Here is a 72,089-nt window from a genome sequence, read left to right on the forward strand (position 1 = left end):
GTTATCCAAATACCGTGGATAATTTATCTACGTTATCCAAATAACGTGGATAATGTATCCACGTTACACAAGTAACATGGATAATTTATCTACGTTATCCAAATAAATTGGATAATGTATCTACGTTATCCAAATAACGTGGATAATTTATCTACGTTATCCATAAAATATGGATAATGTGTCTACGTTATCCAAATAACGTGGATAATGTATCTACGTCTTCCACAAAATGTGGATAATGTATCTACGTTATCTAAAATGTGTTGATATATTATCTACGCTATCCAAAGAACGTGGATAATGGATCTACGTTATCCAAACAACACGGATATGCTATCTACGTTATCCTAATAACTTAGATATGGTATCTACGTTATCCAAATAACGTGGATAATGTATCTACGTTATCCAAATAACGCGGATATTGTATCTACGTTATCCAAATACCGTGGATAATTTATCTACGGTATCCAAATAACGTCATTAATTAATATACGTTATCTAAATAACGTGGATAATGTATCTACGTTATCCAAATAACGTGGATAATTTATCTACGTTACCCAAATAACGTGGATAATTTATCTACGTTATCCAAATAACGTGATTAATGGATCTACATTATTCAAATAACGTGGATAATGGATCTACGTTATCCAAATACCGTGGATAATTTATCTACGCTATCCGAATAACGTGGGTAATTAATCTACGTTATCCAAATAACGTGGATAATGTATCTACGTTATCCAAATGACGTGGATATTGTAACTACGTTATTCAAAATAACGTGGATAAGGTATCTACGTTATCCAAAATAACGCGAATAATTAATCGACGTTATCTAACTAACGTGGATAATGTATCTACGTTTCCCAAATAACGAGGATAATTTACCTACGTTATCGAAATAGCGTGGATAATGTATCTACGTTATAAAAATAACGTGATTAATTAATACACGTTATCCAAATAACGTGGATAATGTATATGCGTTATCCAAATAACGTGGATAATTTTTCTACGTTATCAATAAAATGTGGATAATGTATCTACGTTATCCAAATAACGTGGATAATGTATCTACGTCTTCCATAAAATGTGGATAATGTATCTACGTTATCTAAAATGTGTTGATATTTTATCTACGCTATCCAAACAACGTGGATAATGGATCTACGTTATCCAAATATCTTAGATATGGTATCTACGCTATCCGAATAACGTGGATAATTAATCTACGTTATCCAAATAACGTGGATAATGTATCAACGTTATCCAAATTACGTGGATATTGTAACTACGTTATCCAAATAACGTGGATAATGTATCTACGTTATCCAAATAACGCGAATAATTAATCTACGTTATCTGACTAACGTGGATAATGTATCTACGTTTCCCAAATAACGTGGATAATGTATCCACGTTATCCAAATAACGTAGATATTGTACCTGCGCTATTCAAATTACGTGGATAGTATATATACGTTATCCAACTTATCCAAGTTATCCACATTTTATGGATAACGTAGATAAATTATCCACGTTATCCATAAAATGTGGATAATGTATCTACGTTATCTAAAATTCGTTGATATTCTATCTACGCTATCCAAACAACGTGGATAATGGATCTACGTTATCCAAACAACGTGGATATGCTATCTACGTTATCCATATAACTTAGATATGGTGTCTACGCTATCCGAATAACGTGGATAATTAATCTACGTTATCCAAATGACGTGGATATTGTAAATACGTTATCCAGATAACGTTGATGTTGTACCTACGTTATATAAATGGCGTGGATATTGAATGTACGTTATCCAAATATGGTGGATGAAATTATCCAAATAACGTAGGTGTTGCATAAACACCTCATCTCTATTCAATTAACTACTCTTTTTATCAAAATTCGACGGTACTGGGTCCTCACATAGTGTAGACTATATAAATTATGGCTCGGCCAAACTTAACTCTTAACTTTCTTTAAATTATAACTTATGTTCCTTTTTGGTTACTTGAGACTTTTACGCTATATATACACTAAATTACAACTATACACACATTTTCTTTTTTTGTTGTTATAAAGACTTGTCAACGAACTTATACTTCCATTAAGGCTTGAGAGGAACTTTTCAAAAGGTCTTCATCCTTCCATGGAATGTTAATTGTCATTTAATTTATTACCAACGAATATTATCAAAAAACAAAAACAAAACATTATTTACTTGTATTTAACTCTAAGTCATATAAATAACTTATTATTATAATTATTAGTATAACAGTTTATAACACACACACAAAATATATCATAACAAAAGAAACCCAACAAACAATAGTAGACTTGAAGTAATCAAAACATAATCATACGAAATTCGTCATAATTTATTTATTTATTGAAATATGTATAACAATAACAACAAAAACAAAATTGGTAACACAATAACGGAATTTTCTTAGCACATAGTTTTCCAATAGTAAATAAGTACCGTAGTTAGTTTGTAAGTACGATTTTATGGAATTTTATTTCTGTTCTTTTCTTAGAGACCAGTTTAAAAAAAAATGTTGTGAAAATTAATAGAATTCTTTTTAAAAACACTTTTAGAACCACAACAATAACAACAAGAGGAATTTTTACAAAATTCATGAAACCATTTAGCATTTATCTATCATCTGTAGAATGTATACAAAAAGGAGTTTTATGGTATTTGGACATTGTGGAGTAGCCATGATTAGCAATAAAGTTTTTCATAGAAATATACAAACGAAACAAAGAAACAAATAAATGAAGAAAACATTTAAAGGGAAACCAACATATATAGGAATTATGATGGTATTTAACCATTTACACACATCCAAACACAATCATATTATATACAACATACATATATACAAAAAAAAATAAATAAAATCTCCATTAAATGTGTAAAACCTTTAAATTGATTTAAAAACAAAAATGTGTTTTATTAATATATTTTAAAAATTTAAGAACGAGAGATCCATGAAGGTTTTGCTTTAAATATTGGTACACTTTGGGCCCCATATGTAAGAATGTATTGGCTTCCCCTTCGCAAACAAATATGGGGTGTTACTCTTAGTGAAAAATCCCCATGAGTTTTGTCTCTCTGCCGTTTCATCTTAAAGGAGAAAGTGAGAAAACTCAAGGGGAGTTTTCATTCAGAATAACCCCAATAATAGGTCTGTCTGTACGATAACCCAAAAGTTTGTGCAAATTTGCACAAACTTTTACAAAATGATGTTCGATAACAAACTTGCAAAGTACAAGAGAGAGAATTTGGAGACAATTGTGAGAGAATATTGGAGAGTTTTGTTTACAAGTTTTTGCAGGAAAATTTTTCTTGTAAGAATTTGCAAGTTTGATCAGCTGATTTAATTCGAATGTTTTGTGGCGGACTTCTTGGAAAAAACATAAACAAACGTTTGGCTACTAAAATAAATAGATATAAAAAAGGGAAAAAATAATTAAATAAATTATGGAAAACGATAATGTAAGTAAAATAACTTATTTTGTAGTTTGTGGTGACTATTTTTTTATTTTAAAGGTATTTAATCCCAGCAAAAAACGGTGCATCCATGGAGTAGGAGAAACACAATGTAGACGACCAGGTATTCCCAACGATATCAATAAATATTTATGCCAAACATCGCACTTTCCAGTATGTTTTATATTTGTGCATTGGAAAGGGAATTATAAGGCCCTCGTCACATAAAAGGCAGAAATGATTTCAGCCTTATGTACCGAGGCACAGTGTGTCCAAAATGGGTTTTTTGTGTCAAAAATCTATATTTTCTAAACGGATAAAGATAGAGCTATGAAATTTGGAGGAGACATTTATCAGACATGGATCTTTTATTCCATCTATTTGCTCTACGCCTTTTATAGAATTTTAATGATTAAAAAAAGTTTTTTTCAAATAAGAATTGATAATTTCTTAGAGTTAGTTAAAACACGTTTTGGAGTTATAGAAACATAAAACGCTATATTCTCAAATACAGACTTGTGTTTTAACAACATAAAATAATTCAATTAATATGCATACTATAACAAAAATGTAACTAATTAAATTCGTCGAGGAATATTTACTTAGCGTAAAAAATGTAATATTTCGGTGTTTAAATTATGTTTTCGTTTATGGATGCTATTCAAATGCGTGAGACTATTTTAACGACAGCTGATTCATATGTCACAGCTGATCGCCAGGATCACCAACTAAGGGTCATTATCAATGAATGGCAACGTCATTGTTGCCATAAATAAAAGAATGACAGGCTGTTAACAGTAAAACTATTTTCGTTATTTCATATTGTTAAATGTTAGCAAATTATATTTGCAAATATTAAACAATATATAATTCGGTCGGAAAATGTATCTTTGAACTCCAAAATACCAAAAATCAGGAGTAGCGATATATGAGAGTTCTATCATAAAGTGGACCTATGCCCACAATATTGTGTGTGCAAGTTTATTGACCACTAGGAACCCTAAATGCAAAATTGTAGAAACTTCGTTTTGAAAATGTATTTAAAAACCCTAAAATACCTGAAATTGGGCGGTACCTTTATATGGGGGCTATATCAAAACGTGGACCTATATATACAATTTTTAGTAAGGAGATAGTTTACTCGTAGAAAACGTTATATTTAAATTTTTAGCTAGATCGGTTGATTATTGTAGCTAAATTCCTCAAAACACGTAAGATCGGGTGGTAACGTTATAAAGGGCCTATTTTCCGGCGTCGCACTTGGTCGCAATTTCTCTATTGAAGAATTGATAGTTCTACAGCTCCTCTATATTTGGGTACCATTACAACAGTGGAACCCCGTGGAACTTTTTAGTTATATCCTATTAAAAAAGAACTTATTAAAAATATACACGTAAAAATGTTCAAAACAAATCAGGTTATTATCCAGAACAGGAACGCAAATACATTTACTTCTAAGCACAGTTTAATTCGTCAGGTTTCGTATTATCGGATAGCAAAAAGAACCATTAAAGAATTCCAATAACTCGGGATAATATAGTCCTCACAAAATCGGCGAATTTCCTTGCGATTTTAGGTATTTGTTTTAACGAAAATAAGGTCGTGTTATAGGTACCGTTACTTCAATTATAACGGTACAACCAACCAAATTTTTGTTTTTCTCTCTTAGCTAGCATGTTTTCTATCCCTTCATATACAATTTTTGGGAATTTTCGACAATATTGAATTTGGACATACTGTGCGAGGCCAGGACCAGGATATTTCCCAAGGGTCCCAAATGTTGAGATTTTGTGGCGGAAGTACCCTATTGGACCGATATGGACCATTTTAGAAGTTAAACAAAATTTGGACAAAATATTAGGAGATCAAAAGTGTGGACCAAATTGGTTGCCCCGTTCAAGAGATATTGTGCTACCATTTTAGTGACATTTTTTAAATATTGGTGGACCGGTATTGCCCATCTTCGAACTAAAAACTAAATTTGGACAAAATATGACGATGGCCAAATTTTAGACCAAATCGGTTGTTCAGTTCGAGAGTTGTCGTGCACTCCAGCCACTACGTATGGTGCCATAGAGGTTTTTACAACTTTCGGGCTGTTTTCTCAAGAAGTATGGACTTGCCTCTGAAAAAATTTTACCATCGTAATTGAGGCAGCGAATGCAAGTTGCTTCAAAAAATATCAAAGTGATTCGAGAGCAGGTCTTAAAGTGAACTTATCCGAAATTTTGTGTGGGAGGTACCCGAAGGAGTGGACAAATATGTTTGATATTCGAACCTGATCTATATCTGGTAGATATATTAGGACCAAATCAAGAGTTATCGTGCGCACAATTTTTTCGAACATTTCTGAACTTTTGTGGAGAAGGTACCTGAAGGAAATGGAAAATAAGCAAGTAAGAAAGTATCAGTCAGCTGAGCCGACAGAGATATACCCTCAGTCACGTACCCGAAGAAAAAAAGTTAACACAATACTTCTGTAGGTTTTTTAGCTGTTGGGAAAATTTTCCAGGATGGAAAGGGCCGCAAAAAACTACATGTTGCAACAAAATTCAGAATGATCCAAGACGAGTGAATTTTTTCCAAACTTTGGGTAGGGTGTACCCGTAGGAGTGATCCGATGTAGTATATATTTGGACCTAATACAAATCTGTAGGAAATAAGTTTTTTCTTTATTAGTATATGGGCCATTATTACATGTGTTCTTTTACTATCTGATGGATTTGAAAATGCAAAATAAACTAATTTGGAGGCATAAATATATAATTTTCACATTGAAAGTTAATGGCAAGAAGCTCCTCCTTGAAATTCAATCATCACTTCTATCTTTAACTTAACCGGAACGCTGTAGAAGTGTTCGGTAATCCCAAACTATAACAAAAGAAGACTTATAATAATGGGGGTATGGATATTTTCCTTAAAGACTATATAATTAAAAATGTTGTACTTAATTTTCTGAATTTAAATATATTACAATTTTACTTTTAAATTTACAAAGTTTGAGCTAAATCGATTTATCTCTTAAAGGGTTATTTTACACATTAGCCAGTTTAGGTGGTGCCGGTAGGATTTTCTGGACCTTTTTGGGTCATTATCTCAGGAAGTATGGACTTGCCCACGAAAAAAATACAACGTCGTAACAGGGGCCGCAAGTGCAACCTGCTGCATCACAAATTAATAAGATCAGAGAGGAGTTGTTAAACTATACTTTTTTAAAATTTTGTGTGGGAGGTACCCAGACGGACGGACATTGCTAGATTGACTCAAAATTGTCTGAAACGGATATCGTATAAACATACTTGGGGTCTAAAACCATTATTTCGATGAGGCACATTTTTGGTCGTATCAAAGTCTAAATACCCTCTTTAGCCTAAAGGCACACCATCAATTGTTAAATTTAATCTTTTCCGCCAACTTCTTCTTGTTTGTCAAATCAGCTGATTTCTTGCAAGTTTTTGCAAATTGCTGTTCGATAACAATCTGCACATTTTTTGCTTCGAGAGAGTAAAATTGGTGGAGAGAGGTTACTGAGAACTTGCTGAGTGCTTGCAAGTACTTTTCACTTGCGAAGTTATCGTACACACCAAATGTTGTAGTTATGTTCACAATAAATAACAGCTACTAAAATTTCTACACCATCCGGGATTTGGCTTTTAACTGACTTAAAGCGCAAAAGTGTTCAAATTTTTTTTTGCATAATCGACCCCTAAGTTCGAAGATGGGGCACGATAACTCTTGAAGGAAATAACTGATTTGCACATCGTGAAATTTCTACTAGACTTAGATAAGGTTCCACTATTGACTCAATCGGTTCACTCCCTCGGGTACCTCCCACACAAAATTTCGGAAAAGTTCAGTTTAAGACCTCCTCTCGAATAGTTTTGATTTTTGTTGTAACAACTTGTATTCGCTGTCCCCATCACGACGGTACATGTTTTTTCAGGGGCAAGTCCATACTTCCTGAGAAAATGGCCCCCTATAAAAACCCGTTAAGGCACCATGTGTGGTGAATGCAGCGCACGATAGCTCTACAACGAATAAACCAATACTTTGCACATCGCAAAATTCATACCAGACAGAATTTAGGTTCCTGTATGGACTTAATCGGCCCACTCCTTCGGGTACCTCCCAAACAAAATTGCGGAAAACGTAAGTTTAGGACCTGCTCTTGAATCGCTTTGGTTTTTGTTTAAGCATCTTGCATTCTCTGCCTCAATTACGACAGTTAATTTTTTTAAGCGGAAAGTCCATACTTCTTGAGAAAACAGCCCGAAAGGAGTAAAAAAACCCCTATGGCACCATATGTAGTGGTTGTAGAGCTCGAACCGAATACTGCGTTCGTCCACACTATGAAATTCGACGGTAGTGCTTATAGGTCCACTGCTTCTCTCACAAAAGTTCGAAAATATTCGCTAAAATGATAAGTGCAATATCTCACAAACGTAGCAGCCGATTTGGTCCAAATTATCGATCTCGAAATATTTTGTCCAAGTTTAGCTTATATATCAAATTTGGGCCCTATCGGTCCTATCGTTGGGGTACCACCCATACAAATGTTGAGGATCCTTTGGACATTTTTACCTAAGGTTTTCCTAGGGGGCCAATATTATGCTTTACGTAGGCTAGTATGGTACAAAAGCCCTATATATCGATATTCCCCGCAAATGTTTCAGTTTTAATCCAATCCATAATTCTGTCGGTTCATATGCCCATAATTTTTTTTTTTTGGGAAAAAAGGTATTTCAACCCACACAGGCTGAGGGTGTATCTCTGTCGGCAAAGCCGACTGATACTTTTTTACTTGTTTTTGTAATTTTTTCAAGTCGCTGTAAACAACAGAACACATGGTCGTATCTCAAACTGTCCTGAGTATGTTTGGGCTAAAAACTGTCAAACATTTCAAATAATTCAAATAGCACCTTGGCCAAAATGTTTTCGTGCATCTCTCGTAGAACATTCGTATAGAAGACCACAAGGTCTTCTTAAAAAAGACCAAATATCTTCTTATAGAAGACCGAAGGCCTTCTTATGAAAAGCTCGAAGGTCCCCTTATAGAAGACCAACTGGCCTGCTTATAGAAGACCAAAAATGTCTGCTTATAGAATACTACAATGTCTGATCTTAGGAGACTTCTAGGGGTTTCCCTTTGAACACAGAAAATTCTTCTCATAGAATACCACACAGTTTTCTTATAGAAGATCGGCAGGTATTCAGATAGAAGATCACAAGGTCTTATTATGGAAGACAAAACGTGTTCTTATAAAAGACAAAAAGGTGTTCTTAAAGAAGACCACAAGCTCTCTTTATAGAAAACAAAACCCTAGGTGTTCTTATGGTTCTTCTTAAAGAAACGTCTCATTTTAGAAAACAAAAAGGTCTTCTTCTTATAGAATATTCGAAAGTCTCCTTAAAAAAGACCTTAAGGTCTACTTATACTAGACCAAAAGGTCTTCTCAAAGAAGATCAGAAGGTATTTTTAATAAAAACCAAACACTTCTTATAGAATACCAGAAGGACTTCTCATAGAAGACCAATAGCTCTTCTTATGGGACAACTCGGTCTTCTTACAAAAGAGCAGAGTTGCTTACAGACGACAATAAGGTTTTCTTATAGAAGACCAAAAAGTCTACTAATGGATACTATGAGGTCTCTCTTAGTAGACCTCAAAGTATTCTTTTAGAATACCAGAAGGTCTTCTTAAAGAATACTACAAGGTCTTCTACGGTTTCCCATTGAAACCCACAATAGACGGCAACAACATCTTCTATAGAAGTTCACAACGCCCTCTTACAGAAGACCATAAGATCTCATATAGAAGATCATAAGGTCTTCTTATAGAAGACCACAAGGTCATTTCATAGAGGATCAGCAGGTCTTCCTATATAATACCACAATAATTCTGTTATAGAAGACCGAAGGTGTTCTTATAAAAAGCCCGAAGGGGCTCTTGTAGAAGACCAAAAGGTCTGCTTATAGAACACCACAAGGAAGACCAAAAGGAAAAAGGTCATAAAGTCGTCCTATAGAAGACCACAAGGTCTTCATCCCTAAGAAGCCCAGATGGTCTTCTTATAGAAGAATCCACGGTCCTCTTATTGAAGCCCAGAAATGTCTGTTTATAGAAGAAAACAAGGTCTTCTTATAGAACACCACGACGTCTTCCATAGAAGACCAAAAGGTCTTCCTATAGAAAACCCAAAGGACTTCTTAGAAAAATCAAAAGGACTTCCTATAAAGATCTAAAGGTTTCCTTATAGAAAAACTTCGGTTTTCTTATAAAACACTAGACGGTCCCTTATAGAAGACCCAAAGATCTTCATATAGAAGGCCACAATGTCATATTATAGAAGACCACAAGGGTTCCTTATAGAAGGGCAAAAGGGCTTCGTATAGATCTTCTTATTGAGGTCTCCAAGGTCTCCTCATAACAAACCAAAACGCACAGAATATTATGTTATAGAAGACCGAAGGTATTTCTATAACAGGCCCGATGGTGTTCTTTTAGAATCCGAAACGTCTGTATAAAGAAGACCACAAGAATTTCTTATAGAAGACCACATGGTCTTCCACTTACAGAACATCACAAGGTCTGCTTATAGAAGACCACACACAAGGTCTTCCTATAGAAGACTACAATGTCTTGTTAAAGAAGACCAGTATTTATTCATTTACAAGACCCGATGGACTTCTTATAGAAGACCACAAAGTTTTCATACAGATGACCACAAGGTCTTTGTATGGAACAAAGTCTTCATATAGAAGAACAGAAAGTCTTCATATAGAACACCACAAGGTCTTCTTATAGAACACCACAAGGTCTTCTTATAGAAGACCACAAGCTCTCTTATAGAAGACCACATGGCCTTCTTATTGAAGACCACAAGGTCTTCTTATAGAAGACCACAAGTTCTCCTTATAGAAGACCACAAGTTCTTCTTATGGAAGACCACAAGTTCTTCTTATAGAATACCACAAGTTCTTCTTATAGAAGACCACAACCTTGGTTCTTCTTATAGAAGACCACAGGTTCTTCTTATATCTGACCACAAGTTCTTCTTATGGAAGACCACAAGTTCTTCTCATAGAAGACCACGAGGTCTTCTTATAGAAGACCACGAGGTCTTCTTATAGAAGACCACAAGTTCTTCTTATAGAAGACCAAAGTTCTTCTTATAGAAGACCACAAGTTCTTCTTATAGAAGACCACAAGTTCTTCTTATAGAAGACCACAAGTTCTTCTTATAGAAGACCACAAGTTCTTCTTATAGAATACCACAAGTTCTTCTTATAGAAGACCACAAGTTCTTCTTATAGAAGACCACAAGTTCTTCTTATACAAGACCACAAGTTCTTCTTATAGAATACCACAAGTTCTTCTTATAGAAGACCACAAGTTCTTCTTATAGAAGACCACAAGTTCTTCTTATAGAAGACCACAAGTTCTTCTTATAGAATACCACAAGTTCTTCTTATAGAAGACCACAAGTTCTTCTTATAGAAGACCACAAGTTCTTCTTATAGAAGACCACAAGTTCTTCTTATACAAGACCACAAGTTCTTCTTATAGAATACCACAAGTTCTTCTTATAGAAGACCACAAGTTCTTCTTATACAAGACCACAAGTTCTTCTTATACAAGACCACAAGTTCTTCTTATAGAATACCACAAGTTCTTCTTATAGAAGACCACAAGTTCTTCTTATAGAATACCACAAGTTCTTCTTATAGAAGACCACAAGTTCTTCTTATAGAAGACCACAAGTTCTTCTTATAGAAGACCACAAGTTCTTCTTATACAAGACCACAAGTTCTTCTTATAGAATACCACAAGTTCTTCTTATAGAAGACCACAAGTTCTTCTTATAGAAGACCACAAGTTCTTCTTATAGAAGACCACAAGTTCTTCTTATAGAAGACCACAAGTTCTTCTTATAGAAGACCACAAGTTCTTCTTATAGAAGACCACAAGTTCTTCTTATAGAAGACCACAAGTTCTTCTTATAGAAGACCACAAGTTCTTCTTATAGAAGACCACAAGTTCTTCTTATAGAATACCACAAGTTCTTCTTATAGAAGACCACAAGTTCTTCTTATAGAAGACCACAAGTTCTTCTTATAGAATACCACAAGTTCTTCTTATAGAAGACCACAAGTTCTTCTTATAGAAGACCACAAGTTCTTCTTATAGAAGACCACAAGTTCTTCTTATAGAATACCACAAGTTCTTCTTATAGAAGACCACAAGTTCTTCTTATAGAAGACCACAAGTTCTTCTTATAGAAGACCACAAGTTCTTCTTATAGAAGACCACAAGTTCTTCTTATAGAAGACCACAAGTTCTTCTTATAGAATACCACAAGTTCTTCTTATAGAAGACCACAAGTTCTTCTTATAGAAGACCACAAGTTCTTTTTATAGAAGACCACAAGTTCTTCTTATACAAGACCACAAGTTCTTCTTATAGAAGACCACAAGTTCTTCTTATAGAAGACCACAAGTTCTTCTTATAGAAGACCACAAGTTCTTCTTATAGAAGACCACAAGTTCTTCTTATACAAGACCACAAGTTCTTCTTATACAAGACCACAAGTTCTTCTTATAGAAGACCACACGTTCTTCTTATAGAAGACCACAAGTTCTTCTTATAGAAGACCACAAGTTCTTCTTATAGAAGACCACAAGTTCTTCTTATAGAATACCACAAGTTCTTCTTATAGAAGACCACAAGTTCTTCTTATACAAGACCACAAGTTCTTCTTATAGAAGACCACAAGTTCTTCTTATACAAGACCACAAGTTCTTCTTATAGAAGACCACAAGTTCTTCTTATAGAATACCACAAGTTCTTCTTATAGAAGACCACAAGTTCTTCTTATAGAAGACCACAATTTCTTCTTATAGAAGACCACAATTTCTTCTTATAGAAGACCACAAGTTCTTCTTATAGAAGACCACAAGTTCTTCTTATAGAAGACCACAAGTTCTTCTTATAGAAGACCACAAGTTCTTTTTATAGAAGACCACAAGTTCTTCTTATAGAATACCACAAGTTCTTCTTATAGAAGACCACAAGTTCTTCTTATAGAAGACCACAAGTTCTTCTTATAGAAGACCACAAGTTCTTCTTATAGAAGACCACAAGTTCTTCTTATACAAGACCACAAGTTCTTCTTATAGAAGACCACAAGTTCTTCTTATAGAAGACCACAAGTTCTTCTTATAGAAGACCACAAGTTCTTCTTATAGAAGACCACAAGTTCTTTTTATAGAAGACCACAAGTTCTTCTTATACAAGACCACAAGTTCTTCTTATAGAAGACCACAAGTTCTTCTTATAGAAGACCACAAGTTCTTCTTATAGAAGACCACAAGTTCTTCTTATAGAAGACCACAAGTTCTTCTTATAGAAGACCACAAATTCTTCTTATACAAGACCACAAGTTCTTCTTATAGAAGACCACAAGTTCTTCTTATAGAAGACCACAAGTTCTTCTTATAGAAGACCACAAGTTCTTCTTATAGAAGACCACAAGTTCTTCTTATAGAATACCACAAGTTCTTCTTATAGAATACCACAAGTTCTTCTTATAGAAGACCACAAGTTCTTCTTATAGAAGACCACAAGTTCTTCTTATAGAAGACCACAAGTTCTTCTTATAGAAGACCACAAGTTCTTCTTATAGAAGACCACAAGTTCTTCTTATAGAAGACCACAAGTTCTTCTTATAGAATACCACAAGTTCTTCTTATAGAAGACCACAAGTTCTTCTTATAGAAGACCACAAGTTCTTTTTATAGAAGACCACAAGTTCTTTTTATAGAAGACCACAAGTTCTTCTTATACAAGACCACAAGTTCTTCTTATAGAAGACCACAAGTTCTTCTTATAGAAGACCACAAGTTCTTCTTATAGAAGACCACAAGTTCTTCTTATAGAAGACCACAAGTTCTTCTTATAGAAGACCACAAGTTCTTCTTATACAAGACCACAAGTTCTTCTTATAGAAGACCACAAGTTCTTCTTATAGAAGACCACAAGTTCTTCTTATAGAAGACCACAAGTTCTTCTTATACAAGACCACAAGTTCTTCTTATAGAAGACCACAAGTTCTTCTTATAGAAGACCACAAGTTCTTCTTATAGAAGACCACAAGTTCTTCTTATAGAAGACCACAAGTTCTTCTTATAGAAGACCACAAGTTCTTCTTATAGAATACCACAAGTTCTTCTTATAGAAGACCACAAGTTCTTCTTATAGAAGACCACAAGTTCTTTTTATAGAAGACCACAAGTTCTTTTTATAGAAGACCACAAGTTCTTCTTATACAAGACCACAAGTTCTTCTTATAGAAGACCACAAGTTCTTCTTATAGAAGACCACAAGTTCTTCTTATAGAAGACCACAAGTTCTTCTTATAGAAGACCACAAGTTCTTCTTATACAAGACCACAAGTTCTTCTTATAGAAGACCACAAGTTCTTCTTATAGAAGACCACAAGTTCTTCTTATAGAAGACCACAAGTTCTTCTTATACAAGACCACAAGTTCTTCTTATAGAATACCACAAGTTCTTCTTATAGAAGACCACAAGTTCTTCTTATAGAAGACCACAAGTTCTTCTTATAGAAGACCACAAGTTCTTCTTATAGAATACCACAAGTTCTTCTTATAGAAGACCACAAGTTCTTTTTATAGAAGACCACAAGTTCTTCTTATAGAAGACCACAAGTTCTTCTTATACAAGACCACAAGTTCTTCTTATAGAATACCACAAGTTCTTCTTATAGAAGACCACAAGTTCTTCTTACAGAAGACCACAAGTTCTTCTTATAGAAGACCACAAGTTCTTCTTATAGAAGACCACAAGTTCTTCTTATACAAGACCACAAGTTCTTCTTATAGAAGACCACAAGTTCTTCTTATAGAATACCACAAGTTCTTCTTATAGAAGACCACAAGTTCTTCTTATAGAAGACCACAAGTTCTTCTTATAGAAGACCACAAGTTCTTCTTATAGAAGACCACAAGTTCTTCTTATAGAAGACCACAAGTTCTTCTTATAGAATACCACAAGTTCTTCTTATAGAAGACCACAAGTTCTTCTTATAGAAGACCACAAGTTCTTCTTATAGAAGACCACAAGTTCTTCTTATACAAGACCACAAGTTCTTCTTATAGAAGACCACAAGTTCTTCTTATAGAAGACCACAAGTTCTTCTTATAGAAGACCACAAGTTCTTCTTATAGAAGACCACAAGTTCTTCTTATAGAATACCACAAGTTCTTCTTATAGAAGACCACAAGTTCTTCTTATAGAAGACCACAAGTTCTTCTTATAGAATACCACAAGTTCTTCTTATAGAAGACCACAAGTTCTTCTTATACAAGACCACAAGTTCTTCTTATAGAAGACCACAAGTTCTTCTTATAGAATACCACAAGTTCTTCTTATAGAAGACCACAAGTTCTTCTTATAGAAGACCACAAGTTCTTCTTATAGAAGACCACAAGTTCTTCTTATAGAAGACCACAAGTTCTTCTTATAGAAGACCACAAGTTCTTCTTATAGAATACCACAAGTTCTTCTTATAGAAGACCACAAGTTCTTCTTATAGAAGACCACAAGTTCTTCTTATAGAAGACCACAAGTTCTTCTTATACAAGACCACAAGTTCTTCTTATAGAAGACCACAAGTTCTTCTTATAGAAGACCACAAGTTCTTCTTATAGAAGACCACAAGTTCTTCTTATAGAAGACCACAAGTTCTTCTTATAGAATACCACAAGTTCTTCTTATAGAAGACCACAAGTTCTTCTTATAGAAGACCACAAGTTCTTCTTATAGAAGACCACAAGTTCTTCTTATACAAGACCACAAGTTCTTCTTATAGAAGACCACAAGTTCTTCTTATAGAATACCACAAGTTCTTCTTATAGAAGACCACAAGTTCTTCTTATAGAAGACCACAAGTTCTTCTTATAGAATACCACAAGTTCTTCTTATAGAAGACCACAAGTTCTTCTTATACAAGACCACAAGTTCTTCTTATAGAAGACCACAAGTTCTTCTTATAGAAGACCACAAGTTCTTCTTATAGAAGACCACAAGTTCTTCTTATAGAAGACCACAAGTTCTTCTTATAGAAGACCACAAGTTCTTCTTATAGAAGACCACAAGTTCTTCTTATAGAAGACCACAAGTTCTTCTTATACAAGACCACAAGTTCTTCTTATAGAATACCACAAGTTCTTCTTATAGAAGACCACAAGTTCTTCTTATAGAAGACCACAAGTTCTTCTTATAGAAGACCACAAGTTCTTCTTATAGAATACCACAAGTTCTTCTTATAGAAGACCACAAGTTCTTTTTATAGAAGACCACAAGTTCTTCTTATAGAAGACCACAAGTTCTTCTTATACAAGACCACAAGTTCTTCTTATAGAATACCACAAGTTCTTCTTATAGAAGACCACAAGTTCTTCTTATAGAAGACCACAAGTTCTTCTTATAGAAGACCACAAGTTCTTCTTATAGAAGACCACAAGTTCTTCTTATAGAAGACCACAAGTTCTTCTTATAGAAGACCACAAGTTCTTCTTATACAAGACCACAAGTTCTTCTTATAGAAGACCACAAGTTCTTCTTATAGAAGACCACAAGTTCTTCTTATAGAATACCACAAGTTCTTCTTATAGAAGACCACAAGTTCTTCTTATAGAAGACCACAAGTTCTTCTTATAGAAGACCACAAGTTCTTCTTATAGAAGACCACAAGTTCTTCTTATAGAAGACCACAAGTTCTTCTTATAGAAGACCACAAGTTCTTCTTATAGAAGACCACAAGTTCTTCTTATAGAAGACCACAAGTTCTTCTTATAGAAGACCACAAGTTCTTCTTATAGAAGACCACAAGTTCTTCTTATAGAAGACCACAAGTTCTTCTTATAGAAGACCACAAGTTCTTCTTATAGAAGACCACAAGTTCTTCTTATAGAAGACCACAAGTTCTTCTTATAGAAGACCACAAGTTCTTCTTATAGAAGACCACAAGTTCTTCTTATAGAAGACCACAAGTTCTTCTTATAGAAGACCACAAGTTCTTCTTATAGAAGACCACAAGTTCTTCTTATAGAAGACCACAAGTTCTTCTTATAGAAGACCACAAGTTCTTCTTATAGAAGACCACAAGTTCTTCTTATAGAAGACCACAAGTTCTTCTTATAGAAGACCACAAGTTCTTCTTATAGAAGACCACAAGTTCTTCTTATAGAAGACCACAAGTTCTTCTTATAGAAGACCACAAGTTCTTCTTATAGAAGACCACAAGTTCTTCTTATAGAAGACCACAAGTTCTTCTTATAGAAGACCACATGTTCTTCTTATAGAAGACCACAAGTTCTTCTTATAGAAGACCACAAGTTCTTCTTATAGAAGACCACAAGTTCTTCTTATAGAAGACCACAAGTTCTTCTTATAGAAGACCACAAGTTCTTCTTATAGAAGACCACAAGTTCTTCTTATAGAATACCACAAGTTCTTCTTATAGAAGACCACAAGTTCTTCTTATAGAAGACCACAAGTTCTTCTTATAGAAGACCACAAGTTCTTCTTATAGAAGACCACAAGTTCTTCTTATAGAATACCACAAGTTCTTCTTATAGAAGACCACAAGTTCTTCTTATAGAAGACCACAAGTTCTTCTTATAGAAGACCACAAGTTCTTCTTATAGAAGACCACAAGTTCTTCTTATAGAAGACCACAAGTTCTTCTTATAGAAGACCACAAGTTCTTCTTATAGAAGACCACAAGTTCTTCTTATAGAAGACCACAAGTTCTTCTTATAGAAGACCACAAGTTCTTCTTATAGAAGACCACAAGTTCTTCTTATAGAAGACCACAAGTTCTTCTTATAGAAGACCACAAGTTCTTCTTATAGAAGACCACAAGTTCTTCTTATAGAAGACCACAAGTTCTTCTTATAGAAGACCACAAGTTCTTCTTATAGAAGACCACAAGTTCTTCTTATAGAATACCACAAGTTCTTCTTATAGAAGACCACAAGTTCTTCTTATAGAAGACCACAAGTTCTTCTTATAGAAGACCACAAGTTCTTCTTATAGAAGACCACAAGTTCTTCTTATAGAAGACCACAAGTTCTTCTTATAGAAGACCACAAGTTCTTCTTATAGAAGACCACAAGTTCTTCTTATAGAAGACCACAAGTTCTTCTTATAGAAGACCACAAGTTCTTCTTATAGAAGACCACAAGTTCTTCTTATAGAAGACCACAAGTTCTTCTTATAGAAGACCACAAGTTCTTCTTATAGAAGACCACAAGTTCTTCTTATAGAAGACCACAAGTTCTTCTTATAGAAGACCACAAGTTCTTCTTATAGAAGACCACAAGTTCTTCTTATAGAATACCACAAGTTCTTCTTATAGAAGACCACAAGTTCTTCTTATAGAAGACCACAAGTTCTTCTTATACAAGACCACAAGTTCTTCTTGTAGAAGACTACAAAGTTTCTTAAAGAAGATCACAAGGTCTTCTTATAGAAGACCACAAGGTCTTCCTATAGAAAACCACAAGTTCTTCCTATAGAAGACCACAATAGCTTCCTATAGAAGACCTAATGGTCTTCTTATAGAAGAACCCAAGGTCTTCTTACAGAAGACCAGATGGTCTTCTTATAGAAGACAACAAGGTCTTTCTATAGGAGACAACATGGTCTTCTTATAGAAGAACACCAGATTTTCTTATATAAGACCACATGTTCTTCCTATGGGATACCACAAAGTCATCCTAAAGAAGACCACAATGCCTTCTTATAGAAGAACACCAGATTTTCGTATAGAAGAACACAAGTTCTTTTTATAGAAAACCAAAAAGTCTTCCCAAAGTCAACCATTCACTATGTAGAATGGTTGATAACATTAAAAACACCAACAAATATACATATGTCTTCCTTATAAATATCTGGTAGTTTTTTAAACACTTTCATGTACAATATTATCAATTTCCAACCGAGCAATCTCAGGTGTTATCAGTTTGAACTAGCCTCATATAACATGTTCCACATTAAGTATGGTTTATCTCTGCAACATTTGAGATGAGATCAATGCCGTGAGAGAGAAGTGTCCAGCAACACTACATTGCAATCTCACAAGTCTCCACAGATTTATTCCAACATCAAGATCCGCAGATCCGCCGATCGCGGTAATGCATCCACATGACAATCTTTTTTCTTTGTCAAGAAATCTACATCAACATCAAATCCATAGCTGCTTGGTGTGTGTGTGCTCGCTCACTGGGGTTCGTGGTTCGTTTTCAACATTTGGAGATTTCAGTTAACGCTGAACATTCATATCAACAACTACCTCGAATACGGGAATCGAAAGCGCAGAATATCGTTGCAACCGACCGACGTAACGACAATAGCGGGTTTCTTGTGTAATTGAACCAAAGTTTTGTTTGATTTGTCTATCATTGAGATACGATTTTTGTTTTTGGGTAAAAGATCCGTTCATCGCATTGTAGACCAATCACCCGACCAACAAACAACAATACTCGCCCATTGTAAATTGGTTTTGAAAAAAAAAAAAAAAACAAACAAAATTGTTCAACTAAATTGAGCTGATTGAGGCTATGTACATAAATAAACAAATAAATAAATATTTCTTTTAAGTGCGTGTTATAAGCATAGTCCGAGGGTATGGATGCATGGACAGACATAGTTACTGACTACTGTTATGCTGTTGTGATTTTCCGTTTGTCCAACAAAACTGCCAACAATGAAATGAATTAAACTTAAAAAAAATAGTTTTTATTTTTTTGTGTTAATTTGTTGCTTTTCTCTCTTTGTTATGATATGGGTGACTGTCTGCCTGTCCAACTGTCTTGACTGACTAAGTGGCTGCACAAATATTGGCCTAAACTTATAAACCAAATAATAAATAAAAAAAAAAAAAACAAAAAAAGTTTGAACTAAAATCGTTAAATGATAACAACAACACCCAATCTGTTTGTTTGTCGCTCGTTTTTTTGGTTTGTGAAGGTGTAAAATATTGCATTGTTGCACAGTGTTTCAAGAAAATGTAAAATATGACTGATTTAAAAATCTCAACATTTTAAATTATTCCTATAACAAAAAATAAAAAAAAAAAAATAAGATAGTTAATCGTCCCTAATGGAGTCGGATGTTGATTTTTTGTTTGGAAAATTTATAGCCTAACACATTCGGAATTATGAAGAGAATATTCAACAACCATTCAACTTATGGCGAAATTGTCATTACAATTTTTAATGCATTTGTTCTTAAAAAGCACAATGAACATCCAAAGATACACCAAACAGTTCCCACCTCCATTTGACCAACATTTAAATTTTTTGTTATTACAACCCACTGTGCTGCCATATTACGATGCCTGTTTTTTACCAATAAAATGAATTTAAAACCCCAGCTGCATCGCACGCACTGTTTTAAAACAAAACCACTTGTATTGCACATTCTCTTCAATTCCCAGCAAAACTTGGAATATTTATGTAAAAAAATACCAACAACAACTGCAGCTACAAAACAATTATCGACTGGTAAAAAAGAAGGCTTGTACTTAGTGAATTTTTTTTTTTTTTGGAAAAATGTATGCCAATTTTGCAAAAACTTGTGTGTTTTTCGACATTTCATGAACTTCCCATTTTTAGTAATTTTTTTTTTGCCGCCATAACTTAGTTTTTGCTTGCATGTACTATGTCGAAATGGAACTACTATGTTCATACGTTGTTGTACACTTCCGGGTTAGTGTCGGCCGGCTGGTTATGTTTTGCTTTCCCCCACCACGTTATGCTTGCAAACAGCAGGCGCTCGTGGTCGTTTTATGCGTGTGGAATTAATATAAAAAAATTAAGGAATACTAAAATTATATTATTCGTAAAATTTCTTGCTTACAGTGGCTCATGGATAGGTGATTGTAACAAAAGACATAACAATAATAACACTGTACAACAAAATTGAACTTTTTTTAAATTACATGAAACCCTGCACAGATTTTGAAAGAGGACCGAAAAAACGAAGCACGTGTATTGGCGTTTTGAACGTTTACGTCGGGAAGTAACGTAAATGGGCGTGGAAAGTTCCGCCGATTTCTACAGGTTTTGAAATATTCGACATCAGATTAATGTTCAGTCAATTTTGTCAGAGCAGGAGTAGCTGCCACCATTATAATATTTAGGACCATGCCAAAACCATGGATGTTAGGAATCGTATGTTACATATATATTCACTGGACAATATCCGTAGACTATCCCGGCATTTTCACATACAATATCAGGAACCTATAACTTATCCTGATGACGTTATTTAAGTTTATAGTACTAAAATACATAATTTTTCAAAGTCCGATCTGGGTTACCAATATTTTCCCTATGTATATTCACCATAGATATTTCAAAAATAGTTTAGATCGAGCACACATAATCTTCTGAAAGAATTTATTATGAAAAACATCAATAAAATATACTTTGTGACCGCAGATAACGAAAATGTGAATAAAAACGGTAGAATATAGTCCTAAATCATATATAAAAAGCGAAAGCTTCTAAAGATGTTAAATATTATAGCTACAAATTTCTTTTGTTCAGAGACTTATCATGAAATTTGATTTGGAGCATTTCTTCTTTTGACACAATCCCCAAAAAGTGAAATATTTTAGGAGATTTTGACTCAGTATGGAACAAATTTTAATTAAGAGTCTAATAGTTTAACAAATAATTTGTACCTATAATATCTAATTTTGTAACGAAATTTTCTTAACAAAGTATTTTACTTAGATATCTGGTTTGTTCAGGGACTTACAATGAAATTTTGTATAGAACATTTCTTCTTTTAACACCTTTCGTCTTAAACTAAATTTCATGTTACTTTCATGCATCAACTCGAAAAAAGAACAATACAAATTTATTCAAAAAATATTTGACTGTTTTGTTGGCAAATTTGATGTATATATTTTCCTGATATATATTGTAAATACATATTTCATTTATTCGGCGACTTATATTGAAATTTGATGGAGATTATTTTTGTCTTTGACGTCTTCTATGTAGAATGAAGTTTTGTGGGACAAAACTTAATAAACTCAGATAAAGTACAACATTAACCCTAAAACGTGATTTTACTTTTGGCAGATTCCTGGCGTTTAGGTACGATTTAGAGTTTTGGTGTATTCGGGGACCTATAGTAAAATTTTATTACAAATAATTTTGTGGAACATATTGATTTGATACGATCACATTTTAAAGGAGTTTTTAAACGTTTCTGAAAAAAGGAACCAAAAAGACCCCTTTGGTAACTCGCATGAGGGTTAATTTTTTATAAAAAGATACCCCGCATTGTTGTCAGTAATATTGCCAAAGACACTTTATACCTAAAATGCAAGGGTTCCAAGGAATCTGATGTCGAATATTTCAAAACCTGTAGAAATGGGCGGAACTTGCCACGCCTATTTAGTTTACTTCCCGACGTAAACTTTCAAAACGCCGATACACGTGTCTTCTTTTTTTCGGTCCTCTTTCATAATCTGTGCGGGGTTTCTTGTAATTTTAGAAAAAAATCGATTTTGTTGTACTGTGTAATTATAATAACAAGTAAGAAAGTATCAGTCAGCTGTGGCGACACAGATATAACCTAAGTGTCGGACTTAAAGAAAAGAAGCAAACACAATACTTCTGACGTATGTAGGTTTTTTTTACTTTTTCAGCCAATTTCTCAGGAAGTACGGATTGCAATGCAACCGAAACAAGAAAAAAGAATCAGTCGGCTTTGCCGAAAGATAAATGAAACGCTTTTTTCTCAAAGACGTATGTATTTTCGGCGTATGAACCGACAAAAATATGGATTAGGAATTATGCTCAAAAATTTTACGGGGGATGTACCTAAAGGAATGGAGCGACATAATCCCTTATCACGATATCTATCGAGAGGAATGACTTCCAACATTCCTCTCGATAGATATCGCGCCAACCTGTCATTTCAGTTGGTCACTATACAATTTAGAGCTCTTGTACCATTATATCAGGAAACATGTATTTGCTTACGAAAAACATAATATCGCTGTAAACAGGGTCACTTGGAGTACCTTTGGTAAAAATTTCCAAAGGAGCCCCAAACAAACCCTTGGGTATTTTATGAGAAGTACTGAAAGTCTTCTATGAGAAGACTTACCACACTTTTATGAAAAGATCTCTAGGTTTTCTATGAGAAGACCCTTTAGGACCTCTATAAAAAGAACTGAAGGTCTTTTTTTAGATGTTCTCTGGTTTTCTGTGAAACGACCTCTAAGTCTTCTATGGAAAATCTTAAGGTCTTCTATGAGAAGATTCTAGGGCTTCTATGGGAAGAACCATGTCTTCTATGAAAATAGCAATTGGTCTTCTATGAGACGATTGAGAAGACCTCTAGTTCTTCTATGAGAAGACCTCTTCTCTTCCATGATAAGACCTCATTCAATGAGAGCACTGGGACTTCTATTAGAAGACCTGTACGTCTTCTACGAAAACACCTCTAGTCTGCTATAAGACTTCAAAAACTTGAGGAGAACCACTAGATCTTCTATGAGAAGACCACTAGATCGTCTGTGAACATAAAAGCTGTGTTCCTTTACTTACCTGAGGTTACCATTTTTACCATTTGTTACCATTTTTAACCTGCAAAGCGTTCCTTAACCCCGAAAAGTGGCAAAACTAGAAGCAATTTTTAAGAGAGTGAGAGAGGAGAGAGAGCGAAAATGGCTTCCACTTCTACCACAGGGTACCAGACAAATTTCTGCAGGTAAAAAATGGCAGAATTGATTTTTCGACTTTTGTTTGACGAAAGAAGAAAAAGTCGAACGCTGACAAAACTAAATTAAAAACTGTGAAATAAAAGACGAAAATTGATTTTTTATGTTTATTTTTGACATTGCTGCCAGATCTACTTTTCTGGTAAAAATGTTCATGAGAGAACAATTTTGAGCAATTTTGTCACTTTTCTCTTTTACCACTCTTACCATTAAAAAAGTAAAGGAACAAAGCGAAAGTGTGTACAAAATATTTCGAGATCCAAAGTTTGGACAAAATCGGTTGCTCTGTTTATGAGATATCGCGGGTACCATTTTAGCGAATTTTTCGTGGGGGAGGTACGGGAAGGAATGGACCTACAAGCACCACCTTCGAATTTCATCTAATTTTCGAGGAAATATTACAGTATGCAAAGTGTTGACCAACGCAGTATTCGGTTCGAGAGTTGTCGTGCGCACCAGCCACTACACATGTTGGACTTGCCACTCAAAAACTTGTACCATCATATTCGTGACTTTGAGTGCAATATGTTGCAAGAAAAATCAAAACCATTCGACAGGAGTAACTAAACTGCACTTTTCTGAAATTTTGTTTGGGAGGTATCCGAGGGAGTTGACATATGTAGTCCATATTCTAACCGGATCTATGTCTCGTAGAAATATTACGATGTGCAAAGTATTGATAAAATCGGTTACTGCCTTCGCGAGTTATCGTGCGTGAAAAGTTTTGATCTATTGTGGGAGAAACACCCGAGGGAGTGGACCGACATGGCCCATTTTAGAACTTTTTTTCATTTTGCGCAAAATATTATGCCTGCCAAATTTTGGATCGAATCGGTTAATCCGTTCGAGAGTTATCGTGCGCTCCATCCACTACTCATGCTGGCCGTAGAGGGTTTTTACAGCTTTCGGGCCATTTTCCCAAGAAGTATGGAGTTGCCTCTAAAAAAAAATTGTACCGTCATAATGGGGGCAGCGAATGCAAGTTGTTACAACAAAAATCAAAACGATTTGAGAGGAGGTCTTAAACTGCACTTTTCTGACTTTTTTTGTGTGTTGGGGGTATCCAAAGGAGTGGAACGAAATAGTCCATTTTCGAACTTGATCTATGTTTTTCGAACTTTTGTGAGGGAGGTACCCGGTGGAGTGGACCGATATGGGCCATCTTAGAACTTAAACTAAGTTTGGATAAAATATTGCGAAAGCCAAATTCTAGACCAAATCGGTTAATCCGTTCGAGCGGTATCGCACGTTTCAGCCAGCCAAAGATTTTGGGCCAGGGCATGCCCCCCGAAAAAAATTTCGGCGTCATAACAGGCTCCGCAAGAATAACTTTTTGGAAAAAAATTGTCAAAACTATCCGAGATGAGCTGTTAAACTGCACATTTCCCAAATTTTGTGTGAGAGGTACCCGAAGGACGGGTCCGATGTAGGCAATCTACTAACCTGATACATGATTAGATGAAGTAAAACCATGTGCAAAGTTTGGACTAATCAGAAACTCCCTGCTACAGTTATCTTGCTAATTTGCTATATTAGTTGGTGCCGTTAGGGATTTTTGGAGCTTTTAGGCCATTATCTTAGGAAGTATTTGTACCGTCGTAAAGGGGACCGAGAGGTGTTCTGAGACTTCACTGACCGAACCCCATCTAGGTCTGAATGTAATATTACCATATGCAATGTTATGACCAATTCGGTAACTTGCTTCGAGAGTTATCGTGCTCACCATTTTACAGACAATTTTTGAACTATTATAGGAGAGGTACTGGAAGGAGTGGTCCGATATTGCCCATTTTCGCACTTAAACTATGTTTGGACGACATATTACGAATGACAATTTTTGGACCCGATTAGTCGCTTCGTTCGAGAGTTATCGTGCCCACCAGTCAGATAGACAGACGGACGGACTGACATTGCTCAATCTACTCCAAATTGTCTGAAAAAGATTTCTTCCAAACATACTTGGGATCTAAAACCATTATTTCGATGAGGTCGTAACAAAATGTATATACCCTCTTTGGCCTAAAGTCTAAAGTATAAAAATAATAAATAAAATACATAAATAAAAATAATAAATAATAATCCCTTTAGAGAAAACGTCATGGTCTTCTATGAAACATCGTGGTCTTCTATGAAAAGATCTCATGGTCCTCTACAAGAAGGTCTGATGGTGAGACATTGTGGTATTTTATGAGAAGTATTGAAATTCTGCTATGAGAAGACTTCACACTCTTTTATGTAAAGGTCTCTAGGTTGTCTATGAGAAGACCTCTATGTCTAGGTCTTCTATGCGAAGAGCGCTAGATCTCCTGTGAGAAGTCATATCAATATTTTATGAGAAGACCTCTAGGACCTCTATAAAAAGAACTGAATGTATTTTTTAGAAGTCCTCTGGTTTTCTGTGAAACAATCTCTAAGTCTTCTATGGAAAATCTTAAGGTCTCCTATGAGAAGATTCTATGGCAGCCAAGATCACCCATATACGCTAACGTGACTGCAACAACAACATATGTTCTCTTTGTTCTCATCTGTCGTGGTTTAGCAAAGGTAAGAATCGCTCAGAGAGATTAATGCACAAAACATGTTGAGTACCATGGTTCAAGGGTTTCTATGGGAAGAACCATGTCTTCTATGAAAATGCCAATTGGTCTTCTATGAGAAGACTGAGAAGACCTCTAGGTCTTCTATGAGAAGACCTCTTCTCTTCCATGATAAGACCTTTTTCAATGAGATCACTGGGCCTTCTATAAGAAGACCTGTACGTCTTCTACGAGAACACCTCTAATCTACTGTAAGACTTCTAGAACTTTTAATTAGATGGTATGTAGGTCTTTCTTGAGAAGAACTCTAGATCTTCTATGAGAAGACCACTAAGTCGTCTGTCTAGGACTTCTCTGAGAAAACCTGTAGGCCTTCTATGAGAAGAACTCTAGTCTCCTGTAAGAAAGGCTTGTGGTCTCCTATGAGAAGACATCTAGGTCTTTTATAAGAATATGTCTAGATCTTTTACGAGAAGACCACTCGGTCTTCTATGAGAAGAGCACTAGTCTTCTATGAGAAGAGCACTAGTCTTCTATGAGATCACTAGGTCTTCTATGTCAAGTCCACTTCTGTGAGAAGACCTTTAGGTTTTCTATGAGGAGACATTTAGGTCTTCCATGATACGATTTTTAAATCTTTTATGAGAAGAAGTCCTGACCTTCTATGAGAAGATCTCTAGTCCTCTATTGGAACTCTCTAATTTTCTATGTAAAGACCTAGAGGTCTTCTATGGAAACTTGTTCTCTATGGGAACTCCTGTAATCTTCTATGAGAAGAGCTCCAGTCTTCTATGAGTCCACTCTGTAGGTCTACTGTGAGAACACCTCATCGTCCTGTGAGAGAAGACCTCTAGGTCTTCTGTAAGATGACTTCTAGGTCTTCTATGAAATGACCTCTAGATCTTCTGTGAGAGGACCTCTAGATTATCTGTGAGAAGACCTCATGATCTGCTATGAGAAGACTAGTATAGTCTTCTATGAGACCACTAGATCTCCTAAGAGACAACTAGTATCCTAAGAGAAGAGCTGTAGGTATTCTATGAGAAGTCTTCGTCGTCTTGTGTGAGAAGACCTCTGTAAGATGACTTCTAGGTCTTCTATGAGATGACCTTTAAGTCTTCTGTGAGAAGACCTCTAGGTCTTCTATGAGAAGGCCTCTAAGTCTTTTATTAGAAGACCTCATGGTCTTCTTCTATGAATAGGACCTCTAGGCTCTTTAAAGAAGACCTCTGGTCTTCTATGACAAAAACATTAGGGCTTCTATGATAAAAACCTGTAGGCAAGCTATGAGAAAACCAATAGGTCTTCCGGTTTTTATGAGAAAACTTCTAGGTCTTCTTTTCTTCTATGAGAAGATGTCATGGTCTTACCTGAGAAGACCTCTAAGTCTGAGAGACCTCTAAGTCTTCAATGCGAAGATGTCTAGGTCTTCCTTTCTGCTATGAGAATAACGCATGGTCTTCTGTGAGATGACTTCTATGAGAAGACTTCCAAGTCTTCTTTGCGAAAACATCTAGGTTTTATTTTCTTCTACGAGAAGACCTAATTGTCCTCTGTGAGAAGACCTCTAAGACTTCTTTGAGATGACCTCCAAGTATTCTATGCCATGACCCCTTTGTCTTCTTTTTTTCTATGAGAAAATCGCATGGTCTTCTGCGAGAAAACTTCTACGAGAAGACCTCATGGTCTTCTGTGAGAAGACCTCTATGTTTTCTATGAAAAGATCTCATGGTTCTCTATGAGAAATTTTCTGAATATTCTATGCGAAGGCCTTTAGGTCTTCTATAAGAAGACCTCTCATGGTCTTCTACGAGAAGACCTGTAGATCTTATATGGGAGAACTCATCGTCCTCTGTAAGGAGACCTCATTGTTTTCTATGAAAATACTTTTTCTATGAGTAGATCTCTAGGTCTTTAATGAGAAGTCCTCTGGGAAGACCTAATGGCCTTCCAAGACTCTATGAGAAAACCTAATATTCTTCTATGGGAAAACCTGTAGGTCTCATATAAAAATACCTCTAGTCTTCTATGTAAAGACTTCTAGGTCTTCTATAAGAAGGTCTCTATGCCCCTACGATCTTTAGGTCTTTTATAAGAAGACCTTTATGTATTTTAGGTCTTCTATAAAAAGATTTCTTAGGTCTTCACCGAAAGGAGCTCTAGGTATCTTTGAAAATACATTTAGGTTTTTTTGAAAATACCTGTAGCTAATTTCCTAAATAAGAGAAGGCCTCGTGGTATTTTTAGAAAAGACATCATGGTATTTTTATTTATTTTTATGGTTCCCCACACAACAACAACAAGTGTTATAAATTACAGATTTATGCTTAGTTTACATTTGGCGTCGTTTCGTGATTTCGAGGGCGTTTCGTGATTTCGCGCGGAATCAAGCAAAATTTATCATGATTTCGCATACAAAAATGAAATCATCTCATTTCGTGATTTCAGCGAAATCAACATCGAAATCACAGCACACATGATATACAACCCTGTTTTTGCCTAAAAAAATACCAAAAGTTGCAACACTTTTCACGTATCACAATAAACAAGGTAGATGGTCAATTGCTGCAACAAAAAATTTTAGTATCAAAATTTGTAAACAATGTCAAAAAATATTAAATTACTTTGTTACAATGCTATTTTTCATTGTGTTCCCGTACTTTTTTAATGGTATTGTTAGAAAAAAGAGCGAATTGTCAAAAATTGCTTCCCCATACAAATTTCTTAAAAAAATACGGGAACGGAAATTGCAAAAACTCCAGCATAAATGTCAAAATCAACGTATCAGCTATCATATTAGATGCCAATGAACATGCTGGCTGCTAGTTTCCACTAGGCCAAAATTGTATGGCAGAAAACAGGAGAAGAGGGTCTTATTCGGCGCTATTTTAGTTTAAAGAGAAGTGCAAGTCTTGCTAGATTTCGGAGTACGGGAACGCATTTTTAGCACTAAACGGGAAAACTACTGCAAGTACTAATATTTTGCAGGTTCTGAGCACAACTTTTATCTATCAAAATTTATTATATCGAAGTCTCAACGATAAAATCATTTTTTTTTTATTTTTTCATTTGTTTGTACTATACACAATTAATACGATATATAGATAATTTTACGATAATTTCCAAATAAAGTTGTAAAGTTCTATATTGTCGTATATTTTTGATGATTAATTCAATTTACAACAACTTGTTTTGAAAATTCATGTTCGATCAGCTGCGCATATGCATCTACCTTGATCATTGTGATATGTTTGAAATCAACAAAAAATAAGTGTAAACACCGGGGTGTATTTCAGGATTTCGTGAAATCCAGTGAATTTTGGAGCGCAAGTGTAAACTTGGCATTACAAAAGGTCTTTTATGAGAATGTCTCTAGTTCTTCTATGAGAAGACCTGTAGGTCTTCTATGAGAAGCCTTCATTTTGAAAATTTTGTGGTCTTCAGAAAAGACTTCATGGTCTTCCGAAAAGACTTCGTGGTCCTCTTGTTTGTTGGCCAAATTCTTTACAACAAGTAAAAAAGTATCAGTCAGAGTTATACCCTCAGCCTGTGAATATTGAAACAATTTTTCCCAAAAAAATTATTTACGGGTTTTAAAAATTTTGGGCGTTTGAACCGACAAAACTGTTGATTAGGATTAAAGATCAAAAGTTTTGCGAAGGAGATACTAAAAGGAATGGATCGACATTGACCATTATAGAAGTGGATCTCCAGCCACTACATATGGTGCCTATGGGGTTTTTACACCCTTTGGGCTTTGCTCAAGAAGTATGGACTTGCTCCTGAAAAACTTTTTGGGGGAGGTACCTGAATGAGTGGACCGATATGGCTTATCTTCGAACTTAAACTATGTTTGGACAAAATCTTACTAAGGCCAAATGTTGGACCGAATCGGCAGATCCGTTCTAGAGTTATCTTGCGCTCCAACCACCTCACGCGGTGTCATAGGGGTTTTTTGCAACTTTACTGTACTGCGATTTATTTTCGCAGAAAATTCAAATTTCAGTGTTTGCAGTGTTTGCAGAGCCATGACGCATACATTTCATTAAGTTCCGGCTTCCTCAATATGACCTACATAATATGTTTGTATGTATGTACATCATCCATGTAATCACTTTTGATTTTGTAAAAATGGCACACATTTTCAATTATCTGCATACGAGTATATTAAAAAGAAGTTTCCAGTATTGTGTAAATTTTATTGAAGAAAATTACAGTGAAACTTCGCACTTCTTGACCGCGGAAATATTTGAAAACTTATCAGGAAAAAAGAGTGATAAATTTACATAGAGGAACTAATGTAAACGAACTTGTTAACACACAAAGGATGTGTATTTATAGGAGTCCCCACAAGTAGCAGGTGGTTCCACTGTATTTATTCGTTAATTTTCTTGTAACAACTTTGCTGTGTAATCATTTGCAGGTATCTTAGTTTCAGTTTTCTTTGCTTTTTAAAAGTTTATTTCATTTGTTTTTTTTTTTGCATTTCCCTGCGCGTACTGCATGTCAAGTAAGAGCTGCCGTCAATATCGCCACTCACGCCTATATAATCGAACGCAATATGAGGAAATACTTTATTAGCCACTTCCAACATTCCGAATTCGGTGCAGACACGTAGATTGCCAACTTATTTGAGTTTTTTTGTTTTTGTTTATAATTTGTAAATTTTATTTTTTTTTTCAAAACTAAGCAACTGATGCCTATGTCACCATAAATTAAAAAGACAGTCGAACAGTCAGTCGGACAGACAGTGACAATTTGCGATGGTGATTTGTATTGTCATTTGGAATAATTAATCGATTTGTGTGTGTCGTCTTTGCTCTACAATATTTCTTTATTTATGGTCAAAATAGTTTTTTCGTTTTTTTCTTACAAAACCGGCTAAAAACCACTAACAATAAACAACAAAAACAGACAAACAACAATAAAAATTGCAAATAATCTTATTTAGCAAAAATAAAACAATCAAAACAAAGAAAAAAAAGTAAAGTGTGTTAAGACGATTTGTGCTTGTTTTGGTTTCTATCGCGTGAATACCTAATTAAGAATTATGTTTAAACGTTTGGCTCCAACAACAATGACAACAACAACAACATCATACTCATCATCAATGACTTCGTCGAAGGTGTTTCTTCAAATTGCTCTGATTTTATGTTTATTTCTACTACTAATGGATCCGACCATGGCCATAGGCTTGGGACGCTGTCCCAAGTATCCGTCGATGCCAAAATTCAATATGAGCCGGGTAAGTTTTGGTATATTGGGATTATTTATATTTGAAGGTGTCAATTGTTTATGGAATGATTGGAACTTGAATTCAAAACAAGTAAAAAAAAGTATCAGTCGGCTTTGCCGACAGAGATATACCCTCAGCCTATGTGAATTGAAAAATTCATCTACTGACAGTTCGAATGTATTTATGGTCTTTTCAAAACCCTGTATTGGTATTAAAGGTCAAAAGTGTTGCGGAGGAGGTACTTAAAGGAATGGACCGACATAGTTCATTATGAAAGAGGATCGAAGGTCAAATTTTGGACCAAATCGGTTGATCAGTTCGAGAGTTATCGTGCTCTCCACCCACTACATATGGTGTCATAGAGGTTTTTTACACCTTTCGGGCTGTTTTCTCAAGAAGAATGGACTTGCCCCGGAAAAAAACCTTTACCGTCGTAATTGAGGCAGCGAATGCAAGTTGCTTCAACAGAAATCAAAGTGATTCGAGAGCAGGTCTTAAAGTGAACTTATCCGAACATTTGTGTGGGAGATACCCGAAGGAGTGGACAAATATACTCCATATTCGTACCTGATCTTTATGTGGTAGATATATAAGAATGTGTAAGGTATGGACCAAATCGGTCACTCCCTTCAGGAGTTATCGTGCGCACAATTTTTCGAGCATTTTTAAACTTTTGTGGGGGAGGTACCTGAAGGAGTGAACCGATATGGCTTATCTTCGAACTTAAAATAAGTTTGGACAAAATATTACGAAGGCCAAATTTTGGACCGAATCGGCAGATCCGTTCTACAGTTATCTTGCACTCCAACCACTACTCATGGTGTCATAGGGTTTTTTGCACCATTCAGGCTATTTACCCAGGAAGTATGGACTTGACCCTGATGAAACTTGTACCATCGTATGGAGGGCAGTGAATAGAAGTTGTTACAACAAAGATCAAAGCGATTCGAGAGTTGGTCCTAATCTGGACTTATCCAAAATTTTGTGTGGGAGGTACCCGAAGGATTGGACCGATAAAATCCCTGTTGGAACCTCATCTAAGTCTGGTAGAAATTTCACGATGTGCAAAGTATGGACCAAATCGATTATTCCCTTCAAGAGTTATCGTGCGCACAAATTTTCCGAACATTTTCGAACTTTTGTGGGGGAGGCACTGGAAGGAGTGGACCGATATAGCCCATCTTCGAACTTAAATTAAGTTTGGGCAAAATATTACGAAAGCCAACATTTGAACCGAATCGGTTCATCCGTTCGAGAGTTATCGTGCGCTCCAGCCAGCCAGACAGACAGACGGAAGGACATTGCTCAATCGACTCCAAATTGTCTGAAACACATTTGGTCCAAACATACTTGGGGTCTAAAACCATTATTTCGATGAGGCACATTTTGTCCGTATGAAAGTGTATATACCCTCGTTAGCATAAATGCTGAGGGTATAATGAAAAGAAGAGTGAAAACAGGTTGATGATGTTGCTCGTAAAAAGATGATAAAAAGTTCCCAAAAAGTTCTTCAAAATCGATTCTGATTAACGATGAATGAAATCAAGCGAATTTTAATCAGTGCTAGGCAAAGTTTAGTGAATGTCTGCATAAAATTTAGAGCTCTTTTAAATCTTAAATAATGGGCCTAAGAAAATCAGTTTATGATCTCTTAAGTTGTTATTTAAGACTCTCTTACTTATGTAACCCTGTCGATCTTTTACTTTAAATGGTTTTTTTTTAACAAACCGTCTGCTCCCGCCATAAATGTATATGAATATGAGCCAATTGGCGGATACACCCCAAGTGAAGGCCAAAACTCCGATGGGAAGACTAAGTTGAAAATTAAATTAATTAAAATTGAAGAAGTCAAGCAAAAGATCGGCACCATTGGAAATCTATTTTTAGTTCGGCTTATCGAACACAACGTTCTATTTAGAATTTAAAAAAAAGTCTTAGTAAATGGCTTCTATCTTTGGCCTTCACAGCATTCGTGAACGGTCTTTATTGCTCGATTTTGGAATGATTTTTTAGCTGGAATCAGCCAATCAATCTCATCGTATTATGCGGTGTGTAGCTGTTATATCTTATTACACTGTGAACACAAATTTTGGGGCAGAGATAATTCTTTTTGGAGATGAAAGCCCTTGGTGAGTATATTAAGAATCCCAAAGGACAGATCCGTCGTGAGTCGAACTTCTACGTTATGGCGTGATGAAGCTTTTGCATGAGACCCTGTAAGACATCAGGAATTAGCGTTATATCTTTGCTCACTGTTGTTTTAGCTTATTTTTGAGATGGCATATCTTCAGTCAAATCGAATGAGGATTATTTTCGTAGAGCACTTCTAACTCGCTTCCTTCAATGTCCTTTTCGTCATCACAAGATGACGTTTTCAGCTTCGAAATGTTCTGCAAAAATGTTGCTCGGAAAATTTTAGGTACGGCTCTCATTGACAACTAATCGACTTTTTCGCGTTTTCATAGTCATTTTTGACGGATTTGCCAGGTCTAAAGCCTCATTGATATGGCCCAATTATTTCGTTGACCACATGCTTTAGTCGTTCGTATAATATCCCTGATATCTTATAAGCAATAGCAGACTAATGTCCTTATAATTAGAGCACACAGTCTTATCTCCTTTCTGGTGGACGGGATACGGGATGCTCAGGGACACGGGTTAGCTCATATGGTGGTAACTAGGTTATGCATACACTTTATCAACGTGTCGCATCCGATTTTGAACAGCTCGGCTGGTAGGCCATCGGCTCCTGCTGCCTTATTACTAGACAGCGGAATCCTATGCAAATGCATATATGGTTAGGATGGTCGTAGAGAAAATCTGATTAGACAGACATCGTTTTATTACAAAAAAAAAAAAAAAAAAAACGGATTAGGCCCAGAAATTTTTGCTTATTTCGACATATTTGTACATATCTGCATAAAATGAGCATATGCAAAAATATATTCAAGGATTTGTGGTCTAAATATCCCACTGAAATTTGGTATTAAGTCTTCGTTAGGGGTATGCAACTTTACAACTGAAATCTGTACACATAGGTCCACGTCTTCATATAGCCCCCTTAGAACGGTAACTACCGATATTCGATATTTTGAAAGTTGTAGCCTCAATATCCCACCGAAATGATTGAAATTTGGTATTTAGTCTTCGTTGGGGGTATTAAACATTCCACCTGAAATTTGTCGGCATAGGTCCACGTCTTCATATAGCCCCCATAGAACGGTACCCCCGGATTTCTGGTATTTTGAAGCTTGTGCCCTCAATATTCCTCCGAAATGGCTGAAATTTGGAATTAAGTCTTCGAGGGGGGGTATAAAACTATCAACCTGAAATTTATCGGTATAGGTCCACGTCTTCATATAGCCCCATAGAATGGTATCTCCCGAGTTTCGGTATCTTGAAGGTTGTGGCCTCAATATCCCACCGAAATGACTGAAATTTGGCATTTTGTCTTCGTTGTGGGTACAAAACTCTCCACCTGAAATTTGTCGGTATAGCCCCCATAGAACGGTACCCCCGGATTTCTGGTATTTTGAAGCTTGTGCCCTCAATATCCCTCCGAAATGGCTGAAATTTGGAATTAAGTCTTCGTGGGGGGTATAAAACTATCAACCTGAAATTTATCGGTATAGGTCCACGTCTTCATATAGCCCCCATAGAATGGTATCTCCCGAGTTTCGGTATTTTAAAGGTTGTGGCCTCAGTATCCTACAGAAATGACTGACATTTGGCATTTTGTCTTCGTTGTGGGTATACAATTTTTACCTGAAATTTGTCGGTATAGGTCCACGTCTTCATATAGCCCCATAGAACGGTACCTCCGGATTTCTGGTATTTTGAAGGTTGTGCCCTCAATATCCCTCCGAAATGGCTAAAATTTGGTATTAAGTCTTCCTTGGGGGTAAAAAACTTTCCACCTAAAATTTGTCAGTTCCAAAATTTGACATGAATCGGACCAAAACCAGTAAGGAAAGGATCAAAGTCGGGCGGGGCCGACTATATGATACCCTACACCACTGTGAATATGTAAAATATAAATCGGAACTATATCCAGATCTAAACCGATTTTGATATAATTTGGCACATTTATTTCCAGACCGAATTCAGTCACACATTCCAAATATCATTGAAATCCGACTTATATAGCGTGTTTGGAGCAGCAAATACGCGAAATCGGTCGAAAATATATATGGGTGCTATATCCAAATCTGAACCGATTTCGATATAATTTGGCACATTTATTTCTAGACTGAATTCAGTCACACATTCCAAATTTCATCGAAATCGGAAATATATAGCGTGTTTGGTACAGAAAATACGTGAAATCGGCCGAAAATATATATGGGAGCTATATCCAAATCTGAACCGATTTCTATATAATTTGGCACACTTATTTCTATACCAAATTCAGTCATACATTCCAAATTTCATTAAAATCGGACGTATATAGCGTGATTGGTACATCGCTTACGTGAAATCGGGCGAACATATATATGGGTGCTATATCCAAATCTGAACCGATTTCGATATAATTTGGCACATTTATTTCTAGACTGAATTCAGTCACACATTCCAAATTTCATCGAAATCGGAAATATATAGCGTGTTTGGTACAGAAAATACGTGAAATCGGCCGAAAATATATATGGGAGCTATATCCAAATCTGAACCGATTTCTATATAATTTGGCACACTTATTTCTATACCAAATTCAGTCATACATTCCAAATTTCATTAAAATCGGACGTATATAGCGTGATTGGTACATCGCTTACGTGAATTCGGGCGAACATATATATGGGTGCTATATCCAAATCTGAACCGATTTCGATATAATTTGGCACATTTATTTCTAGACTGAATTCAGTCACACATTCCAAATTTCATCGAAATCGGAAATATATAGCGTGTTTGGTACAGAAAATACGTGAAATCGGCCGAAAATATATATGGGAGCTATATCCAAATCTGAACCGATTTCTATATAATTTGGCAAACTTATTTCTATACCAAATTCAGTCACACATTCCAAATTTTATCGAAATCGGACATATATAGCGTGTGTGTTACAGAAAATACGTGAAATCGGCCGAAAATATATATGGGGGCTATACGAAAACATGGACCGATATAGCCCATCTTCGAACTTGATTTTCCGACGGCTAAAAAAATGGTATTCCCCAATTTTCAGCGAAATCGGTCAACAAATGCGACCTGTATGTTGCGAACGGACGCACGGACGGACATGCATAAATCGACTCAGAAAGTGATTCTATGTATATCCCTAGAAGGAACTATGGGTCTACCTCGCTTCCTTTTGTATGTTACATACAAATGCACTAACACATAATACCCCTTACCACATAGTGGTGTAGGGTATAAATAGGGGTTGCATAAAATTCTGCTGTCTACTTATTACTCTTTAGTCGGTTTATTGATGTCTGTACCCCCTCTTGGCTGGGCGGTATACATTCAATACCATCTTCTGGGAATGGATCTGTGATATCATTGTTACCAAAAATGCTTTTTCCATATCCCGAGCACACAATCTGTATCAGTTAACCAATTACCTTGCTGGTCCCTGCAGGAAAATGTGTCTGTAACAAAGGCATTAGTTGGATTTTTCACTCTTCGGTAGAATTTTCGGACTTCATTCTGGTTCCAGTACATCTCGATTTTTGTACACTCCTGCTATTCCATTTCTCTATTTATACTGCGGAAAAGACGTTTCTCCTCCTTCTCCTTCTCTCCCGGTATCTCTATCGTGCGCTAGACGTTGCTACTGATTGTAGAGTAGCCCTGTACAGCACAACACATCCTCATACCATGGGTTCCTTGGTGGAGGTCTCTGGTATCCAGCAATACTTTGCCACTGTGCTGATATGCTATGGGGACAAGGGGGGCTTTGATTAAGTATTTGGGCAGGTGAGTGGAATGTTGGGATCCTTAAGTCTGAAACTGCTAACTACCATGTTTTTTGCCGCTACGAAGTCTATCAGCTTCATTCCATTGCCAAATATCAGCGTACGTAAAAATACTTTAAATAACATTTCCAATCGTTTCGTTTCGTATTTTCCCTAGGAACAATACAAAACGGAACATAACCCACGTTGGCCGAGCTCGCTGTTTAGTTTCGTTTTGTTTACATCCGTGAGTGCGAACAAAACGAAAAGTACTCAACTCCACAAGAGCAGATAGAAAACGGAATAGTGCTAAACACATGTGAATAAATCAAAAACGTTTGGTGGTTGATAAAATTCACTGTGGTATGCTGATGCTAACTTATAGGGTTCCCAGTTGAAAGTTGTCTGCTATGTGTCTTCAAAATTGTCTCCAATCCATTGAAGACAGCTCGACTACAGCCCTTTGCGATCATCGACGACATTTTCACACAAATATCGCAAAACTCGTGCACGATAAGTTGAGCGACAAGGTAAGTGAAGTTGTCTTCATTGACGATAGAATGAACATTAACTTGTACCAAGGCACATTGCAAGACATTTTCGTTCAGAATGTCACACATCGCACATGTAAGAGTGACACAGTTGGTAACACTGTCTTGTTTAAAGACAATTTTGAAAATTTTCGTTGATGAAATGGTCATCGCAGATTCAATTTCCTACTGGGTTGTTAAGCAATCACATGTGTGTGTGCCTGAGTGTGTCATTGACCATAACGCACAGCAAACGTTTGCCAAAAATAATTTTTGTTTCGGTGGTGAATGAAACAGCTCGGCAAAGCATAGCCGAAGTACATGTCAGCAATCGTACAGTTTTTATCTTTTTACATTGAAAGGTTTGTGGTTTTGTTTTGGTTGTGAGAATGAAACGATTCAGAGAAGCTGAAAAGTTTGTGGCTTTGTGTGATTGGTACGGGAATCGTTTTGTTTGTTTCCGTTCATTGCCAAATGTTTCACTATAGAGACTGAATTTCCCGACTGTTGGGCCAAAGATATTCTCCTCTCCAATTTTAGCATTACAATCCCCTAGAATAATTTTAATATCATGTCCGGAGAAGAGTGACATGTTTCTTCTAAGCGTACGTAAAATATATCTTGGGTCTGTTCGTCATTGTCTTCAGGCGCAACCTAAGCGCAGCGAAAGCTGTTGAAGAATTTTTATTTTTTCATTCACAGGGGTGAAGCTGGATACCAGATGTTTTAACCTCCGACTAACTATAAATCAGCATCCAAATTCGGTGCTCTTGAAGCAACTTTAAGTGGAAGGTGCATACACCTGGGAAGTTTTTGCGGATTCTGAAACTATAGTGTTCACAGATGAGAAAATCAAAAAACAAGACAAAAAATTCTCTTTCGAGTTGAGCTATTTTGACCTAAGAGGTACATTGAAAAATTAGGAATCCACCGAAGCCCTACACATTCAACCACTATGTTACGTTTCACGGGTGGTTAGACCGATCATCAGGCATATTGAATGGTGTTTTTAGTGGGTGGACGAAGGCTAAGCTTGGAAACTAGCATTTATATGACAAATCATTCGAAATTTGTATATTCGAATTATTTATTTTATTGCACTGTGCAACAAACTGGAGCTCAAAGTCTGGGGGGTGGAAAATTCCTATTGGAGATGAAAGCCCTTGGTGAGTATATACAGAACCTCGAAGGACAGATTCGCCATGAGTCGAACTTTCGCGATATGACGTGATGAAGTTTTTGCTAGAGACCCTGTAAGCCATCAGGAATTAGCGTTATATCTTTGTTCACTGTTGCTTTAGCTTATTTTTGAGCTGACATGTCTTCAGTCAAATCGAATGAGGATTATTTTCGTAGAGCACTTCGACCTTCTAACTCGCTTCCTTCAATGTCCTTTTCGTCCTTTATTTTCAGAGCCGCTATAAGAGTACCACAAGATGAAGTTTTTCAGCTTCGAAATGTTCTGCAAAAATGTCGGCCAGAAAATTTTAGGTACGGCTCTCATTGACAACAAATCGATTTTGTCGAGTTTTCGTGGTAGTTTTGTGCATTTACTCCTGTTTGCTCAGAAAAAAACTGTGTTTTGTGTTTTTGTATGTTCTGTGACGAAAAACAAAAAACAAAATATAGTCTTTTTATGAACAAAAACAGTGTAAATGCACAAAACGACCACGAAGACTCGACAAAATCGATTTGTTGTCAATGAGAGACGTACCTAAAATTTTCTGGCCGACATTTTTGCAGAACATTTCGAAGCTGAAAAACTTCATCTTGTGGTACTTTTATAGCGGCTCTTAAAATAAAGGACGAAAAGGACATTGAAGGAAGCGAGTTAGAAGGTCGAAGTGCTCTACGAAAATAATCCTTATTCGATTTGACTGAAGACATGTCATCTCAAAAATAAGCTAAAGCAACAGTGAACAAAGATATAACGCTAATTCCTGATGGCTTACAGGGTCTCTAGCAAAAACTTCATCACGCCATATCGCGAAAGTTCGACTCACGGCGAATCTGTCCTTCGGGGTTCTGTATATACTCACCAAGGGCTTTGATCTCCAATTGGAATTTTCCACCCCCCAAAATTTCGGTTCACAGTGTTGTTAGTCATTTAATTCCAAACCTTTCCTATAGTCCGACATGGCTGGTAACCCTATTTTTCAATGCTTTATTACAAATACTAAGGCAGCTTTTTTCCACCTTTATTTTATTTGTCTTTCTGTATCAGAAGATTTTAATCATCAATATTTGTCATCGGATTCTTTGACAAGTTGATGGTAGCTTAGAACGCTAAAACGCCTGCAACCGTGTCACTTGGTTGTTGGAGTCCCAGGTGCGAATCCCAGCCTGGCTCATGCTGAAATCATTTTTTTGTTTTGCCTTATTAAGGCGAAGGTCATTTGTGAATTAATTCTCTTTCGAGTTGAGCTATTTTGACCTTAGAGGTACATTGAAAAATTAGGAATCAACCGAAGCCCCACACATTCAACCACTATGCTACGTTTCACGGGTGGTTAGACCGATCATCAGGCATATTGAATGGTGTTTTTAGTGGGTGGACGAAGGCTAAGCTTGGACAAATATTGATGATTAAAATCTTCTGATACAGAAGGACAAATAAAATAAAGGTGGAAAAAAGCTGCCTTAGTATTTGTAATAAAGCATTGAAAAATAGGGTTACCAGCCATGTCGGACTATAGGAAAGGTTTGGAATTAAATGACTAACAATAAAATAAATAATTCGAATATACAAATTTCGAATGATTTGTGAAATAAATGCTAGTTTCCAAGCTTAGCCTTCGTCCACCCACTAAAAACACCATTCAATATGCCTGATGATCGGTCTAACCACCCGTGAAACGTAGCATAGTGGTTGAATGTGTGGGGCATCGGTGGATTCCTAATTTTTCAATGTACCTCTTAGGTCAAAATAGCTCAACTCGAAAGAGAATTAATTCAAATATCATTCCAAAAATGACCTTCGCCTTAATAAGGCAAAAAAATCGCCGGAGCGTTTTTAAATAAATCGATTTTGCTTGGAAACCGCAAGTCCTATCGAAATGGGACAAAAGAAAATGTTGTAGCTATGAAAATTTTCTACAAGATTAACCTTTATGGTGTTTTTGTAGGTTTTACCGTTTTTGAGGTATGGAAGTTCAAATTGGGACAATACACTGACTGTATCTCCTTATAAAACAATGTCATGACTGGAATTTCCCAACTTAAACTTTTATATCTCAAAAATGGTACAACCTAGAAAAAAGATACGAAAGCCAAGCTTGTAGAGATTTTTCACAGCTACAACATTTTTTTTCGTCCCATTCCGATAGGACATACGGTTTTCAAGCAAAATCCTGAAGACCTGAGAAAAAAATCTGAATGATTGAACTGAACTACTATATCTCAAAAACGGTAAAACCTACGATAATATTATGCAGGTCAATCTTGTACAGAATTTTCACTGCTATAGCATTTTCTTTAGTCACATTTCGATAGGACTTGCGGTTTCAAAGCAAAATCGTGAAAAGCTAAAAAAACCTAAAATATGTGAACTTTGACTGCGATTTATTTAAAAATCCCTCCGGCGATTTATTCTTGATTTTGGATTTTTCTCACCTATAAACATTGCTGTTTCAAATCCGCAAAAACTTCCAAGGTATAGGCACCTTCCATTTAAAGTTGCTTCACGAGAACCGTGTACAGTGCGTTACCTTTAGGTGTCGCCCCCGACGCACAAACCCAATTTTTTATCATTCTTATGGGTGAACGCGGAGCACATGTTATCACTACCTTTAAAGGGCGTTAAAGGCAGTTCCCCAGGTGAGACCACGGGGAGGGTAGTGTCCACTTGGTATGAGAGAGGGGCCAAGATAAGTCCTGGGATTTGCCGGTCTGTAAAGCAGGTCAGGACTGTTGCTTGGTATCTTCCATAACCTACGTCCCAAGGATTCTTACTTACTTACTTAGTTGGCCCATTACAGAACATTTGTTCCATAGACCGAACTAAGAAAAGATCTCCATTCCTCTCTGTTTTTCGCTTGACTTTTTGGAATACCGCGCCTTTCCATTTCTTCATCCACTTGTATGCTCCATCTAAGCTTAGGTCTGCAATCGTTGCATCTCGATACGTTTAACTATATTCATCTCTTTGTATAGCTTATATATCTCGTGGTTCATACGACGTCGATATTCACCGTCAACGCAAATCGGCCCGTAGATCTTTCGAAGAATTTTCCTCTCAAACACACCAAGCACTGCCTTATCTGCTTGCGCAAGTACCCATGCTTCGGAGCCATACATTAGCACGGGTAGTATCAGCGTTTTGTATAGTGTTATTTTTATTTGACGAGATGTGGCTTTGTTTTTAAATTGCTTACTTAGACCATAGTAGCATCTGTTGGCCAATACAATTCTTCTTCTTATTTCACAACTGATGTTGTTTGTTGTGTTTATGGCAGTGCCGAGGTAGACGAAGTCTTTAACTACCTCAAAATTGTAGGTACCAACTTCCACAGTTGGTCCGAGCTCTATGGACGCTTTGCGCGTCGACACCATCAATTTGGTCTTTTCGCCGTTTACCGCCAGACCCACTTTCGCAGATTCTGCTTCGACCTTCCTAAATGTATCAGTTACTTCCTTTACTGATCGTCCCATGATGTCTATGTCATCAGCATAGGCAAGTAACATGTGGCTATTGGTGTAAATTGTGCCATTTCTTTTGACATTTGCATCTCGTATTACCTTTTCCAGCAAAATGTGGAATAGGTCACACGAAAGGCTGTCTCCTTGTCTGAAACCTCTTTTGGTACAAAATTCTTCGGAGAGGTTCTTTCCAATTTTAACTGAGGACCTAGTATCAGTTTAAGTCATCTTACAAAGCCGGATGAGCTTTGCCGCGATACCAAATTCAGACATTGCATGGAATACCTTTGATCGGAGGGACTGTCGAATGCTGCTTTATAATCGACAAAAAGGTGAAATGTGTCGATCTGCATCTCTTGGGTCTTCTCTAGGATTTGCCGCAGGGTAAATATCTGGTCAATGGTGGACTTGCCAGGTCTAAAGCCGCATTGGTATGGTCCAATTATTTCGTTGACCATTGGCTTTAGTCGTTCGCACAATATCCCTGACACTATCTTATAGGCAATAGGGAGAAGACTTATGCCCCTATAGTTGGAGCATACAGTCTTATCTCCTTTCTTGTGGACGGGACATAGGATGCTCAGGTTTCAATCGTCGGGTACGCGTTCTTCCTGCCAGATGGTGCTAACTAGCTGATGCATACACCTTATCAGCGCGTCGCCTCCGGTTTTAAACAGCTCGGCTGGTAAGCCATCGGCCCCTGCTGCCTTATTATTCTTCAGCCGATCTATTGCTGTCCTTACCTAATCTTGGCCGGGCGGTATACATTCAATACCATCTCCTGGGATTGGGACTGTGGTATCTCCGTCGTCTTCGCTGCTATTGGATACCAACAGATTTGAAAAAATGTTCTTTCCATATCCTGAGTACACTATCTGTATCAGTTACCAAATTACCTTGCTGGTCTATACAGGAGGATGTGCCTGTACCAAAGCCATCCGTTTGATGCTTGACTCTTTGGTAGAATTTTCGGACTTCATTCTGGCTTCTGTACATTTCGATTTTTTCACACTCCAGCTTTTCCATTTCTCTCTTTTTTCTGCGGAAAAGACGTTTCTCCTCTTTCCTTTTCTCCCTGTATCTCTCTCGTGCGCTACGCGTTGCTACGGATTGTAAAGTAGCCCTATATGCCGCATTTTTCTCTTCGGTAGCAGCACGACACTCCTGATCATACCATGGATTCCTTGGTGGAGGTCTCTGGTATCCAAGTATGGATTTTGCGGCTGTTTGCATGGAGTGGGCAATGCTTTGCCATTGCGCTGATATGTTATCGGGATGAGGAGTGCTCGCGTTAAGTAATTGGGATAGTTGAGTGGAATATGCTGTGGCTATCTGTTGTGATTGCAGCTTACCGATGTCTAACTTTAGTGCTGTGTCTGTTCGTACTTTGTTTGCTACGTTTAAGCGGGTGCGTACCTTTGCTGCAACAAGGTAGTGGTCCGAATCAATGTTTGCGCCCCCGAACGTACATCCAACACGCTTGATGAACGTCTTCCATCTATCACAACGTGATCAATTTGATTTCTTGTTTTCTGATCTGGAGACAGCCAGGTGCCCTTATGAATATCGAGATGCTTAAATCTGGTACTGCTAACTACCATGTTTTTTGCAGCTGCAAAGTCTATCAGCCTCATACCATTGTCAGATGTTTCACTGTGGAGACTGAATTTCCCGACTGTTGGGCCAAAGATATTCTCCTTTCCAATTTTGGCATTAAAATCGCCTAGAATGATTTTAATGTCATGGGCAGGGCAACGGTCATATGTTTCTTCTAAGCGCTCGTAAAATATATCTTTGGTCTGTTCGTCCTTTTCTTCAGTGGGAGCATGAGCGCAAATAAAGCTGATATTGAAGAATTCAGCTTTTATTCGAATTGCAGCAAGTCTTTCATTCACTGGGGTGAAGCTTGATACCAGATGTTTTAGCCTCCGACTAACTACGAATCCGTAACCAAACTCATGCTTTACGTCATGGCAGTTATAATATAGTGCGTCACCTTTAGGTGTTGTTTTGACGCCTTTCCCAATCCATCGTATTTCCTGTATGGCAGTAATATCGGCCTTGCACTTTTCCAGTACGTCTGCCAATGCGAAGACTGCACCTTCTCTATAAAGAGTGCGAACATTCCAGGTGCAGTTTCGCAGATCATGGTCCTTAAAACGTTTGCGGGGTTCGTCAACTTTAGAGGGGTTTGTTTTTCTTTTCTTTCGTTTTTTCATAGTAGGCTGTTTTTTCTAGGGGAGGGTTACTAACCCGACGCCCAAACCCAAGTTTTTAACGTTCTTATGGGTGAACGCGCGGCACATGTTAGCTCACTACCTTTAACGGGTGTTAAAGGCAGTTCCCCAGGTGACACCACGGGGAGGTCAGTGTCCACTTGGGATGAAAGAGGGACCAAGAACCGGTCAGGACCGTTGCTTGGTATCTTCCATCCCCTACGTCACCCCATAATTGTATAACCGAAGTGAATCCCCTTTATAATCCTTTTTAAATACTGCTAAAAAAAATCTTATAAAAATCGTATTTGTATCCCTCTTTCGAACCTCTTAGATATTCATGGCCCTTCCTTAAAATCCAAATATTCTCCAGGGATTCTTTTACAAATTATATTGAGAAATTTTCTTTTTTCAAAATAGTCTGGCTTAATCCCATTGTTGTTGTTTTAATATTTTAAAACAACTATTTTATTAGTGGAAAAGATTTGGCATTGTTCGCCAAGGGGTATATTGAGAAATTAATTTTTACTTTTATATTTATATTCAAATCTGTATCGCGTAGTAGCATTTTTAGGAGGTACTTAGTAAATAATTCTTTCCAAAAAATAAAATGATTCTAGAACCAGTTTTTGGTTTAGTTTTAGTTTTTTATGCTTATTTCCTTAACATTCTTCTCATTTTTGTTAAAGCGTAATAAACGTTCTCTATAAGTGCAGTCAGTACTTTATACTCTGTACCAGACAGCCAGTCGACTGATTTTAATTACCTTCGAGGGCAATGCAAACTGGTTTAGTGAATGTCATTAACATAACAAAACGTCAATAAATGACAGACTATTTCCAGAACAACATGTAAACTTAAAGTTAAAGCTACAAATGATCTCCACTTAAAACATAAATACCGGTTCAACCTTGTGGTGATTCTATAACTTGCTACAATCTTAATCAAATAAAAAAAACATAGAAATCTTCTATAAACAGTACTTTTTGTTTATTTCTAAGAATTAGACAAACAATGATAAAGAAAACGTGATTTGTTCTCAAACAATGTGAGTGTGTACCAAGACCAAATAGACCTAATCTTGTCCACACACACACTGGCTATGATATCTGGGTTATACAAATATTCAAATGGATCATCCACTTAATTGAATTACACTGCCTGCTGCACCTTTCCACACTTTCACATGATTTGCATTCTGTAGAGTGCACCTCTATTATTTTCTGTTCATATGTACATATTTTAAAAATAAACAGCCACAACAACAAACGCCGAGTGCATCTTCAATTTTCAAATGAATTTCAGTTGCTTCAGTTTTCCTCCATCCATCCACTTGATCATTCATAATGGGACAAATTTAAAATGTCATTTAATAAAAAACAATAACCGCTACGACAAACAAATTCATGGAACATAGGAGGAGGTATTGTTGTTGTTGTTTTTGCTCGCACTTAAATTATCACACACTTTATAAGTGTGTGACTAAAATTTTGAAATTATTGCGTGAAGATATGTTTGTTATTTTAACCGAGAATTTCTAGAGCAGAGCGGACCTGTTACATGGATTTTCACTCTCATTTTCAATTTAAATTGGATGAACAAATATACATTTTAAAAGTTCTTTGGACTCTTTTGATTTGTTGTTTCACACACTGTGATAATCCAAAAGAGAAGGAAACGTTGATGATGGGGTTATATTTAGGTGATAATTTTTCAATTTTATTTAAATGAATTGAAATTGTCCCTGTTTAAATTGAATTAAAAGTAATTGGTTAATTGGTTATATATAGTGGGCAGTTTGTTTACGTTTTCTTTTTCATTTATTTTTGTATGTATGCATTCCAAAAAGGGTTATTTTTCATCGTTTATGTTTGAATAGCTTCAAACTAATATGCACAATGGGACAAAAACTCATACATGTTAAGCTATATGAAGCAAGCTAAAAAGATCAGTCATGCCGACTGTGGCATTTTATATTTTCTATTTTATCTTTCATGTTTTATATTTTTTATTTTATGTTTAATATTTTATATATAAAATATAAATTATAAAATATGAAACGGTGCTCTGGGTGCAACTTTTTGCGGATTCTGAAACTACAATGATCATAGATGAGAAAAATCAAAAAACAAAAAAAATTGATATGTTTTTTGTTGACCAATGTTGATGTTATTTTAGATGTTGTTATTGGGCTTTTTTGCCCAAAACTAAAAAAAAAAAAATCGCAGGAGCGCTTTTTTAAATAAATCGCGATTCAAGTTGACATTTTAGGGGTTTTTTTAGGTTTTCATATACTTTACACATCCCAATATATCTACCAAATATATGTATATCAGGTTCGAATATGGACTATATTTGTCCACTCCCACCTCCCACACAAATTTTTGGATAAGTTTACTTTAAAAACTGCTCTGGAATCACTTTGATTTTTGTTGAAGCCACTTTCATTCGCTGTCTCAATTACGACGGTAAAAGTTTTTTAGGGGCAAGTCCATACTTCTTGAGAAAACAGCCAGAAAAGTGTAAGAAAACCCTCTATGGCACCATGTAGTGACTGAGTTAATCCACACTTTGCATATCGTAATATTTCTTCCGGTACCTCCTCCACAAAAATTCGAAAATATTAGCTAAAATAGTACGCGCGATATCTCATAAACAGAGCAACCCGGTTAAGGGTCTGTGCCAGGATTCCTTGAAAATTTTTACCTAGTGGTCCTGTTTGCAGCTATATCAGGTATTTCCTTATGTAATTGGAATAGTATAATACTAATATAATTGGTCACCATATAATTTCCATATATAATTCCAAAACCTCTGAATTATATGGTGACCAACTGAAACGACAGGTTGTGCGATATCTATCGAGGGGGATGATACCCAAAATAAGACCCTTTTTCAAAATGAAAGTGTGTCCGTCCGTCCATCTAAACCTTGTACAGGTCGCAATTTTAATCCGATCGTCACCAAATTTTGTGTTGATGAAGGGGAAGAAGCCTACTGGTTTTAGTGATGGTCGGATAAAAAAATCTGGGGTCGGAATGGGCAAAAAACTTATTTGGAGAAAAAGTCAACGTTTTATTTTAAAGCGAATATCTCCGCTTCTATAAGGGGTATATCAAAAGCAAAACGTGCTAATGAAAGTAGAAAAATTTGCAACGATGTAACGTAGGTTGTCGTATGTGGTCAAACAACGAAGATATTGCAATAGCCGCTAATAGAACCCAATTTTTCATTTTTGCGATTTTAATAATAATGACGAATATCACAGCTTTGGTTGGGGACTTTCCAAAAGCAAAGTCTGACTATGAAAGTAGAAAGTCCCATCTTTACAATGATGTAAAGGAGGTTGGCGTAGGTGGCCAAATAACGGAGATATCGCCATAGTCGGTAATGCATCCCATTTTTTAATTTTTTTGTAATCATTTTGATCGGATCGTCACGAAGTTTTGGGGGTTAATGGGGGTCCTTTAGAGGAAAACCCCTATTGATTTTGGTAATGGTCGGGCATTATTCAGGGGTTGGAATTTGAAAAAAATTATTTGGAGAAAAGACCAACGTTTTATTTCAAAGCGAATATCTCTCTTCTGTAAGAGGTATATCGAAAGCAAAACCTGGTAAGGAAAGTAGAAAATATCACCTTTACAACGATGTGAAGTAGGTTGTCATAGGTGGTCAAACAACAGAGATATCGCAATAGTCGGAAATGCATCCCTTTTTCCATTTTTTGGGCAATCACACTACAGGTCGGAATTTTGATCGGATCCTCACGAAATTTTCGGGATTTAAGGGCGTACATCACACTTTTCCGTTTTTCTATTTGAGTTGTACTGTCGATACACTTAAAAGCGTTTCAACAAAATTGACCTGTATTAATGAAGACATTCAGACATTCAATTTTAACATTTTGAATTTTACCAGTCAAAAGCTTATGCACAGGGGTAGTGGTGTAGGGTATTACATAGTCTGCCCCGACCCGACTATAGCCTTGGCTCAGTTGTTAATTTTTATTTTAAATTCGGCACTAACTGCCCATGAAACAAGGAGATAATCTTAATTGCGAACACCTCAGGTCCACGACGGCTCTTGAACAAAATATCGGGCACTTTCATATTATGTCACTTGGTTATGGTGTTCCGGCCCACAGCGGCTCTTCAACAGAATATCGGTCATTGTTCCCTTGAGTTCTGGCACACAACGGCTTTTGAACGGAATGTCAGTCTCTTTCTAATTTTGTTCTGTTCCACGATGACTCTTGAATGGAGTATTGGCCACTTCTTAATTATGTCCTGGCCACAACGGCTCTTCCGTTCCAAGAGAAATATTCCAACCCGTTTAGCTAACCATCGCAGTAGTGCCGTGGTTCTTCTTCTTTATTTACTCATCCGTTATCCGGATATAAGTGATCGTACAATTCATCTTTTTTTAATATTTATCGCATTTTAATTATTATCTTATTGTATAATGGTTGTCAGCTCTCTGTGTTTTGCAGCATTCAGCAGATCAGTTTCGTTGGTATAACCTGTCCAGTCCATGATATTTTTGAGCCAGGATGTTTCTTTCCTTCCTCTAGCTGGCCTTCCTTCAATTTTTCCCTTCAGAATTGCTTGTAAAATTATGTATTTGTTGTTCCTTAATACATGTCCCAGATACGCTATTTTGCGCCTTTTTATAGTTGTTATTAATTGCCGGCTTATATTCATCCTTCTTAGTACTTCGTCATTAGAAATTTTCGCAGTCCATGGTATTTTCAGTACTCGCCGGTAAATCCATATTTCAAAGGATTCCAATTTTCTTTCATCAGAGGATTTGAGCGTCCAAACTTCTGTTCCATATAACAGCACCGACCAAACATAACATTTTATAAAACGTATTTTTGTTGTTATATTTATGTCATGACTTTTCAGGGTTTTACTATATTTACAGAAAGCATCTCGCGCCATCTCTATTCGACTTTTTATTTCTTTCGAGGGATCCCATTTGTCGTTTATTAACATCCCAAGATATTTAAAGGTTCTCACTCTTTCTATTTGTGTACCTTGTACTTTTAAGTTCACCTCAGCATGGGGATTTTTTCTGCTAATGATCATGTACTTCGTCTTCTTCATGTTGATTTTAAGACCATATTTCTCACTTACACGTGCCAGTTTCTCTACTAGTTTTTGTAGACCGGATATGCTCCCTGCCAGTAACGTAGCATCGTCCGCATACCTTATATTGTTGATTAGTTTCCCATGAATTCTGATTCCGATATTTTCTCCTTCGAGTGTTTCTTGGAATATTTTCTCTGAATACACGTTGAATAACAGGGGAGATAAAAGGCATCCCTGCCGTGGTTATCAAGTGCTAAAATACTTATCTGACCAGTTACACTGGCTGAATGAGAATTATTATACCTTCAACATTTATGCTAACGAGGGTAATATACTTTCATACGGGCAAAATGTGCCATCGAAATAATGGTTTTAGACCCCAAGTATGTTTGGACGAAATCCATTTCAGATAATTTGGGGTTGATTTAGCCATATTCGTTCGTCTGTCTGGTTGGCTGGGGCGCACGATAACTCTCGAACGGATTAACCGATAGGTTATATCGCTCCTTCCGGTACCTCCCCCACAAAAGTTCGAAAATGTTCGGAAAATTTGTGCGCACAATAACTCTTGAAAGAAATAACCGATTTGGTCCATACTTTGCACATCGTGAAATTTCTACCAGACATTGATGAGGTTCCAATATGGACTCAATCAGTCCACTCCTTCGGGTACCTCCAACATAAAATTTCGGAAATGTTCAGTTTAGGACCTGCTTTCGAATCGCTTTGATTTTTGTTGTAACATCTTGTATTCACTGTCCCTTATACGATGGTCCATGTTTCATCAGGGACAAGTCCATACTTCCTGATTAAATATCATTAAAGGTGCAAAATCCCTTATGACATCGTGTGTAGGGGTTAGAGCGCAAGATAACTCTCGAACGGATCTGCCGTTTTGGTCCAAAATGTGGCCTTCGTAATATTTTGTGCAAACTAAGTTTAAGTTCGAAGATAAGCCGTATCGGTCCACTCTTTCAGGTACCTCCACAACAAAAGTTCAAAAATGTTCGGAAAAATTGTGCGCACGATAACTCTTGATGGGAGTGACCGATTTGGTCCATACTTTACACATCCTAATATATCTAGCAGATATAGATCAGGTTCGAATATGAACTATATTTGTCCACTCCTTCGGTACCTCCCACACAAAATTTCGGATAAGTTCATTGTAAGACCTTCTCTCGAATCACTTTGATTTTTGTTGAAGCAACTTGCATTCGCCACCTCAATTACGACGGTAAAATTTTTTTCAGGGGTAAGTCCATACTTTTTGAGAAATCAGCGCAAAAGCTGTAAAAACTCCCTATGGCACCATATGTAGTGGATGGAGAGCCCGATAACTCTCCAACCGATCAAGCGATTTGGTCCAAAATTTAGCCTTCGTCATATTTTGTCCAAACTTAGTTTCAGTTCGAAGATGGGCAATTCCGGTCCACAACTTCCGGTACTTCCCCCCAATATTTAAAAAAGTCACTAAAATGGTATGCACGATATCTCTTGAACGGGGCAACCAATTTGGTCCAAACTTTGGAAATCCTAATATTTTGTCCAAATTTAGTTTAACTTCTAAAATCTAAAATCCCATATCGGCCCTCTCCTTAGGGTACCTCCCCCACAAAAGTTCAACATTTGTGTTTAAGTGCAGTATAGGGTCTGTTGTGCATTGTGGTCCTGTTTTAAGTGATGTTATGTTTTCTGTGGACATGTCCATGCTTTCTGGCATACTGGTTCAAAAGTTATACGAAGACCCACTGAAATGACTTGTGGGCGCGATATATATTGGAGAGAGATGACTCCCAAAATAAGGTCCACTTTCATAATGGACCAAGTCGGTCCATTAATTTTAGTACCTCCTCCGCAACACTTTTGAACTTTAATCCTAATCCACATTTTTGTCGGCAAGCTCAATTGTCCAAAAAAGGCCACACAATTCTGAAAAGACCCTAAATACATTTGATGTGTCCGTAAATGAAAGTTTAAATTTCCATAGGATGAGGGTATATCCCTGAAATTTTTTTACTTGTTTCCTAGTAAGCCGTTAGCGTCATTGTTGGTGTTGCGTCGAAATGTACTAAATCCATGTAAAAAATGGTACGCATTAGGGGGGGAATTGGTGTATATAACACAGTAGAACAAAATCGAACTTTTTTTAAAATTACAAGATAATTCGACCAGATTATGAAAGAGGACCGAAAAAAAGAAGACACGTGTATCCGCGTTTTGAAAGTTTACTTCGGGAAGTAACCTAAATAGGCGTGACAAGTTCCGCCTATTTTTACCGGTTTTGAAATATTCGACATCAGATTCCTTGCATTTTAGGTATAAAGTGTCTTTGGCAAAATTACTGACAACAATGCGGGGTATATTTTTGTGAAAAAAATTAACCCTCATGCGAGTCACTAAAGGGGTCTTTTTGGTCCCTTTTTTCAAAAACGTTTAAAAACTCCTTTAAAATGTGATCGTATCAGATCAAAATATTCTACAAAATTATTTGTCATAAAATTTTACTATAGGTCCCCGAATACACCAAAATTCTAAATCGTACCTGAACGTCAGGAATCTGCCAAAAGTAAAATCACGTTTTAGAGTTAATGTTGTACTTTATCTGATTTTATTAAGCTTTGTCCCACAAAACTTCATTCTAGATAGAAGACGTCAAAGACACAAATAATCTCCATCAAATTTCAATATAAGTCGCCGAATAAATGAAATATGTATTTGCAATATATATCAAGAATATATATACATAAGTTTGCCAACAAAACACCCAAATATTTTTTGAATAAATTTGTTTTGTTCTTTTTTCGAGTTGATCCATGAAAGTAACATGAAATTTAATTCTAGACAAAAGGTGTTAAAAGAAGAAATATTCTACATAAAATTTCATTGTAAGTCCTAGAACAAACTAGATATCTGAGTAAAATACTTTGTTAAGAAAATGACGTTACAAAATTAGATATTATAGGTAGAAATTATTTGTTAAACTTTTAGACTCTTAATTAAAATTTATTCCATACTGAGTCAAAATCTCCTAAAATACCTCACTTTTCGGGGGGTTTTGTCAAAAGAAGAAATGTTCCAAATAAAATTTCATTATGAGTCTCTGAACAAAAGAAATTTGTAGCTATAAAAAACATCTCCAGAAGCTTTCGTTTTTATATGTATATGATTTAGAACCATATTCAGATTACAAGGAATCTGATGTCGAATATTTCAAAACCTGTAGAAATGGGCGGAACTTGTCACGCCTGTTTAGGTTACTTCCCGACGTAAACTTTCAAAACGCCGATACACGTGTCTTCTATTTTTCGATCCTCTTTCGTAATCTGGTCGAATTATCTTGTAATTATTTTTTGTGTTGTACAGTGTAATGTGTCTATCCAAAATGTCTGAAGCAGATATCATCCAAATATACTTGGGACCTAAAACATTATTTCGGTGAGGTACATGTTTGATCGTATTGTATCGTATCCGCATTAGCCTAAAGGCTTGGTGTACCCAGCAAAAATACTCATTACAAAACCCCATACTAACCCATTATTTTAACAAGGGCATGTCGCGCGAAGTTACAATTTGGAACGGATTTTCATGATTGGTTGATACTGCGTGCCCTGGTGAATAAATCCACAGAATCCAATACATCTTCTAATTGACAGTTTACGCTGGGCCAACATGACCTTATCAGATTTTTAGCGAAGTGTTATATGTAGTCCAACTTGAACCATTGTGCAGCATTTTGTGGTTTTCCCTCTGATAGTGACTTTGAAAGGTATTTTTATGCAGACTCATCATCAGACCTATTCCCAACCAGTTTGTTAGTGTTGAGTCTTCGAGGGCTACTTGATGATGGCTGGCATGTGCTTACCGTCGTTTGTGGTAAAGGTATTTTTATATTCATGATAACCACCCAAAAAACAAAGACGTTAATGAAGATCAAATGGTGCGATGTTCAATGATAGTGAAGATAAAACAAATAAAATTGGTTGTAGATAAATATTTATAGGTTTTCAATTTTATTTGATTATACATGCATAAGCCTGTAAATGACCTTTGAGGTTGTGAAAAATACCAAAACAATGGCTCAGCATTCTTAGAATAAAGCCCTCCAAAAGCATTTGTGTGCTGGGTAGTAATTAAAGAATTTTTTATTAATTTGTTTGTGTTTTTTATGTTTTTTTCTAGGTTTTGGGTCAATGGTACGAAGTTGAGAGATCATTTTATTTGCCGGAGATTGCCTCAGGTTGTACCACATTGGAATTCCAGCCTTTGCACAAAGAAGAACTGTCTAAATTCAACAATTTCAAATTGGAGGTGGCCATTAAAACGATTAACAGAATGTGAGTTGGAGGGAGATAAAGAAATAATGAAGATAAAATAATTTTAAATTTATTTTTTTTTATATTGGTTCTAGAACTGGCAATCCTTCAGTGAACTTGGGTTATGCGACACCGGAAAATAGGAAATCCTCTATAATGGATTTTAAGGTAAGTTATCAAATATTTTAAATATGTTATTTGAATATATTTTCAACTCTCTTTCTATTGTATCTCTTTTCGTACTTACAGTTCAACACCCGCTTCCCTGACGTCATAGCCCGCCTATTGCCTGGCTCGGGCAAATATCAAGTCCTCTACTCAGATTATGATAATTTTGCCATACTGTGGTCCTGTGGTAGCCTTGGATCTTTGGGATATTCCGATCAAATATGGGTATTTGGTCGTACCAGAGATTTTCCCGTTGAAACAAGAGCCAAAATTTATGACGCGCTTAAAAAGTTGGGTTTGGAACCGGATCGTTTGGTTTTAAGTAAAAATAAAAATTGCCCAAAAACTTTATAAACTTTGCAGAAGACCAGAAATACATTTAAATTAAGTTTATCCATTAAGAAGCGCATACATACTCACATGTTATCTCAAAACGCTACATCTATAGTTGACTATATGTGTACTGTACTGTATTGTATTCCATTTTTAGAATAGGTTACTGTGATACTATTACTCGAATCAGAACAATAAATTTAAAATTAAAAATTAATTACAATTAAATGAAAGTGCAGCACAGTCTCCACTTGTGGGGTAGTTAGGTAGGTATTCCACTGACAAACCCAATCAATACAGTCTACACAAAACCCATAATCCTTCTTATATTGCAAGAATACAACTTTGGCGGGGTTTTTGGAACCTTCGGACCATTATCGGCAAAAGTATGGAGAATAAAATGATTGCATTGTAACAAAGACAACAACGGTTACTAAAAACTTAAGTGAAGGAATGACACAAAATATTGGGATACTTCGTGGCACATATTTCAGGAAGTATTGGCTACCCCTAGCCAAAAAAAATATATATATAATTGGGTTCACAACATCTACCCGCTTTCACGACCAGAGAAGTGGTCTTAAACTAAATTAAAGCGCAAGGGTGTTGAACTTCTGCGGATTTCTAAAGAAATGGACCGATATGGTCCATCTTGAAAGCGGGTATTGTCTACATGGAGATTTTTTCCGAGTGTGAAAAAGTTTTAAAGGCCATAAACATATTCTTGTCTGAAAGGTATAAATGATAGTAAACACCATGAACCCTAAGGTTTTAAAGGCCATAAACATATTCTTGTCTGAAAGGTATAAATGATAGTAAACACCATGAACCCATTAGGTGCGTACGGATCCATTTTACGCCCATTCGTCATCATACTATTGTTACTCATCTAATTCAACCGTAAAAGTTTTGTTGCCGACAGTCTCTTATCATACATAGCTGCATGTCGAAATACATGACAGCCAGAACCCACCTTAGGTTATAGTTCACAAATAGGAAATATGGAAAAAACGGCCTCACACCAGTAGTGAAGTGCTAAGTGCATGGTGTAACAAAGAGTAGTCCAAATGAGCACTTCGTCGGTAACACTAAATATCCATCAATGTCCATTGTCTCCAATTTCACTTAGCTGGTCATCACGTTTTGCGGTTGTCAAAACCCCAAATATTTCGGTACACTAGGGCGGCCCAAATATTGTTTTTTTTATTACAAGGTATTATGGAAATAAAGTCATTTATTGAGCGAATCATGTAAACACACTACAACTAGATTTACACTTGCTAAATTTTTATAATTCTTTGCTATTCGATACTAGATGGCGCCAGTTTCTTTTCCATTTCAACAACCATTTTCTAATTTTGTACGAAACACCCTGTAACGAGGACAGAGTTAACTTATGCATTAATTGTAATAGCTTAAATTAATTTTTTTTCATATTGCTGTTTGTATGAAAGTATTTAACTGATAATACCATCAACTACCGCATATCTTCGCATTCCTTTAAGCTTATCTATTCTCTGTTTGCCTTATCATTAAATTGTTATTTATTTCATCAATATCAGTAAAAAACTTACCTCTTCTTTGACTACAACATTAACGATAAGGGTGCCCAATAAGAATAATGCCAAGTTTACACTTACGCTCCCAAATCCACTGGATTTCACGAAATCCTGAAATACACTCCGGTGTTTACACTTATTTTTTGTTGATTTTTATCATATCACAATAATCAAGGTAGATACATATGCGCATCTGATCGAACATGAATTTTCAGACAATTTCTTGTAATTTGAATTAGACATCAAAAATATACGACAATATAAAACTTCACTGCTTTATTTCGAAAATCATCGTAAAAGTATCTATATATCGTTTTAATTGTTTACAATACTAAAGGCCTGCGTACATAAGCTGCCTAGCCTGCTTACCTTGCTTACTTCTGATAAAAGAATAAAAAAGAAAAGGGCAACCCAGTTCGAAATTTGCTCGGCCTTCTTTATTCTTTTATTTTTATTATGTCAGAAATGAAGCAGGAAAGCAAGGCAATCAGGCAAGGCAGCTTATGTACGCAGGCCTTAACAAATGAAAACTAAAAAATTATTTTATCGTTGAGACATCATAATAAATTTTGATAGATAAAAGTTGTGTTCAGAACCTGCAAAATATTACTACTTGCAGTAGTTTTCCCGTTTAGTGCTAGAAATGCGTTCCAGTACTCCAAAATCTAGCAAGATTTGCACTACTTTTTGAATAACCAACTCTTCTCCTGTGTTCTGCTATGTCGAAGGTCACACTAGATGGTTTCATTGAAACAATTTCATGAAATCCAGGGTTCCTAGGTCGATTTCCATACTAGAGTAAAATCATGAAGTTACTGTAGTGGGAAACTCGATTTAAGAATCCCTAAAAGTTTCAATGAAACCACTCTAGTGTGACCTTCGACTATAAAAATTTGTCCTAGTAGAAACTAGCAGCTTGTTTATTGGCTGAAACGCCTTCGAAATCACCAAACGACGCCGAATGTAAACCAAGCATATGATCATATATTTAATGAAACTAATTAAGGTAAAACACTACGAATTCAAATAGAAATTTGCCTTAAATTTGACAACTGTCTGCAATATTCCGACCAATAGACATACATACATACATCTCTTAAGGTGAGAACACATTCAGCTCTTAGCTTAATTTTCCTGCTTAGCTTATTTCTTCACTAGGCCGCTTATTTCTTGGTATTCCACATCGAAGCGTAAAATTCATGGGCGCTATAAACTTAATTATTATACCCTCAGCCTTTAGGCTAAGGAGGGTATATACACTTTGATACGATGAAAATGTGCCTCATCGAAATAATGGTTTTAGACCCCAAGTATGTTTGGACGAAATGTGTTTCAGACAATTTTGAGTCGATCTAGCCATGTCCGTCCGTCCGTCTGTCTGTCCGTCTGTCTGTCCTGCTGGCTGGAGCGCACGATAACTCTCGAACGGATGAACCGATTTGGTTCAAATTTTGGCTTTCGTAATATTTTGTCCAAACTTAGTTTAAGTTCGAAGATGACCTACATCGGTCCACTCCTTCCGGTACCTCCCCCACAAAAGTTCGAAAATGTTCGGAAAGTTTGTGCGCACGATAACTCTTGAAGGGAGTGACCGATTTGGTCCATACTTTGTACAGCGTAAGCTTTCTACCAGAGTAATATGAGGTTCCAATATGGTCTCAATAGGTCCACTCCTTCGGGTACCTCCCACACAAAATTTCGGAAAAGTTCAGTTTAGGGCCATCTCTCGAATCGCTTTGATTTTTGTTTTAGAAACTTGTATTCACTGCCCTCCATACGACGGTACAAGTTTCATCAGGGGCAAGTCCACACTTCCTGAGAAAATAGCCTGAAAGTTGCAAAAAACCCCTATGACATCGTGTGAGGTGGTTGGAGCCCAAGATAACTCTCGAACGGATCTGCCGATTCGGTCCAAAATATGCCCTTAGTAATATTTTGTCCAAACATAGTTTAAGTTTGAAGATAAGCCATATTGGTCCACTCCTTCAGGCACCTCCCCCATAAAAGTTCAAAAATGTTCGGAAAAATTGTTCGTACGGTAACTCCTGAAGGGAGTGGCCGAATTGGTCTATACTTTACACATACTAATATATCTACCAGATATAGATCAGGTTCAAATATGGACTATATTTGTCCACTCCATCCGGTACCTCCAACACAAAATTTCGGATAAGTTCACTTTAAGACCTGATATCGAATCACTTTGATTTTTGTTAAAGCAACTAGCATTCGCTGCCTCTATTACGATGGTTAAAGTTTTTTAGGGGCAAGTCCATACTTCTTGAGCAAACAGCACGTATAGTGTAAAAACCCCCTATGGCACCATATATTGTGGCTGGAGATCCACTTCCATAACGGTCAATGTCGATCCATTCCTTTTAGTATCTCCTCCGCAATACTTTTGATCTTTAATCCTAATCAACATTTTTGTCGGTTCAAATGCCCAACATTTTTAAAACCCCCTAAATACATACGTATTTTGGGAAAAATTGTTTCAATATACACAGGCTGAGGGTATATCTCTGTCGGCAAAGCCGACTGATACTTTTTTACTTGTTTCAATATATCAAATAAAATTCAATTTCTTCATATGAATTATTCGTAAATAATTAGTACCGATCATAAAAATTACTTCCAAATTCTATTTTTCAGATTGAACACATGTTTATATCAAATTGAATGTCGAAACGAAATGTCAAAAAATGAAGCCAGCGAAGAATTCAAAAGTTCAACAATTTTCAACTTTGTGGCCTGAAGCCTCGCTTCGTTGTGGTTTTTACTATTGAAAACAGTACAATTTCACTTTTGCGCTTTGAAGCGAGCCGAAAAAATAAGCAATAAAAATCCATTGTGTTCTCACCTTTAAAGCGTCGTAGAATATATAAGCTTTGTTCCTTTACTTTTTTAATGGTAAAAGTGGTAAAAGAGAAAAGTGTCAAGATTGCTCAAAATTGCTCTCTCATGAACATTTTTACCAGAAAAGTTAAGGAACGGAAAAATGGTAGATCTGGTAGCAATGTCAAAAATAAACATAAAAAAATCAATTTTCTTCTTTTATTTCACAGTTTTTTTGTTTTGTCAGCGTTCGACTTTTTCTTCTGGTTTTCGGTAATTTTTCTTCATTGTGAAATAATCGTCTAACAAATGTCGAAAAATCAGTTCTACCATTTTTTACCTGCAGAAATTTGTCTGGTAGCCTGTGGTAGAAAAGAAAGGTATATGCGCTCTCTCTCACTCTCTTAAAAATTGCTGCCAGTTTTACCACTTTTTGGTGTTAAGGAACGCTTTGCAGGTTAAAAATGGTAATTAATGGTAACCTGAGGTAAGTAAAGGAACACAGCTTCTATTTTCAAGAGTGATTTAATAGCTCTGTTTTAGAACTAAAAAGTTTTTACAATTTTTACCTCTTTTACACATTTTGCGTTCCCGTACACAAAATTTATATGAAAATCGTTTACGACTTTTACCACTTTATAAAGTACGGAAACAGGCCAAATGCCATGTTCATACCAGCATTTGAATCACATTGTTCGCTCTCATAATTATGTACACGAATTAACCCGTTCATACGACATGGTACATGCTTCATAACAAAATAGTTCATGTTTTTATACCCTCAGCCTTTAGGCTAAAGAGGGTATTTACACTTTGATACGACCAAAAATGTGCCTCATCGAAATAATGGTTTTAGACCCCAAGTATGTTTGTACGATATCCGTTTCAGACAATTTTGAGTAGATCTAGCAATGTCCGTCTGTCTGTCTGTCTGGCTGGTGCGCACGATAACTCTCGAACGGATCAATCGATTGGGTTCAAAATTTGGGTATCGAAATGTTTTGTCCCGATTCGATTTAAGTTCGAAGATGGGTCCACTCCTTCAGGTACCTCCCCCACAAATGTTCAAAAATTGTCGAAAAACTTGTGCGCACGATAACTCTTGTAGGGAATAACCGATTTGGTCCATACTTTGCAAACTTAGATGAGGTTCCAATATGGACTCAATCGGTCCACTCCATCGGGTACCTCCCACACAAAATTTCGGAAAAGTTCAATTTAGGACTTGGTTTCGAATCGCTTTGATTTTTGTCTACGCAAGTTGTATTCGCTGTGCTCTATACGACGCTGTAAGTTTCATTAGGGGCAAGTCCATACTTCCTGAGAAAATAGGCTGAAAGTTGCAAAAAACCCTATGACACCGTGTGTAGTGGTTGGAGCGCAAGATAACTCTCGAACGGATCTGCCGATTCGGTCCAAAATTTGACTTACTTAATATTTTGTCCAAACTTAGTTCAAGTTCAAAGATGGATTATATCGGTCCACTCCTTCCGGTACCTCCCCGACAAAAGTTCGAAAATGTTCGGAAAATTTGTGCGTACGATAACTCTTGAAGAAAGTAACCGATTTGGTCCATACTTTGCACATGATGAAATTTCTACCAAACTTAGATGAGATTCCAATATGGACTCAATCGGTAAACTCCTTCTAGTACCTCCCCCACAAAATATCGGAAAAGTTCGGTTTAGGACCTGTTCTCGAATCGCCTTGGTTTTTGTTGTAACATCTTGTATTCACTGTCCCCTATACGAAGGTAAAAGTTTCCTCAGGGGCAAGTCCATACTTCCTGAAAAAATAGCTTGAAAGTAGAAAAACAAACCCTATGACACCATGTTTATGGGTGGAAGTGCAAGATAATTCTCGAACGGAAATGCCGATTCCTGCCAAAATTTGGCCTTCGTAATATTGTTTCCAAACTTAGTTTAAGTTCGCACATAAGCCATATCGGTCCACTCCTACAGGAACCTACCCCACAAAAGTTTAAAAATATTCGGAAAAATTGTGCGCACGATAACTCTTGATGGAAGTGACCGATTTGGTCCATACTTTACACATTCTCATAATATCTACTAGATATAGATCAGGTTCGAATACGGACTATATTTGTCCACTCCATCCCGTACATTTTGGATAAGTTCACTTTAACCCCCAGTTTTTGTAAAAAAAGTTTATGTTCTCGCACGAATTGTCAAATTTTTTAGATCGATTTACTCGCCTTAGCGCAAACGTGGAACGCTGATTTTTGAATGAGGAATTATTAACTATGTATAGAACGTGTCTACGAAGAATTAGATCTGTATGTCTTCTAGGGGCTGAGCTATGTATGCCCAAATTATTACGAATATAGACGAACGAACAAAAAAAAGTTACAAAAACAGGGGTTAAGACCTGCTATTGAATCACTTTGGTTTTTGTTGAAGCAACTTACATTTGCTGCCTCAATTACGATGGTAAAAGTTGTTTCAGGGGCAAGTCCATACTTCTTGAGAAAACAGCCCGAAGGGTGTAAAAACCGCCTATGGCACACCCATGGTCTATGTCGGTCCATTCCTTTAAGTACCTTTTCCGCAACATTTTTGAACTTTAATCCTAATCAACATTTTTGTCGGTTCATACGACCAAAATTTTGAAACCCCCTAAATACATAAGTTTTTTCTGAAAAAAGTGTTTCAATTTGCACAGGCTGAGGGTATATCTCTGTCGGCAAAGCCGACTGATACTTTTTTACTTGTTTTTGTTGATTTCAAGGAAATTCAAGCCAAACGACAGTTAAAATTAGTTAATATGTCTATATATCTATTTTAATTCAAACCAAATCCAAATTGTACGAAATTTAGTACCATTCAGTACGTTTCGTGTCCATAAGCACAAATTTTCAAAATATAAATATAATACACCCTAATAGCAATCTTAATTCCAAATCTCAGTATTCCAACTCAAATTGACTACCATTTAGTACTTTTCGTACACGTAAGTACGATTTTCCAAAACTACCTCAATCCTATACTCAAACATTAATCTTAGTTTCATATTTCAGGATTCTAGTTTTATCAGTTCATCCAAATCCAAGTTGTACTAAATTTAGTACCATTTAGTACTTTTCGTACACATAAGGACGACATTCCAAAGCTACCTCCATATCTGAATCCTACACGCCAATAGTAATTTTTATTCCAAATTCAGAATTCCAGCTCTATCCGGTCATCCAAATCAACAAATCGACCACCTTCGCCCCAAGACTAACCACCACCCCAAATTTCAATATTCTAGCTTCAGCCGTTTCGTCTGGTCGTTGATTACACTGTGCAGCAGCATTTTTGGGGGTGGAAAATTTCTTTTGAAGATGAAAGCCCTTGATGTGTGGTCAAGTTTTTGAGATATCGCGGGATGAAGTTTTTGATTTTTTCCCCATAACACTCGGGAAAATAGTTCTATATCTCTGTTTGGCGTTGTTGTAGCCAATGACGAATATGGAGCTATTTTACCAAGTATTATAGAGAAAAAATCAAAAACTTCATCGCGCGATATCTCAGAAACTTGACCTATTTTCTTTTTATCTATTTTCTATTTCCTTTTGGGTTCTTAGTATACTCATCAAGGACTTTCATATCCAAAAGAAATTTTCCACCCCCCAGACTTTGAGTTCCATTTTGTGTCACAGTGTTATTAGTCGGCCAGCCACACAAATTACACCATTTTTAGTAAATTTTCTAGGACGAGTTTTCAAACACCCAAGCTTATCGACCACCTTCGCCCCAAGACTAACCCTCACCCGAAATTTCAGGTTTCTAGCTTCAGCCGTTTCATCTGGGCGGTCAGCCACACAAATGAGTCCATTTTTAGTACATTTTAGTGCTTTTCGTACCCTTGTAGGACGAATTTCCAAAAACCCAGCCTTATCGAGCACCTTCGCCCCAAGACTAACCCTCACCCAAAATTTCAGGTTTCTAGCTACAGCCATTTCGTCTGGACGTTGTAGATCTGTCAGTCATCATCACTCAACTCTTTTATATATAGATTAGAATAAATCGGTAATATTGTACATAAACTGTCCTATTTTATAAACCCCCTTAAGCTGGGTACACATTGTCAGTTTTGAATGACAGCTTTGCGGTTGCTTGCTAGTGTGGCCGTTCATTTTTGGCATTCATCATTGCTCTGTTCCAGAACCTGCAAGAAGCTGCCATTTTTTACTACGATAACAGTTTTTGCTTTATGTTATCGAAAAAATAGTAAAAATTAGTAGATTCTTGCAGTTCTGGAACAGAGCACATGTAACCACAAAATATGGTCTGTTCCTTTACTTAAAAATAAATGGTAACAGTGGCAAAAATGGTAAAAGTGGTGAACTGCTATCATATAAATTGTATGCTTGTAAAAGTAAAGGAACGCTTTGCAGGTTAAAAATGGTAAGAAATGGTAACCTCAGGCAGGTAACCTGGTTGCTGGACGGTTGGACAGTTATCGATAATTGCGAAAAATCGACATTTTAAAACTGACAATTGGTCTGTTCCAGAACTGCAAGAATCTACTAATTTTTAATATTTTTTCCGATAACATAAAGGAAAAAATGTTATCGTAGTAAGAAATAGTAGCTTCTTGCAGGTTCTGGAACAGAGCAAAAATGTGCGTTCGTTTACTCAAAATTTGTACAAATTGTTACTGGATGCTGTTCGTTTACTCTGCAGTACAATGCAAAAGACCTTAGTCGTTCTCAAGAAGTTACTGGATTTGTACAGAATAGTACAAATTATTGAATAAACGAACACACCTAATGTGTACTGCACTTTACAAGAACACATTATAGGTACACATTCCCATTCAAAGAAAACTAATAATAATAGAAAACATTTATTTTTACATACAAAACATATCCAATATGCAAATTTTACTTTATTAATGAACACAATAAAATAATTTTTATTTATTTTTTAATTTTTTTTTAAATAAATAACTATTTATTTATTAATAATTGTATATAATTATGTATGAAATTGGAATCTTTGTATTTCGTTCGTTTGATTTAATTCATCGTTTTGACATTCTTATTAAATTTCTTAGCAAATATATGTTTTTATATTATATTTTCTGTATTGTTGTATTGCTGTGGTTTTTATTGGAATTTGGTGTTGTAGATAAAACAAACTTTAGGAGAAAGGTAATAAGACTATGTTTACATTTACGAAATCCACTCGATTCCATCTGTCAATTCCTTTGTGTATACGTCAAATGAAAACTCATCTGAAATCGATTGGATTTCATTTGACGTTTGAGCAATGGAATTGGCAGTTTAAATCGAGTGGATTTCGTAAATGTAAACATAGTATAAGTTCAAAATAATAATTACAACAAATCATTCTCCCATTTCAAATAGTTAGTCGTTTAGTTTTATCGGACATATAGGATTTACATTTACGTATACTGATCTACATACGAGTACATTTGATCGAATTTGCGAAAAAAATGGTAATTGAAATACAGAGGATTATAGGTATACTTTTTCATGATGTTTGTAGAAAAAAATTATTTTGTTTTATTTGTATAGATTGTTCGTCGTCAGGTAAAGAGACAGGACAATGTGCTTTACATAATATTTCGATAAGTTTCGGTAAATTAAAATTCAATCCAGATTTTAAAACAGCCCTGCACAAAACAGAATTTAAGAGAAAACTGTAAATGAATGAAATTTACAGAATGAAATATGGATTCGATTTTCCGTTTTTTTCATAGAACTTTTCTATTCCAAGCCTTCTGTCCTTCACAGTGGCTTCGGTCACATACTACATACTTCGATGTATCCCATACCGGAGTATTGACACGGAGATATCAGTACTTCATTCAGGTTCATTTTTCTGCAGCAGAGATGCATCGCAACTGTCTTTATGTCCTGGAAAAGGTACATTCTAATACAATACGGAAACTGGATGTCGAAAAAATGCAAACCTAAAAAATTAGCACAAACATATTTCGGCCAAATTACTCACCTACTTCAATCAAGCTCGTTGTGCCGATAATCAAGAAGAGGATTGGAAATACCCTTGGGTACCAAAAAATACCACCTTAAATCAATGTTAACTGGGTTGCAAGCTATATTAGGACTACTTATTAAAAGGAGATTTATGTTGTCCCACATTTATAACGACGACATGGAATTGTGAATGTATGTATGTACGTTGGTGTGTATATTTATTCTATATGTATATTTATATTAATTGGTAGTGGAATTTTGGCATAATTTTATATTTTATCTGATATTCAATAGCTACGCGAATAGTAGATATGACAAGTGGGATGGTTTTTTGATTTTTATTTATATATTTTTTTTATTAAATTTAATTTAATTTTTGTATAATTTGATTCTTGTTTTTGGTTTTAGATTATGTTTTTAATTTTAATTTAAGGACTTCTACTACAATAAGGTTAAATACATACAAAAAAGATATACATATATATCTATTAATAATAATAAAAACATTTAAAAGAAAAACATATTTTTGTTGTTGTTTTATAGATTTTAGATAAAAAGTTATGACATTGACATTTGGGATGTTGTTTTTTTTAATAAGTTGTTGTTGTTAATGTTTTGGTGTTATTTTTTATATTTTTGCTGGGGGGAATACAAAATTACGGGGGCGGGCAGGAAGGAATAGTTGCATTTTGGGGTGGTGGGGTAGTTCATGTCTTTTCATTCTTTTTGTTGTTATTGCTGCTGAGACGGCGAACTTAAATCCGTTCGGTAACATAAACTTTGGCAGTGGCTGGAGCATTTGAACGTCTAACGGCAACAGAGACAATAATGCCTATCGCCACCAAAACAATGCCCAAGGAGTTCATGATATAGTGTTCGATCTCTGAACTGCGGGTGCTGAAAATAAAACAAAATAGGGTCAGAGTTTGTATTCTAATAATAAAATGAATTAATAATTTCGGGATCGCAAGTTAAGATATAAGTCAGGTTAAGACAAATTCACAGGTCATATTTCAACTAAAAATGTGGCTAAAACTTCGCTAAAATTTCACATAAAAACGAATATCGGTAAAAGGCCTTCGGACTCGAGAAGACTTGTTAAAGGTCTTCGGACTAAAGAAGACTTATAAAAGGTATTCGGAATAGAGAAGACCTGTTAAAGGGTTTTGGGCTACAGAAGACCCGTATTCGGACTAGAGAACACCTTGAAAATGTCTTCGGACTAGAAACAACCTGTAAAAGATCTTCGGACAGGGGAAGACCTGTAAAAGTGTTTCCGACTAGAGAAGACCTGCAAAAAGTCTTCGGGCTACAAAATACCTGTAAAAATTCCTAGGACTAGGGACGACCTAAAAAAACATGTTCGATCTAGAGAAGACCTGTAAAATGACTTCGAATCAGAGACGAAGATCTGTAAAAGGTCTTCAGGTTGCATGATACCTGTAAAAGTTCTTCGGACTAGAGAAGACCTGTAAGAGGTCTTCGGCCTAGGGAAAATCTGTTAGAGGTCTTCGGACTAAAGAAGACCTGTAAATGGTCTTCATGCTACAGGTGACCTTTAAAAGGTTTTCGGGCTGGAGAATGTCTGTGAAGGGTCTTCGGACTATAGAACACCTGTACAAATTCCTCGAACTAGAGAAGACCTAAAAAATGTTCGGTCTAGAGAAGACCTTTAAAATGACTTCGGACTAGAGAAGACCTGTAAGAGGTCCTTGGACTAGAGAACACCTGTAAGAGGTCTTCGGAATAGAGAAGACCTGCAAGAGGTTTTCGGGCTAAAGAGGACCTGTAAGAGGTCTTTGGACTGGAGAAGACCTGTAAGAGGTCTTCGGACTGGAGAAGTCCTGTAAGAGGTCTTCGGACTAAAGAAGACCAGTAAAAGGTCTTCATGCTACAGATGACCTTTAAAAGGTTTTCGGGCCGGAGAATGTTTGTGTAGGGTCTTCGGACTATAGAACACCTGTACAAATTTCTCGATCTAGAGAAGACAAAAAAAAATGTTCGGTCTAGAGAAGACCTTTAAAATGACTTCGGACTAGAGAAGACCTGTAAAAGGTCCTTGGACTAGAGAAAACCTGTAAGACGTCTTCGGAATAGAGAAGACCTGCAAGAGGTTTTCGGGCTTAAGAGGACCTGTAAGAGGTCTTCGGTCTAGGAAAAATCTGTAAGAGGTCTTCGGACTAGAGAAGACTTGTAGGAGGTCTTCGGACTGGAGAAGACCTGTAAGAGGTCTTCGGACTAAAGAAGACCTGTAAAAGGTCTTCATGCTACAGATGACCTTTAAAAGGTTTTCGGGCCGGAGAATGACTGTCAAGGGTCTTCGGACTATAGAACACCTGTACAAATTCCAGTAAAGAGAAGACCTTTAAAATGACTTCGGACTAGAGAAGACCTCTAAAAGGTCCTTGGACTAGAAAAACCTGTAAGAGGTCTTCGGACTAGAGAAAACCTGTAAGAGGTCTTCGGGCTAGAGAGGACCTGTAAGAGGTTTCGGCCTAGAAAAGACCTGTAAGAGGTCTTCGGACTGGAGAAGACCTTTAAGAGGTCTTCGGACTAAAGATGACCTGTAAAAGGTATTTAAGCTACAGGTGACCTGTAAAAAGTCTTCGGGCCGGAGGATGTCTGTGAAGGGTCTTCGGACTATTGAACACCTGTACAAATTCCCCTAACTAGAGAAGAACTAAAAATGTTCGGTCTAGAGAAGACCTTTAATATGACTTCGGACCAGACAAGACCTATAAAAGGTCTTCGGACTAGAGAAGAGCTGTAGAAGATCTTCTGCCTATAGAAGATTTTCTCGCTATAGAAACCCTCCAGAAGGTCTTTTGCTTATAGAAGACATGTAAAAGGCCTTCGAACTACATAAAACCTGTAAAAGGTCTCCAGACTAGGGCTGTAGAAGGTCTTCTATAGCCAGAAAAGGACTTCGGACTAGAGAAAACCTGAAAGCGGTCTTCGGAATAGAGAAGACCTGCAAGAGGTCTTCGGGCTAAAGAGCACCTGTAAGGTCTTCAGCCTAGAGAAAACCTGTAAGAGGTCTTCGGACTAGAGAAGACTTGTAAGAGGTCTTCGGACTAAAGAAGACCTGCAAGAGGTCTTCGGGCCGGAGAATGTCTGTAATGGGTATTCGGACTATAGAAAACCTGTACAAATTATCCGAACTAGAGAAGAGCTAAAAAATGTTCGGTCTAGAGAAGACAATGAAAATGACTTCAGACTAGACAACACCTATAAAAGGTCTTCGGACTAGAGAAGAACTGTAGAAGGTCTTCTGCCTATAGAAGATTTTCTGGTTATAGAAACCCTCCAGAAGGTCTTGTTCTTATATAAGACCTGTAAAAGGTCTTCGAACTACATAAGACCTGTAAAAGGTCTCCACACTAGGACTGTAGAAGGTAGGTCTCCTATAGCCAGAAGAGGTCTTCGGAATAGAGAAGACCTGCAAGAGGTCTTCGGGCTAAAGAGGACCTCTAAGAGGTCTTCAGCCTTGAGAAAACCTCTAAGAGGTCTTCAGCCTTGAGAAAACCTCTAAGAGGTCTTTGGACGAAAGAAAGGTCTTCGGGCTACAGGTGACCTGTAAAAAGTCTTCGGGCCGGAGAATGTCTGTGAAGGGTCTATGGATTATAAAAAACCTGTACAAATTCCTCGAACTAGCGAAGACCTACAAAATGTTCGGTCTTGAGAAGACATTGAAAATGACTTCGGACTAGACAACACCTATAAAAGGTCTTCGGACTAGAGAAGAACTGTAGGAGGTCTTCCGCCTATAGAAGATTTTCTGGCTATAGAAACCCTCCATAAGGTCTTTTGCTTATATAAGACCTGTAAAAGGTCTTCGAACTACATAAGACCTGTAAAAGGTCTCCAGACTAGGGCTGTAGAAGGTAGAACGTCTTCTATAACCAGAAGAGGTCTTCGGACTAGAGAAAACCTGTAAGAAGCCTTCGCAATAGAGAAGATCTGCAAGAGGTCTTCGGGCTAAAGAGGACCTTTAAGAGGTCTTTAGCCAAGAAAAAACCTGCAAGAGGTCTTTGGACTAGAGAAGGCCTGTAAGAGGTCTTCGGACTAAAGAAGACCTGTAAAAGGTCTTCATGCTACAGGTGACCTTTAAAAGGTTTTCGAGCCGGAGAATGTCTGTGAAGGGTCTTCGGACTATAGAACACCTGTACAAATTCCTCGAACTAGAGAAGACCTATAAAAATGTTCGGTCTAGAGAAGACCCTTAAAATGACTTCGGACTAGACAAGACTTATAAAAGGTCTTCGGACTAGAGAAAACCTGTAAGAGGTCTTCGGAATAGAGAAGACTTGCAAGAGGTCTTCGGGCTAAAGAGGGCCTGTAAGAGGTCTTCGGCCTAGGGAAAATCTGTAAGAGGTCTTCGGACTAGAGAAGACCTGTAAGAGGTCTGCGGACTGGAGAAGACCTGTAAGAGGTCTTCGGACTAAAGAAGACCTGTAAAGGATCTTCATGCTACAGATGACCTTTAAAAGGGTTTCGGGCCGGAGAATGTCTGTGAAGGGTCTTCGGACTATAGAACACCTGTACAAATTTCTCGAACCAGAGAAGACCTATAAAAATGTTCGGTCTAAATAATACCTTTAATGACTTCGGACTAGAGAATACCTGTAAAAGGTCTTTGGACTAGAGAAAACCTGTATGAGGTCTTTGGAATAGAGAAGACCAGCAAGAGGTTTTCGGGCTAAAAAGGACCTGTAAGAGGTCTTCGGTCTACGGATAATCTGTAAGAGGTCTTTGGACTGGAGAAGACCTGTAAGAGGTCTTCGGACTAAAAAAGACCTGTAAAAGGTCTTCATACTACAGGTGACCTTTAAAAGGTTTTCGGGCCGGAGAATGTCTGTGAAGGGTCTTCGGACCCTCGAACCAGAGAAGACCTATAAAAATGTTCGGTCTAAAGAAGACCTTTAATGACTTCGGACTAGAGAATACCTGTAAAAGGTCCTTGGACTAGAGAAAACCTGTAAGAGGTCTTTGGAATAGAGAAGACCTGCAAGAGGTTTTCGGGCTAAAGAGGACCTGTAAGAAGTCTTCGGCCTACGGATAATCTGTAAGAGGTTTTTGGACTGGAGAAGACCTGTAAAAGGTCTTCATGCTACAGGTGACCTTTAAAAGGTTTTCGGGGCGGAGAATGTCTGTGAAGGGTCTTCGGACCCTCGAACCAGAGAAGACCTATAAAAATGTTCGGTCTAAATAAGACCTTTAATGACTTCGGACTAGAGAATACCTGTAAAAGGTCCTTGGACTAGAGAAAACCTGTAAGAGGTCTTTGGAATAGAGAAGACCTGCAAGAGGGTTTCGGGCTAAAGAGGACCTGTAAGAGGTCTTCGGCCTACGGATAATCTGTAAGAGGTCTTTGGACTGGAGAAGACCTGTAAAAGGTCTTGATGCTACAGGTGACCTTTAAAAGGTTTTCGGGCCGGAGAATATCTGTGAAGGGTCTTCGGACTATAGAACACCTGTTCAAATTCCTCGAACTAGAGACCTAAAAAATGTTGAACTAGAGAAAACCTGTAAGAGGTCTTCAGAATAGAGAAGACCTGCAAGAGGTTTTCGGGCTAAAGAGGACCTGTAAGAGGTCTTCGGCCTAGGGAAAATCTGTAAGAGGTTTTCGGCCTAGGGAAAATCTGTAAGAGGTCTTCGGCCTAGGGAAAATCTGTAAGAGGTCTTCGGACTAGAGAAGACCTGTAAGAGGTCTTCGGACTGGAGAAGACCTGTAAGAGGTCTTCGGACTAAAGAAGACCTATAAAAGGTCTTCATGCTACAGGTGACCTTTAAAAGGTTTTCGGGCCGGAGAATGTCTGTGAAGTGTCTTCGGACTATAGAACACCTGTACAAATTCCTCGAAAAAAGAAGACCTATAAAAATGTTCGGTCTAGAGAAGACCTGTAAAACGACTTCGGACTAGAGAAGACCTGTAAAAGGTCCTTGGACTAGAGAAAACCTGTAAGAGGTCTTCGGAATAGAGAAGACCTGCAAGAGGGTTTCGGGCTAAAGAGAACCTGTAAGAGGTCTTCGGCCTAGGGAAAATCTGTAAGAGGTCTTCGGACTAGAGAAGATCTGTAGGAGGTCTTCGGACTGGAGAAGACCTGTAAGAGGTGTTCGGACTAAAGAAGACCTGTAAAAGGTCTTCATGCTACTGGTTCAACCTTTAAAAGGTTTTCGGGCCGGAGAATATCTGTGAAGGGTCTTCGGACTATAGAACACCTGTACAAATTCCTCGAAAAAAAAGAAGACCTATAGAAATGTTCGGTCTAGAGAAAACCTTTAAAATGACTTCGGACTAGACAAGACCTACAAAAGGTCTTCGGACTAGAGAAGAGCTGTAAAAGGTCTTCTGCCTATAGAAAATTTTTCTAAAAGGTCCTTTGCTTATAGAAGACCTGTAAAAGGTCTCCAGACTAGGGCTGTAGAAGGTAGGTTTTCTGGCTATAGACGACCTGTAGAAGGTAGAAGGTCTTCTGAATATAGAAGACATGCAAGATATCTTCTGTCTATAGAAGACGTGTAGAAGGATTTCTAGCTTTAGAAGACCTGCAGAAGGTCTTCTGGTTATAGAAGACCTGTGGAAGATCTTCTAGCTGTAGAAGACCTGAAGAATGTTTTCTGGTTGTAGAATAACTTTCGAGACCTGTAGAAGGTCTTCTATCTATAGATGACCTGTAGTAGGTGTTTTGGCTATAGAAGACCTGCAGAATGTTTTCTGGCTTCATCAGATCTTTAGAAGGTCTTCTGTCGATAAAAGTCCTATAGAAGGTTTTCTGGCTATAAAATACCTGTAGAAGATCTTCTGGCTGTAGAAGACCCGCAGAATGTTTTCTGGCTATAAAAGGTATGTAGAAGGTCTTCTGGTTATAGAAGACCTGTAGAAAGTCTTTTGGCTATAGAAGACTTGTAGAAGATCTGCTGGTTATAGAAGACCTTTTGATGGTCTTTTGGCTATAGAAGACCTGTAGAAGCTTTTCTGGCTATAGAAGTCCTGTAGAAGGCCCGTAAAAGGTCTAATGGTTATAGAAGACCTATAGAAGGTCTTCTGGATAAAGGGGGTCTTTTGACATTGGTTTCCGAATTTTATGTACTTACCTTATTGCTGTATCGCCATTATCACCGCCAATCATTTGACGTTCCTTCTCAACCAGACCGGTGACACAGGTCGCAATAGCCATCATAAAATTGGCCAAACCAAAACTGGCATGGATTGGTACCATGGTGGCACGGCAATTGTAAGTGCGATTCTCACAGCATAATAATATCAAAAAGCTGCAAAAAACGACAATAATAAAAACATTAAAACAGAAGATTAAATACAAAACAATAAACAAAAATAAAATATGAAATACGACATGGGTAATTTATTGAAATCATCATCATCAACATCGGTATCACCATCACCATCGA

The 72,089-nt window shown here is 36.7% G+C and overlaps 3 protein-coding genes across 15 annotated transcripts in view; 2 read left to right on the forward strand and 1 right to left on the reverse strand.

Moving 5' to 3' along the window:
• The window catches only part of Nrk (Neurospecific receptor kinase), a 14,291-nt gene extending 12,065 nt beyond the window's left edge, over positions 1-2,226 (forward strand). Inside the window, exon 5 of the mRNA XM_073991189.1 lies at positions 1-2,226. This exon is cut by the window's left edge and continues 2,675 nt beyond it. The gene's annotated coding sequence lies outside the window, so the exon portion shown is untranslated.
• A 16,494-nt stretch (positions 2,227-18,720) lies between these two features.
• GLaz (Glial Lazarillo) lies at positions 18,721-54,542 on the forward strand. Of its 7 annotated transcripts, none has more exons than XM_073990480.1 (5): positions 18,721-19,025; positions 30,738-31,129; positions 53,680-53,834; positions 53,909-53,981; positions 54,063-54,542. In XM_073990480.1, exons 2-5 carry the CDS (start codon positions 30,935-30,937, stop codon positions 54,333-54,335), a joined length of 696 nt encoding a protein of 231 aa, XP_073846581.1. In that variant the 5' UTR covers positions 18,721-19,025; positions 30,738-30,934; the 3' UTR covers positions 54,336-54,542. The 7 variants fall into 7 exon arrangements, with proteins under 7 accessions (XP_073846581.1, XP_073846582.1, XP_073846583.1 ...); XM_073990481.1 differs by having other exon boundaries at positions 18,853-19,225; XM_073990482.1 differs by having other exon boundaries at positions 18,853-19,091.
• Positions 54,543-65,003: 10,461 nt separating this feature from the next.
• The window catches only part of nemy (cytochrome b561 family member no extended memory), a 133,269-nt gene continuing 126,183 nt past the window's right edge, over positions 65,004-72,089 (reverse strand). For 4 of the 7 annotated variants that reach the window (XM_073956787.1, XM_073956786.1, XM_073956789.1 and 1 more), the window contains exons 5-6: positions 71,775-71,951; positions 65,072-65,573 (exon numbers count right to left, since the gene is read on the reverse strand). In XM_073956787.1, the coding sequence (XP_073812888.1) occupies positions 65,432-65,573; positions 71,775-71,951 (319 nt within the window). In that variant the 3' untranslated portion in view covers positions 65,072-65,431. Of the gene's footprint in view, positions 65,574-71,774; positions 71,952-72,089 lie in introns of all 7 variants that reach the window. The other 3 variants (XM_073956784.1, XM_073956785.1, XM_073956783.1) reach the window with 1 other exon arrangement.

Source organism: Musca autumnalis, unplaced genomic scaffold, assembly GCF_047663935.1.
Source record: "Musca autumnalis isolate F117 unplaced genomic scaffold, ASM4766393v1 scaffold_5, whole genome shotgun sequence".
Taxonomy (NCBI): Eukaryota; Metazoa; Arthropoda; class Insecta; order Diptera; family Muscidae; genus Musca; species Musca autumnalis.

Excerpts from the sequence above, each read along its gene's own strand:
- GLaz (XM_073990480.1), top strand. The coding sequence starts at position 30,935 with ATGTTTAAACGTTTGGCTCCAACAACAATGACAACAACAACAACATCA. Across the intron at positions 31,130-53,679 it reads CAAAATTCAATATGAGCCGG|GTTTTGGGTCAATGGTACGA; the intron begins GTAAGTTTTGGT and ends GTTTTTTTCTAG. Across the intron at positions 53,835-53,908 it reads ATTAAAACGATTAACAGAAT|AACTGGCAATCCTTCAGTGA; the intron begins GTGAGTTGGAGG and ends TATTGGTTCTAG.